Raw genomic sequence first — 63,833 nt, 5'->3', positions numbered from 1 at the left:
AAAACCGATCCTTGTTGTATGCCACTTATTACATAGTTCCATTCCGACTTTTCTCAATTCACAACGATATTCCATATTTTGCTAGTTTATGGATTAGGTGTTGATGAGACACTTTATCAAATGCTTTCATAAAATCACAACATCCAAAATTTCTGTCCACTCATCAACAAACTTTAGAGGTTGTAACACCGTAGATCTGCCTTCAATGAAGCCATACCGTGCTTTGCTGGAAAGTTTGTGATTTCGCATATGTATCATAATTTCTTCCCTATGTATTAGGCCCCCGTATCGGAGATACGGGCGCCCTATAGTAATCATTCTGTCTGTCTATCCGTCCGTCCATAAATTTAGTTCCTGGCTGATAACTTTCGTATTTATTTACCGATTTACACTAATGAGCATTTTATGACATTATGAGGCAAAGTTGGTCTGAATTAAACAAAAAGACACACTGAGGTAAAAAGTCAAGGTCAAGGCCAAATTTTGCATCTTTTCACTGATGAAGCAAAATTGATCACAATTAAACAAGGAGTCAACTTACCAAAGGTCAAGGTCAATGGGTCAAAGGTCAAGGTTTAATTTTTTATCTTTTCACTTAAGAACATTTCGTTATGAAATTTTGAAGCAATGTTGCTCAGAATTAAACAAAAAGTAAATTGACAAAAGGTCAAGGTAGCTGGGTCAAAGGTCAAGGTAAAATTTTGTATATGTTTCCTGATTATGAAGCAAAGTTGGTTGGAATTTAACAAAGAGTCAACTGACTTTAGGTCAATGTCAAAGGTCAAGTTAAAATTTAGTATCTTTTCACTGGTGAACATTTCGTTATGACACTTTGAAGCAATGTATGTAAAAATTAAATAAGTCAATTGACCAAAGGTCACGGTCACTGGGTCAAAGGTTGTATTTTTTTACTGATGCTTAATTTAGGTAGGTTGTATAGGTTTCAACAGCTAATGTCATTAAATATGTGCCTCCATGTGTGTTGTACATGAGTGCCGACGGCAGGGTATGTTGGTGTATTTGCCTCATTGTAGAGATCTTAAAAGTAAGCCTCTGAATTATACGTATAACTTTAAGTTTACGAATAGGTTTATCCGAAGGAAGCTTTACACTATCTTTGAACATACTTTATGATTTGCTTAACATACAAAATAATATATTGGAATAAAAATACCATTAAGAAACAATGTTTTGTGTTGATAATGGGGGTAAGAGACACAAGCTACCCAAACAACACACTTGCGCGCATTTCATTCAGTACAACTGACTACACCTCAACCGTATACAGAAAGGTGCATCGGTGGCGTTGAATACATTGACCACGGTAAAACAGGCTATTGGAGGACTTGGGTAACACACCCACACCACAATTAATAACATGCAAAATAACGATGTAAACAACTGACCATTAAGTATTTAACGTTTGCTGTAGCTAGTGTTACATGAAACTGTTATTCTGTTCGACGTGCAGCCAGACACGCACACAAACAAACAAGTCCGCCCATCCCTCTCCGTCTGTGTCTAAATAGTGTTCCAATTATACGAACAAATTTCAGAAGGTGATTACTGTGCTTCACATGTATCCTGTATTTACGAATTGTCCGATTTAAACGTCCAAGTCTATTTTGCCTTGCCTTGATGGGTTAATACAGTCGCCAAGCAGATACAAATTTGGAGGTAAATCAAGCGTCTGTTCGTTTCCAATTGGAAACCTGTGTCATTGTTGTTTCCTTAAACTCATTATTCTACATGACGAATTTTAATTGGTTGTCAAAGATGACTTGAAGACGGATGTAGTGGTACCGACGATGTCAACTGAAGTAAAGATGTTGATCCTCCTGGGGGATATAGGGTCTCGTGAGACGTGCCGTCAATGACTTTTGGTTTGGTTTTATTTTGTTAAACGTCCTATTAACAGCTAAGGTCAGTAAAGGACGTGCATCCGTGTCTTTTGTGTAAGCGTACATGTTTGTATGTGTTTTGGAGACAGAGTATGTTGGGGTAACCGCCTCCTTGTGATAGCACGAATCTGATGACGACTTTATAGCGCTATGTCACTGAAATACCATCCACAGAGTCACACGTAGTGTTGGGGTCTCCTCTTATCCAAGGATTTTAATCCTACCCAAATAGTGATCCCCGTCCACAGAGTAACACGTAGTTTCGGGGTGTCCCCTTATCCGCATATCTTAATCAGATCCAAATATTGATCCCGTCCACAGAGAAACACGTAGTGCTGGGTTGTCTCACTGAAATCCCATGCCGACGGCACCCAGCACAGCATTCCACGGGTGAATCAATTGTTGTCATTTTCCTTAGTGCTGAACGTTAGGCAGGGAATAACAACTACCCTTTTTAAAGGACTTCGGTATGTCCCGACCTGGTGATAGAACCTATTGCACCAGTCATCGCTGCGACAGAAAGAGTGATAGAAGTGAACGAAGGACGAGTTGTAATTGATTGACTCGTAGCGTTCAAAGTGTTTTTGATCAGTAACGACTTCCAACATGAATTGGTAACCGTTGCGCCAATATTACTATTCATAGAAAGAATTGACGATATGCAACTACTTTCCCGTGAACATTGCGTTCGTGATAATCGAGGTGTGTCTTCATCTTATTGTGCGTAACCCACGGACATCGTGGGTGTGTTTTCAAGTACTTTAAACTTTTCCTCTGTCAATATGAAAGACATCACTGATCTCATTGACGCTCATAAAGGTAAGAATACATCCACAGCAGTAACCTACATTGCTATGGTTACAGAAATCGCCGTGAAAGAACTTGTGCAAGACACTAAGGTTGAAGCCGAAATCAAGAAACCTGGTAAGGCTGGTTGTCGCCATTGAAGTGGGACTAAAAAGCAGCTGATCTTCAAAGTATATAATTTTATCATATAACTCCCCTGTTATGCAGTGAATACTTCCATTTCATATTTCTGCATATTAATTCATCTTTTACGACCTGGAGCGATTTTGATTGATTGACCGTTTTTGATTGGTTAACCGCATCACACTTTCCCACGATAGTAAATAACTTCGCACTACGTCTCGTAGTAAACATGGCGGGCACGAGATTTCCAGTTGGTTCTAAATGACGGATGACAACACACAGAAACAAATTTCCGGAATATCATCTAATCCATCCAACTCCGGGAGTTTACAAAACGTTCTGAACAACGATACACATATGGCAAAAAACTTACAAAACAACAATGTCAACGTGCGAGCTACGTGGAGCTCCGAGAGTAGATCGGAGACTAGGTTTCATCCAATTTCCATGGAGATATCCATTCTATGTTTGGAGGAAACATTTACGGTGGACATTTCAGCATTAACATTTATAAACAATCTCCCACATCACTTCCCAAACCAGTGAAACGACGTAGGATTATCGAATCGGACAGTGATAGACAGTATCATTGAAGCTGTTGACATACCCCGCGTAGAGTGACGCTGTGGAATGTCGTGCGCTGTGACGTACGTGGACCATGTGAACTTGTTGCTCCGTTTTGCTAGAAATTGTCTCCAAATTTCAGCTGAAGCTCTATATTTGTTCTAATCATTGAAAATATATTATTAAAATAAATATTTATCCATGTTGTTTGAGTGATTTAAAAAAGATTGGGACTATTTGTTACAGCGAAGATAGATCTGACCTTCATTTTAATAGTAGTGCTTTGGTCATGTCATCAAAAGTCAGCTGATGAAATGACGGACGATGAAATTGATTGTTTGAACGAATGTAGTGTCAGTATTTCAGTTATGATAAAAAAGAACTTGCACTCGTTATCATAAATGTCTTCTTTTCTCCACAATATAAGTTAACAGAAGGTAAACGATTTAAAAGATTTAATGTAAAAGCATGATTATTTGTCACCAAAGTTGTGTTAACCATGGCTCTAGGTTTGTTTGAAATTCTTTTAAAATAATTTACCAAGTTGTGTTACTGTTCACTCAATTTACTTGTACCTAAATTTCTCCTATCATCCCCGTCCCTCTTCCCAAATGGGCCACACCCTCCGTTTATAGAATATTTGATGCTCTAGGCCAAATTTAGTCAAAATCCACTGATTTCAATGTTACAATGGGAGCAACAGATCAATTGTCGTTTTTTTCAATGCAATCCTTAGCAGATGGCATAGACAAAAACCACCGACACTGCAGGGGGTTCCACGTTAGTCGCCTTTATGACATTAAATGGGATTCAAATAACTTATTCTTTCCTCGAACCTGAGGAAGTCCGTTGGTGAATAAAAAACGACATTCGACAATCAATACTTTCTATAAAAAAGACAGAAGGGTAATTTCCAGCCTTATTTAATAATACTTATATTTAGACATAATAGCAAATTTTGATAGGTGGTATTTAAGTATTTATCTTTCTATTCACTTTTCGTTAGCCCAACATTATCCTAGACACCTCTCTTTAGCTCAATATATTTTTATACACCTCTCCTTTGTCCGAAATATTCCTTAAAACCTCTTGTTAGCCCAACATAATCCTTAACATCTTACGTTAGCCCAACATAATCCTAGACACCTATCTTTAGCTCGACATATTCCTATACACCTCTCCTTAGTCCGACATACTAGTATCCCTGAACATCTCTCGTTAGCTCGACATATTTCTATACACCTCTCCTTATCCTGAAATACTAGAATTCATAAACATCACTCTTGTTAGCCCGACATACTAGTATTCATGAACATCTCTTGTTAACCCGACATTTTCCTTCACACCTCTTGTTAGCCCAACATAATCCTAAACACCTCTCGTTAACCCGACATTTTCCTTCACACCTCTTGTTAGCCCAACATAATCCTAAACACCCCTCGTTAACCCGACATAATCCTAAACACCTCTCGTTAGCCCGACACATACTGGTATTCATAAACATCACTTGTTAGGCCGACATTTTCCTTAACACCTCTTTTTTTGGTGTCATGCTGTCGTGCCTTTAGTATTTCAGTGAAAGGACTCCTTATATTTTCAGACTTGAGCTGCATTGAACACGTTTAACAATTAACTAAACTTTCAGTAAATAAAATGTTGGATCTTGTCTTTTGAGATTTTTGACACTTTCTTATCGTAAACATGTATTTTCAGAGCGAGCTAATATTGAGTTATTCATTACAACATAGGAATCCCTTCTTTAAATATCTTAACTCTCCCATTGTATACAATCTCGGCACGCGACATGATCAGCAATGATGGTAATTCTTTGACACAATAACTTTCTGTCACGGGAGTCTCATTTCCCCTTCATCCCTGCTTAATTTGATATTGTATTTCCCGTTTGAAGTTGCACAGCTATTGAGTAATGTGGAAATACTAGAACACGTTTCATTCTCAATAGTGAGATTCAAAGTTGATCAATGACCGTGTAACGATATTCTCCAGCTGAAAAACCTATTTCACGAAATTCATGAAAGCATAAAATCGGTCATAAACAAAGCTAATTAAGGTCAATTGTTATTTGCGGCGACTGTGTGGAGCTCTGGGGGATTGATTGAATCGACAGGTAGTAACACACCTGATTAGAGGTAACGACAGGGACGCGGACTGCCCAGGAATACACACAACAAATACCACATATAAAGGTCGCTATGATGATCTTTAAAGTTGCATAGAACTGCGTTATAAAGAATAGGAGCATGTTAGCATCGATTTAAGTATAGAGCTGTATAATAAGGTATATCGACTTATTAGGGTCTATTGACATAGCTTTTTATAACGTGAACATCATCTACATCAAAATAGAATGTGAGAAATGTGTCGTCAGAGACTTATGCAAATTTGCAGAAAAGTGGTTCTAGAGTGATGCTCGGATATCGGAATGACGAGTACGGGGACAGTATTGCTGGTGTGTACTAGCTGTATCGTCACTAATGGAGATGTTTTGGATTATAGTAGCACTGAATTGTATCATAACTTACAATTTTTATGGTAGGTATATATTAATATGTTTTTTAATGCATCAAAAATATCGTCTTCGTGGGTTTATAATTATTTATAAATAATCATACTTTATAGAATTGTCATGGTTGGTATGTTTGATGTATACTATAACATATCGCTATAACTAACGATGCAATACCTCATCACTGTGTGTATTATGACAATACTTTACACCTAAATAAGCTAACAAGGGGCCCTGAGGGATATTTAAGCAATCATAGCAAATACTCTCATTTAAGACAATACTTAAAATTTACTGTCTCTCAGCATGGACGAGAGAAGCACGAATCGACTGTTTATACAAAATTGAATCCCCTTGACCCAAGGATACTCTAGCAAAATCTTTGGTTAGATATCTCCAGATTTCAACCTATTCCCCCCTGTCAAGCCACCCGTTTATACAAATTTTTGCCCCCTTTGCCCAAAGATGCTTAAGATCAAATCTTGCTAAAATTTCTCCATTCGCACATAGAATATGAACTTTCAACATTGTTACTATTTCGTTTTAGGTCCTCCCTTCTCTGTCAATGATGCTCTGGAGGTAATTTGTTCAAAATTCCACCGAGCCCTCCTCCTCCAATCGTAAAAAATAAGCGTTTTAATATTTACCTCTATTGGCCCCTTCCCTCTGCCCCTAGAGGGACCCTTTGTTCAGACAAAACACTCAAAAGGGAGTTAAGTGAGAAAGTATAGATAAGATAAGGGTCCCAAGTATTGTACGATGATGTTACACATAATCAAGAATGGCTTCAAAGCGACGGGTATTTACCCTTTTCATTTCATACCAGATGAGGTAGTCCCAACATATAAACGTTTACTGGACCCACTAGTCAGTGGTATGTCAGAAGCCACGGACGTTGAGAAGCAACGCGAACACCAATCCCGTTCTAAAATTCAACAATCTTGCACTTGTGGTACTTCTGAAATTAGAAACCGACTTTCAAAATTATTAGAAGGCACAGAGGAAAACCCGTGCATCTACAAGGACCCGACATGATTCGCCTTTTATAACATGCAGTGAGATTCCTCCCCGAACATGCACGGTTGACCGTTTTCTGGAACCGCAACATATATCAAAACCAGCATTATATGTCATCGAGTGTAACGAGTGTTAACATAACCGCGTTCGTAACGATGATACACTGCTTCAACTCTTTCCTCTCCGCCGACGTCTCCGGACTGACCATCAATTTCTTTATGTCTAAATGCAGGTCACTGCACGCTCTGTAAGGATACTTGTCCTGAGAATGAATTTCTACGAAATAATTATTGCATGCAAATACAATAAAGCTATCGTCTGCCGATTCATGAAGCGAAAAGTCCTTAATCTAATTATTGTACATGAAAACCTTCCTAAACGTAGTTCTGTGGAGTCACGATGATTTGTGCAAACTTAACAAGTTCAACAGACCAGAGTGAGAATGAAGCTTGATATCAATTTAATAGGCCAAACAATTCAAGGTTTGTGAGTGTTGTATGTATGTGATTTAACTCCTCACAACATACGAAGACGGGGAGGCACCCTCGAAAAAAAAGATTAAATTGAAGAGCGAGGAAATTATATATATATCCCAATTCTTTTAAATGAGGGAAACAGAGAAGATACCAATGCAACCCACAATTCCGTATTAGTTGTCTCTTATTATGCAGTGCCTTACAGGGGTATCTTTCAACTCTTCAAATTAACGAGATCCATGTCAGAAGTTAAACAATACAGTAGGATCAGAGTAAGAAATCCATATTTATTTCTTAATGGAAAACATTAATATTTCAGATAGCTTGGAAGATGTATGTTAAATATCACTGTTTTACCTATCTTTCTGCCATCCAGGGACAGATGCAGTATCCACATTAATCGCCTGCGATGGTCAGTATATCCCATTGGAATGTTCGGCCGGACTGTCGATTCATATCCTAGATGCCAATTTTGGACGAACGGAAGTAGCACCATGCGGCGGAAATACATCTGTGACGTCATGTGTGATGCCAGGGACTTTAGATATCGTTAAAGGGATCTGCGAGACATCAAATACCTGCAGTATTTTGTCATCAACTACCGTATTCAATGACCCATGCCCGGGGGTTACGAAGTATCTCGTTGTCACATTCGAGTGTCTTGGGGGTAAGGGATTTTATTTTACTATACGTCACTGAATGTTCATTTTAGATAATTGTAAGTTTTTCATCGAATACATTAAAAGATATACCATGTACCTTTAAAGTAATTCAGATTATTCATGAACCCGATATATATCTGTGTTTGTATTGTTTTACGGGCCATCGAAAACTAAAGTCGTTTTATCACACTGTAAAAACATTTATTGTTGAACTGATGATGAATCATCTAAAGCCAGAATACTTGCATTTGCTTAATCTGAAAATGAAGGCCTGATTGGTTAAACGCTAGGAAAATCGGTTGACAACAACACTTGATGTTTCTACCTTCTCCTTGACCTTAGATTTGTCGCACAAAGAACCAGTGGAGAAAATGTTTGATTTACTTTGAAATAAAAAAAATCGAACCGAGTGACTATAATATTACTAAGATTTGAAACCAAAGATGCTCCTTATAACCCTATTTTATTAATCAGAATAACTATTTGTTTCAACTAAATGAACGTCATAGTCTTTAGCTGATATGACTCTTGTATGTTATCTTAATGTTGCAAGAACGCCTTGATATTTCAAAGCATTAAAAATGAACCATTTTACCGTCCTACGAGGTTTTAGGGTGATAAAGAAGCGGTATTGCAGATTTAGTACAAAATAACTTGTTGCCTCTCTCACTCAACAGGGCCCACACAAGAAACTGTAAGAACATCAGAAGTTATTACAACGCAAGATTTATTGACAACCACCTCTATCCCATATAGGATAACTACATACACATCTCAAGCATTAGCAACTACACAGGATCCATCACTGGCCCAAACAGCCCCTACATGCTCGTGTACCGAGTGCTGGAAGCCGTCTATTAATCAGCTATCATTGGCTGATCTGGCCGCCAACCCAGAACTAGTTCAGGAACTTACCAAGAACATAACAGCGGAGTTGAAGATAGACAGGAAGACATTGTCTTCCGCCAAGAGGCGCATTACGTCGGCCCCAGATAACAGAGTCAGCGCCACCTTCGTTGGATACTTAGGGATTGGAGTTTTGACCGTCGTTTTCGGCCTCATTGTCATCACTGACATCGTAAACATTGTCATACCGTGCATTTTGGGCCAGCGGACTATTCTGTATGATCGTAACAGCTGATTCCCTGAAGTTGTGCTACCATGTTTTATGGAGATAGGATTAATTTGGTGTGGCCATCGCGTCATGTGTTCTCATCAGTGACATAACACGCTGTAGAATAAAATAACACAACCTGTATGACGTTAATGATAAATATATCTATCTTGTTTATTTGATAGTAAATTTTCGCTGGCTTTCGTCAATGTCGGGAAAGGTGGAAACTTCTATGGATTATTGCATTATTAACGGACCCAAAAATATCGATTTCAAAAGAAAACAAGGTTCGAAAACTATTTCCCCGATCATTTATCCATATAAAACATTGCTATGTTTTGAAAAACGGGTAAATGCATGCGACTAGAACCATCCCGGGTACTATTCCTCGCCCCATAACATGGAAATGATTTAGATTCACACTCTTCAAGAGTATACAAAAATAACTAGACATGAAGAGACGAATCAACTCCACTTTCATTATTAGTCCTTTTGGGGACTTTTTTCTATTGTAATTATTTAGGTCCTATGGCCATATACTCGAGAAAAATGATTGCGACTTTGAAATCGTTTATATAAAGGACGAGTATAACTCTCGCGGGGAATGAGGGGCAATGCCCAAAAAGAGGTAAATTGGGTGTAAAGTGTTTAACAGCCTATTCCTCTTCATGAGTACATTGCTATTCATCAAGTCAAATTTGCAACGAAACATTCTTTAGAAGAGGATTCCAAAATATATATTAAATATATATAAAAATATATCTTCTCGTCCCCTTAGTAATTATTATTATATATATTGCCTAAACGTATTAAAACCAATCCAAACCTGTCGATTAGTAATCAAAATCCGTAGACGGTTGATTGGTATGGTTCTATTTTGTTTAACCATCACCAAAACTGACTCCTTAAATGACCTTAGCTGTTGATAAGACATAAAACTAAATAAAACAAAACCAAACGACTTGCGAAAGCGCTGATGTGATGCCGACTTAATAGTGCTACATCACCGAAATATCATGCCGAAGGCACAGCATTCCGCCCGGTCACATTATACTGACAAGGGATACAGCAGTTATTGCATAACCTTAAATACTGAACATTAAGCAGGGGAAGCAACTACCAGTTGTAAGAACTTTAGTACTACCCGGCCTTAGGAGAGAACTTATTGCCTTCCCCATTTGGCTACGCTCAATAAGAAAGCCAAAAGTGAGATATTTCCAAGCAACGCATTAGGAAACTTAAATGTTTTTTTTTTAAGTAGATAGAAAATAAGATTCCAAATGTTGCAATGTGGGCAACAAATTAATTGTGGTTTCTGTAACCCCGCGATTCTGCAGGGGGGTCCCGCATTAGTCGCCTTTTAAGACACGTAGTGGGATAAAACAGAACTATTCTTGTCTTGAACCTGCAGTGGTATGGAGACGTGTAACTTTCCACATATTACTTTAAAAAATAATACGTATGTATAACTTACATCGTAACCAATCTGATTCACTTGTTCAGAGCCAATGCCTTATAATATTACAACTTTTCATTTAAATCCGCGATCATTCTGACGAATGATTTCAGCGATAAGTTCCATTGTAGATATTTAGAGCTTCGAAGGAAGAATCCCTGTATTGAAAGTAGATGAGGAGAGAGTAAGACTTGACCTATTGCCTGGCCAGAGGAATGCCGGCAACGATCTGCACCCCCGGGAGGTCAAACAAGAAAGACTACTATCTAGGATTGATCGGATACTCGGTAGGCCTCGGCAGTGTGTAGAGGTTCCCGTACCGGTGTATGAGGAATGAAGGAGGTACTGTACACAGTTTTGTGCCTACTATAACACAGTTATTATCATTAACAAAGGAGATTCCAGATAAATTAATTCTAGCTCAAAATATCTTCGTTTAATTTGGAGGCAATATTTCCAAACAAACTAAGCATTCCTACTGGAGCAAACTGTTTCACTTTTCTAATTATAAATTACTATCATTTACTTTTCCATTTTCGTAGTTAAATACCCATTCCCTACCCTACGGTGTTACATGTCGCAGTTGAATTGATATGGATGTGCTGGCTCCGAATATCATAATTTTTATAATGCATACTTATTACGATGATGTCTTTGCAGAAACATACATATACATTTTTACATAGTAATATAAATATACACAAACACACACACATATACATAGCATATATAGTATATATGTATAATGCATACATATGTACACACACACACACTAGGGGTGTCACAATACGCCAAGAGTGTATCACGATATATCGCAATACATAATGAATATATTGCGATACGTATCCCGATATATTGGCATAGGAAAGATATGCTCGATTTTATGATAAGTTGTTGTCAGAATGTTATCAAACTTAATCATATATGATATGGATCACATGGATTTAAGATTTTTTTCAAACCAACTATCGATTACAAAATTTGAACTAATTCCCACCGCTATTACAAACCTGTTTTATGCTTATTGGCATATCTTAGAATTTGTAGTAATTTTCAAAGTTAGATTACCAAGCAGATTGAGATACATCAAAATCGGCTTTAAAAAAAAGTATTGCGATACAGCAACATTTCATCTCTGTATCGCGGTACAATACAAAATACCCGTGTATTTCGATAGACCTGTTTTCTGATATATTTCGACATCCCTAACACACACATATGTATACTGAACACACTTACATTTACTCAGGATACATACAAACATACATCACATATGAAAACATTGTAAACATAGACATATTCATGCATGCATGCATACACATAACACAGACATATTCATGCATGCATGCATACACATAATACAAAATCAATACATGTAGTTAATGCAAACCAAAATGGATACTGCAGTATATTTCACTTTTGATCTCTAAACTGTTTCATTACTATACAGCATTATTACAAGGGGAGTCATATACACATATGTATGCATACACATATATCCAAGAATGTGCAAGTATATCCATCCGTACATATATACATGCATAAACATACACAAACAAACCAAAAAACATAAACATGTATACATATAGTTATATATTTCATGTGATTTCTTTTTAATTTTATAAGACTATATGTCAATCATCAGTTTCATCTCACAGCGTTTTGCATATAGAATATCATATACCTATATATATACATATATAATTTAGAATATTCAATACTACATGTAAATATATACTTAATTGTTGTTATATATATTATATAGTTCTTGAGTATTCTCGGGTGTCAGCTAGGTTTATTAATGTCTTTACCCATAGAGGATTTAAAATAAAATATTATAGGCTTGTAACATTTTTAGCTTTAGGGTATGAAAATATTCGACCATGATTGGGCTATTACCTTGTCAATCCCACGTACATTAAATAAATATTTTTTTTAAATTCTAATACTAGAGTTTCTTTTCTTTCTGGAGCTAATGTAGATGAAGAACTTTGCATGAATCATGATGATATTAGTTGGAATGGATTTTTGGAATTCAGAAGTTTTGCCAAATAGTATAATATCTTCCTTTATTTCGAATGTTTGGTCAGTATTTAAGTATATCCATCTACGTATGTCTTGCCAGAAGTTACTTGTTATTTGACACTGATAAAATAGATGTTCTATAATTTCTTTGCTTTCTTGGCATAAATTACATAAATCACATTGTTTGATTCCAATTATTTTTAAATAATGATTAAGTGGAAGTATTTTTGAAAGAAGGCTTAAAGAGAACCATTGAATGCTACTGTCTCTTGTCATTTTGAAAGGGAGAGAGAAACTAGATAAAACAGTGGAGAAAAGTTGGTTAGATAGCCATTTTACTTTTGCTGTATTTGTTTCTTCAATTAATGAGGGTGTTGTACATATCTCTACTTCCTTTTTTACTTCTTAATATCACATTATAGGGTATAAATGGTCTTTCAATAAATGAATTATTTGATCTTGTATCATTATCCCTCATAAATGATTTAATTGCTTTGCAAATGCTTCGTATGCAAATGCAAATGTATTGTAGAAAATTTCCAGTGGTAACATTATACTTTTCTTTAAAATCTGTATAGCTTAAAAAATACCCATCAATTTTTCTTATATCTCCAACATATACTACATTTTGTATCATATTGGCGATTTGAATAGGTCATCAAAATGTTTAATATTTGTCATTTTTGCCACTTTGGTCCATGCTTCAAAAACATCTTTCCAAAATTGATTTTCTGTATGAATACTTTTAATGTATTCAATTCCTATTTCTCCTATTTTTATATTTGATATATTTATTCTGTATTTGAAAAGAAGATATCAAAATATTAACTTCACCGTGATGTCACTTAAAAGATTGAAATTTACCAGATCGTATCAACCCATATTGACAAAGTGAGGACATATGCACAAATCAAGCTTGATTTATAAAACAATGACAAGCAATGATACCATTATCGTCCTTATGTTACGTGTTATAGAATGACATGTTGTAGACTTATGCACAATTATCAATAGATATAACCACTAGCAAGCAACATCATCAACTGCTGTGATTTTGGTTCATGTTTATTGAGGTGTTTTCATTACGGTTATATCTATATGGGTTGATACGATCTGGTATATTTCATTCTTCAAAGCGACATCACGGTGTATCAATATTTTAATATCTTTTTTTCAAATACAGAATAAATATATCAAATGTATCTCCGCGTGGAAAATAATTTTGCTGAAATTATTCATAAATATGTATAATTGATGGGAAGATTCCACAATCATACGACTACACGGTTCACAGGACATGTTAGTGACATTACGCATTACACTCTATTTTGGTTTAGTCTTAATTTGTTTAACGTCCTATTAACAGCTAAGGTCATTTGAGGATATGCCTCCATGTCTGTATGCGTGTATGCGGACAGGAGACAGGATATGTTGGTGAACACTTGCAGGTGGGGGATCGCGAAAAGAATACACATATAAATCGTAGGAGGCGACTAATGTTGTAGCCCCCTGCAGGATGTGGGATTGGCTTTGGTGTCCTCTATTTGGGGACACAAAAGCGACAAAAAAAATCTGCTGCGCCCATTGAAATATTTGGGATCTTTATCTTTCTTTCTACTTCTAGCTACCTTTAATTTCCTAGCGCCTTGCTTGGCAACACTTCACTTTTGGCTTGAATGTTGAGCGTTCGCCCAGGTGAGGAAGGCAATGGGATCTGTTCCCAGGCCGGGACATATTAAAGTCCTTAATACTGGTAGTTGTTGATCCATGCTGAACATTCAGCATTAAGGGGAATGGCAACTACTGGTTCACCCGTTGTCAGTATAATGTGACCAGGCGTAATGCTGTGATTGGTGCCTTAGGCATGATTTTAACCTGGTGTTTTGTCACCCCCTTAGTTTTGATTATAAGTATATATACTGAAACCCTGGTGTATTGTCACCCCCTTAGTTATGTTGCTAAGTCTATATCAGGAAACCCTGGTGTATTGTCACCCCCTTGGTTATGATATTAAATCTATATACGGTATCCTTGTGTATTGACTGGACACAACAAAATAAAATGGGTTTCAACCTCGACGTCATTTCTATTGCAAAGCGGACATCGCCGTTGAGCTCTAGGTATACCATTATACCTGCCTGTTTCTATACTTCGTGTATGAGATTGTAACCTATACTTACTGAGGATATTTTTACACTTATAAGTTAGTGACTTGGTTAGGTAGAACTGCATATCTTAATGATCTACGATATATTTATATAACCTACATTTGGAGGAGTTTTCTAAAATGCTTCCAACTTCTTGGATAAAAGTATCTTGCACACGTTGGGTGTATAAAAATACGAAATGTTTTTCATTAGAAACACACTGAGCCAACCAATTATCATGAAAGCAAATTCTACTTAATTCATGCTTGACTTGATATACAAAATTAGTTTTACAATTTGTTTTTTTACGATTTAATTCCGACAAGCTCATCGTAACAAGATCTCAAAACACAATTGTCAGTTTTCAATAATTTCAAACAGTCCTTGATAATGGATATTTTACGCTTTATCTGTAAAGGATATCGACCCAACTCAAAGTAAACCATAGAAATATTTACAGACTTTTTTTTACTCCAAGAACTTCTTTCAGGAAATGCAAATAATGAAATTTTCAATTTGTGTTGCAGGACAGAATTCCCAGACTTCACAAGTAATATTAAGTAAACAAGTGATATAAGTGTCGAATAATGACAACTTAGTTTCACAGTTTTACATAAAATTCCTAAAATTCCTTTTCTACCCTTGGCAGCAATGTTATCCAATGCTATAGTAAATTTGCCATTATAATTGAATACTAGCCCCAGATAACAAAAATTGTTTAATATTTCAATAGGCCTACCTTTGTACGTCCATTGCTCATTGGGGAAAACACGTTTATTGTTCTTCCTGAATATTTCTACTTTTGTTTTATCCACATTTACATTTAAATTCCAGTGTTCAGCATAGGAATGCAAATGGTATATTTTGCAGATCGACAACGTCCTCGAAACACAAAACCGTGTCGTCCGCATACAGTATAATAAAAATATTGATCAACTGTAACTGATAACTCTTGACAATTTGACTCAATACGTTCTGACTCCATGTCATTAATAAATAATGAAAACAAAATCGGGGATAAACATTCCCCTTGTAATAAACCGATCTGGAGGTCGTACGTGGGAGACAATTTACCATTTAATTTGACGCAAGATTTGACATTATCATAAATAGATCTTATGACATTTAACAGTCAACCCCTTACCCCTGACGTCCATAACTTAAACCATAATTTGTCATATGATATGCTATCAAAAGCCTTTTGATAATCAACAAAAACACATTAGAGTCGTTTATTATTACTCTGTAAAGTTTTGGTAATTAAAGCATTTAGTACAAAAATTGCATCCCGTGTACCACTTCCGGGTCGGAAACCAAATTGAGCGTCACTCCATGACAGTAAACGTTTATTAAGAAGGGACGTGAATAGCTTAGCTAAATGACTAATGATGGTTATACCTCTATAGTTGTTAACGTTATTTTTGTCCTCCTTTTATGTATGGGTACAACAACACCCTGTGCCCATGACTTAGGGAAATATCCTACACGCAAAATAGTATTGAATAATTTTAACAATACAGGTACAAATAATTCACTATATTCAATGAAATACTCGTTTAACAACATATTTATACCAGCAGCTTTTCTCTTAGATAGACACTTTATAGCTGTAACTAACTCCTGTGTACTAAACTCATCGTCCAGTTCAGATAAAGACAATCCTTATTATGTTTATGCTCATCAGTACATAATGGTGTCTCAGCTGTGGTATCAGCCAAGTCTTTAAAATATTTGAAAAAATCATCAAGTTATGAGTCACCCGTATGTACAGGTTTACGCTTAGAGAAATTACGGTAAACAGATTTTGGATCGTTACGTCGTAAAGTGTCCGTCATATTACCTTCCATTTGGAGATACAGGCGCTTCGTTTTAGCTTCATAAAATTTATACCGCTTTTTGGATGATGTAAAATTATCTCTGTTACATACAGACTTACATTTATTAAACTCAAAAAGTGCAGATTTGTAGATGCTATATAATCGCTTAAGTTTTTTTTCCGCAACAAAAACGGTCAAACAATGAATTAACATTATGAACCAAAACTTCAAGCCAATGATCAATACTTTCAATAGATCTTTTATGGAATCATCAAACAGATAAATGTTTTCAGTTACAAACTTAGAAGACTTTTCCTAGGCATCGCTAGTCCAAGAGATAGTATTAATATTTTAGTAGATCTATTAGCATTATTAAAACAGTTGCAATTATCGTCCATGATTTTTAAGTTAAGAAAAAGTGGTGCGTTGTCGAAAAATTCATTAAAGAGACCGACTTCACAATCGTTTACGAAATTCATGGAATCAGTATTACCTAGCACATAATCAATCACACTAGTGCCCAAGGCATTATAAAAAGTAATCTTTCCATCCAAGTCGCCTGCCGTACGACCGTTCAAAATACACAAACCTGTTGTTTTACACAATTGTAACAATCGCCGACCGAATGAATTTACATGAAGATCTTGGGACACACGATCACTATGACCCATTTCATCGTTATATGTAACAACATTATCAATAACACAATATAAACTGTTATGCAAACCATAATGAGCTATGTAATATGGTTCGTTACTAGTCCTACTGTTAAGATCACCAATTATAAAAACACGGCATTATGTACCAAAATTGGAGGAAAAAACACTTTCAAGTAACTCAAAAATATCAACATCATAAATGTCATAAAATGTTGCCGTTTCAGGGGGAAGGTAAGCTAAAACTATATACACAATCTAACTGTCCGAAAAAAGTCTACCATTGATTTTAACCTATACTGTCCGCCACTCTGAGTTGAGCAATGGTTTATCTAGAGTTTTAATACCACGACGAGGCAATTCATGAAAGGAACAATTACTACATTCTCCAGACTAATATATGGCTTTAACAAAGATTTATACAGACACACTATGCCGCCTCCTTTACATTTCGATCTTCGAAATGGCGGGAAAAAATCAAACCCACTTATAGAAAAATTGTCTGTGTCGTCTAACCAGCATTCCATCAGACAAACTAAATCATAGGACCTAAAAGTGTTACAAAACTCTTCATTATTTAGTTTATTACACAGATTGGTCAATTTCTAACGAACGTACCGTTTGGTTTCCCCACGGATCCAACTCTGCTGCAAAGATGACGCAGAATAAAGAGGGGGGGGGGGGGGGGGGGGGGGGGGGATTGGTCCGGGCCGTGGGAGTCGAGGCTTGCCACTGACGCTTGGCAGGTCGTAGGGGGACATTTTACTTTTCAATTTTACATAAACATTATTAACGCACTTTCCTTATCAGATATCAGCTATTTAACAGTTCGTCACGTCCCGTGCTTAGTGGCTTTCCCTTTTTCATTCCATCTTTCTCGAAAATCCGTTTCCACTGCACTGACTATAACTGAATGGCCCATCACATGCCTATATTACATACATCATATACAACAGTAAGTGGAACTATTTACAGAAAGAACGTAACGCACATTTCCACACTCACTCGCATACATTCAAGCACATGCACACTCCATGCATTCACGCTCTCGTGCACTTAAAAAGAAAGTTAAAACATTACAGAGGATTACTAAAATAATAAGGAACACACAAGTGCACGCTTTGCCATGTAATACGGACACAAGCTAAGAAATGAATATGAAAGATAATGAGGACTGGTGGAGAGGAGACACAAGAACGTGACCATATTAAAACCTGCGAGAACTCGATAATACTGTTGGACAGATATAAATGGATGCCTCCCTGTTTGCAATGTATGCATGTGTGTCGGAGGCAGCATCTGTTTGTGATTGCGACTTTGCGATAGTGCATGGTATTTAACTAAAATATCTCGTGGAAAACATATAATGGACGGACAGACTCTTCTATACCATAATTCATCCCGTCGACACAGTTTAACGGGAATGTGACAAAAGTTTTAATTCTATAAATATATATTTGTGAAAGTCATATCGTAAGTTTCATGATTAGTTTGATACGCTCGCCTAGTAACGATTACGTCACCAGATATGGTCTAGTGCTTTCAATCTGTAGTTATATTCAGTCGACTGTCGCCCGCGTGCAGTCTCACGTTATACATTTCAGAGTTGAACTTTAAAATGCATGAATCGATGGCTGTAGATGATGAAGGCATACGGCTTGACCAGAAGAATGCTGACGATGACTTGCCCCGTCGAGAGGTTTGGTCGAACAAGGTAGAATACGTACTCGGATTGATCGGGTACACGATAGGTTTCGGCAGTGTTTGGAGGTTTCCGTACCTGTGTATGAAGAATGGAGGAGGTAATGTACATTGTTATCATATACAAGCTTTAATGTGTCACTGTTTATTACATTTTTACCAGTGAAATATTGAAAACCATTCATTCCATAAAAGTAATATTTTTCACTAGTGAAAAACATCACTTTTGCTGCTTTGTCATAAAAAAAGCCAGCAGACTATGCAGGTCAGCAATCGAACTTTTTGATCGGAGACAACTCATGTCATATGAAACACATTGTCAGCATCTCCAAGTCCAAAGTCAGAGACTAAACAATTGGAAGAAAGTATAAGAGAACAAGGGTCAAACATGTATCTTACTTAGTTGTTTGTTTATATCTTATCATCAGGATGAGTGGTGACAAAACGAAATCTGCATTTTCCCCACTCCCCACCGATGTAGTTTCGGCGCTTATTAACAACGCGTAGTGATCTGAGTTGATAGGACGGGACTTTTTCTAAATAATTTGATTGTGATAGTTATTTGGTACACTTTATTAAAAATAAAAATTTAAGTGCCTACTTAATAAAATTGGGTAATTAAAGGACTTTAAATTTAGTTTTTACATTTAATTTATTTATTTTTTTACAGAGAGGACTATATTTTGTCGCGTAGGGTTGCCTAAACATGCTAGTATTAAAAGGATCCAGCTCATGTATTGTCAGGTTGATGTGTGGTTTAGCGTTCCGGTGTAGGTTTTCGTAATTAAATGTTATAAACAGAATATCTAACAGTATCTTCAGTAATACCAAATATATTTCACATTTCACGAGTTCGAGTGGAAGATATCAATATATTAGCCACACGAGTGAATGATATTAAAATATCAGCCATTCGAGTGAAATATATGTAACGGAACTGGTCTGGGTCGATCGTCGGCGACCAGATAGCTCAATTGGTTGAGCGTCCGTCTAGAGTTCGGAAGAACCCGGGTTCGAACCCTGGTCTGGCCGTGCATTTTCCCTCTCCTGTTACATACATTTGGTATTAATGAAGATACTGTTAAATATCCTCTATAACTTTGCATCTTAGCTAACATGTACATATTATGGATCTGCCCATCTGAGGTTCAAACTCTTGTTTTGATCTAGTGCACTCCTCCATCCCAACATGTCATTGGACACCAAATCCAAGAAGATATGCCTCGGACCAACTTTAAGAAAAAGGAATGGTTAAAGGCCAAATTATAGGACACTGTTAGGTCAAAGTGACTATTTTCTTGCACTCTTCACTCCGCCATCCAAAGATGTCCTTGTACACTAAATCTGGTTACTCCAGTTGAAATAATAAAGAAGATATACCCAGTCCAACTTTTTCAAAAGTTAAGGTCAAATGTCAAATCATATAGGACACAGAATGGCCAAAGTGACCTTCTTGCACTCTTCATTATCCATCCAAAGATGTCGTTGTACACCAAATCTGGTTACTCCTGTTAAAATAGTATAGAAGATATTCCCTGACAAACTTCTCGGACGGACGGACGGACGGACGGACGGGCGGGCGGACGGACGAAGTGCAAACTTATATTCCTTCAAGAACCCTTAGGGGACTAAAAATATAATAAAACAATGTACTCTTTTTTCAGTTCATGAAAATCTACATGTTTGTCTAAATTGCCAAGCCCAATGCCCACTTTGAAACATAAGTTGGGTTTGTATTTGTTTTTCGAAACAACCTTCAAACTATAGTTCACTAATAACTATACTAGCGGAAAAAAGCAACTGTGCATGCCTAAAATGTGTTATAAAAATAAATGTGTATGACGAAGAACAACAAGGTTTTCAGGGACAATTTATTTGTTATTTATTAACAGTTGCATTCCATTTTCCACGTTATGGAATCAATAAGTTCCGCTCAGGAGTGACGTAAACACAATACTGAGTTCACAAAGTTAATACCTCGTATGCCAACCGTTTGCCTGATTGCAAGCCTGGCAACGTCGACGCATGGAGCCTATCAGACGGTTCAAGAATGCTTGTGGGATGGCATTCCAGATCTGTACTAACGCTGCAGCCAAATCAGCCAACGTCACCGATTGATTAGGTAATGCCCGTAATCTGCGCTTCATTTCATCCCAGACAAGTTCAATGAGCAACAGATCGGGGGATACAGCAGACCAGGGCAACACGTCAACGTTCTGCTCGGCCAGAAAGTCCATAGCGACACGAGCTGTGTGTGGCCTGGCGTTGTCCTGCTGTAGCGTAATGTGACGTTGCCGCCCTTGCACGAATGGAACGACGTTGGTCCGGTGGATCTCGTCACGGTAACGTAGCGCGTTCAAATTCCAGTTAACAACCCCCAGAGGCGTTCTCCCGTTGGCTGTGGTACCGCCCCAAATCATAACGCTGCCTCCGCCGAAAGAACGTCGTTGTACCACACACGCGTCACAGAAACGTTCTCCAACGCGACGATACACTCTGGAACGGCCGTCACTAATATCCAGGTGGACTCGCGACTCGTCCGTAAACAAAATGCCTGCCCAATCCCGTCGAGTAAATCGCAGATGCCTTCTGCACCAGGCCAGACGTGCTACACGATGACGTGGCAGAAGAACTGGGCGGATTGCAGGACGGCGCGGATGGATATCTCGTTCACGCAATCGGTTCCGGACAGTTCTCGGGCTTATTGGTAGCAATCCAGGGATTGTCCGTGCAGTCAAACTTGCCGTTTGGAAGCGATATCTCAAATGAACAAGCCGAATATGGTTGTCCTGTTAACTTGACGCCACACGTGGACGTCCCGTACGAGGTCGATCGCCGACGTGGCCAAACTGTTGATGTCGTCTCCACAAATCCCGGATTGTGTTTCAATGGACATGAAAACGTGTAGAGACAACGACTTGGCCCATACCAGCTTAAAGCATACCAATAATCCGGAGGCAGTTAGTTTCATTGAGCCTCGGCATAGCATTAATCACAAATTAAAATGTTATAATGCTGTTTTTACTGTTCACTGGTCTCAACAGAGTGACCCTTTTCATTGTCGAACTGGATGGCTGCACGAGAAAAACGTGCAAACTAGTCAACGCCCATAGAGAGCAAACTGCACGGGAAAAACTGTCAATGACACACGGATAGTGTGTATGTGTCATACTCGGTCATGTGTGTGAATTTTCATGTATATACAGTTGGTAATACATGTTCTATAACAATTATCCGTATGCACAGTTTCTTTTTCCCGCTAGTATATATACTAGTATTAACATTTTATCACAGTGACACTATACATATAGGTTTCACTTTTAATATAAAGTTTGGTTGTTTTCTTTCTTGTTTAGCGTCACTAAACATGGGAAACAACTATTATTAGTCGTATTTAATCCGTGTTTACATGTCATCAAAACGAACGTGCGTATCTATCTAATCATAACGTCACAAACGCCACAGCTTACCTGTGTTATACTTCCTGACCTTAGTAACAAGACCAGCATGTCAATGTGACAGGTGCATTCCTCATCCCTTTCTTCACGTTCACCCTGCTATGTGGATTTCCCCTGTATTATATGGAGCTGTGCCTTGGTCAGTTTTCCGGGAGAAGTGCCTTAATCGCCTGGTCACTATGTCCACTACTGGAAGGTAAGTTTTATACCTGTGGAAGGTAAGTTTTATACTTGTGAAAGGTAAGTTTTATACCTGTGGAAGGTAAGTTTTATACCTGTGGAAGGCAAGTTGTATACTTGTGGAAGTTAAGTTGTATTGTGGAAGGTAAGTTTTATACATGTAGAAGGTAAGTTTTATACATGTGGAAGGTAAGTTTAATACCTGAAGAAGGTAAGTTGTATTGAGGAAGGTAAGTTTTATACCTGTGGAAGGTAAGTTTTATACCTCTGTTACTAAGATGCATTTGCCTGTGTGTGTCTTACGTTCATCTTCCTGTTAACGCCTTTGATTTAATCATTGGATATTTGTTGAATAATACTGCTCAGCATAACTGACCATCGTTATCAGTTTGCAATATCTGCTTCCTTTTATTTAATAGACATTAAAATACGAACAAAATACTTAACACACCTGCATATATACTCTGCAGTATGTATAGGTAGATCGATTAAAGGGGAATCCACGATCGAATTACTTAAGCGGTAACGGACTAAGTCAATAATTGCAGAAGACACAAAGACGACATAAATGGAGAACGCCAGAGAAGTGAGCCATCTAGTCAGTTGTTTTTGACTCGACATGAGGAAAAATTCCTTCAGCTTAATCAATTAAGCACTAGCGAACGATGAAAGGAATTATATCAGTACAAAGTACTTGTTTCCTCATCATGTTTGCTAATGAGATTTGTATTATTCATGCCATGTATTTCGTTACTTGAACAAATACAGTTTAACCAAAGCACTAGTGGATGCACATAGGAAACATGATCTCTGTTACATTATTGATGTCGCCAGCTTAAGATCAGTATTCTTTCTCTCGTTCACATGATTCTTGAAGGTAGCAGCTTATCGAATATACATATTTTTAAAAAACTTATCCTATATGACACAAAAAAAGTCACAATACATTAAATTGCTCTTCCAGGCATTGGCTACTCAATGACCCTGATGACTATGATATGTACGTGGTACTACGGGCTGATCGTCGTCTGGGTGCTAATGTATCTGGGTTACTCCTTCTACCCGACCCAGCCCTGGGCTACTTGTGACAATGACTAGAACACGAACGAGTGTGTTGTACTTCGGTTGGGGCTCCAGGCAGCAAATAACACACCTAGGAACAACGCCTCTTACCTTCTCAATATATCCTCAGCTGAGGAAAGCCTCGACTTCTACCCAACGGCGGCCACCGAGTTTTGGAGGTAAGCAGTCGTCGGAAAGTCTTTTTGTCTCGAAACTAACAAACTCCTGAAAATAAAGCTACTACTTAACAACGTTTTAATAAGATTTGTTTTTTCTAAACCGTGGAAAAGCTTTTTTGAGCGTTTGGTAAAAATATTAATAAAGCCGTTTTTATTGCTTTAGGTGTTATCACTGTTGATGTATATTTCTACCTAGATGTTAACAATGGCGGCATGCTATCTTATAACAATAAAAGCAACAGACTGTTTGTGAAATTGTGAAACTTTTTTATTCGGGTTTGGTTTATGAGATTTTATTGTTCTGGTAATATCTGAGGTCGTAACATAGTGCCTCTGTGTATGTAACCTATTGTGTGTTTTGCATAATTGTAACGTAAAAAGTTTTAATTCTGTACACATTTGGTGGTCGGGTAGAAGAGTAAATAGTTCACTTTCCTTTCACGAAAACTGCCGACATTTGACTTTCTCATCATCAGATCTGACAACGATGGGGTAACCTACTTAACAGCTTGGGTTTTCTCCGAGTTTTCCAGTTTTACTCCTACAGATAAGACTTATTAACCATGCATCTGTTTTATAGATACAAGTTACTGAACGCGTCTACTGGAATAGACGATTGGGGGATTCCCCAGTGGCACATCATACTGGCCTTGTTCTTCTCTTATGCGTCCATGTTCCTTTGCATCGTAAAAGGAGTTAATTCCGTCGGAAAGGTAATATGCAGTTGATTCGGTACTCAAAAGATTGCTCTAAATGTCATGACCTCCGTGATAGATGTCGACTGCTGACGGTCAAACTTATAGCACAGGGTTTCAAACGATACAGGTTGATGAAGAATTTGGACAAGTTATATTTTCGCTTACATGGCGGATACCATCGATGAAGCTGAAGGCGCTTACCCTTCTAGAACACCTGTAAAATTGCCTTCGTTCATATTTTGCCCTAGTTTTATCAATTTTGAGTTTTGCTCCCTGTAAAAATCATTTCGGGAAGCATACAGTCGCCACTTTGTTCGTTCGTCCATCCGAAATATTTGTCCAGCATTAACTGCTGACTTGCTGAAAGTAGCTAAATGACATTCAAGTGATGGAATGGCGGTGTGTTGCTTACAAATATTTACTCTGTAAGCCCAAGGTCAATGTCACATCGACGTCAAAGGTCAAGTTCATTGTCTCGTTCATTGTTTATAACTGTTTGAAGATAATAAAATGAAATTAGATATGCAATTTATAATTTATTTAGGATGATAGGCTGCGCGTTGCATACCATTATTTGATCTGTACGCTGAAGGTCAAGGTCACATTGAGGTTATAATATTTCAGCTTTATTTACCTTTTATTATTGGAGGATGTGTCGTCAGTTTTTTTTATGAATTTCTGGTTAATTTAAAAATTTCACAAGTAGTATCAACACTTAATTCTATAAAATAAAAACCTCTTTTCTTTATGTTGGATTGCAACGCTGTGTGTCACATTGAAGTAATATTATTTAAGTGACTTCTCTATGGAGCAAAGCCATCAGTTTTACTAATTACCTTTTGTGGTGGTAATATTTTACTCAAAAATTGTAAAATGTTGAAAATAAATCTCTATGGAGCAAAGCCATCAGTTTCACTAATTACCTATTGTGGTGGTAAAATTGTGCTCAAAAATTGTAAATTGTTGAAAATAAATATCTACTGTTCTAAACTATCCGAGAACTAATGGTCTGTTCAAAAATATTTGAGTAATGTAGCCATTTTAACTTTCAATTTAATATTTGTTCTTTGCACTTTTTTGGTTGTGTAATGACATTTCTTTCAACATGTTCTTTTTTGTTACCTGATAATGGACCTAATGACCTCTTCTATGTTGATACGCTGTAAAGAATGTAATGATGATTGCAATTGCCATACGTATAGCGATAATATGTTACTTGTAGTGTTATTTTATACCTGGTAATTTTAGTTGGGTGTTTATGTCGCCACAAAAGCAAAATCTAACATCTTCTTCGTTTTTTTGTCTGTATTGCTATACGGCTCATCGAAATTTTCATCATTAAGCACTTAAAACAGACGTTCACAAACAGGAATATAATAAACTTAAACTAAAATATTTGAAAAGATGAAAAAAAGTCATAAAGTCGCAAATTGGTAATAAAACATGTTATCATCTATTTTAATTAGGTTGTATATGTTACTGCGATCGTCCCGTTCGTTCTACTACTTGTGATCCTAGTGCAGAGTCTGTGTCTAGAGGGATCCTTAGACGGGGTGCTGCTCTACCTCAAACCTGACTTCTCTAGGCTGCTGCACTTCCAGGTACGGTTTTTACAAATGTATAACACAAACACATTTATGCTTTATACTGTTTCTCACACATCAAAAATATGGATTCATATTTTGGATGTTCAGCATTCACGGAGTACATTGTATGTATATTTAAATTTCGTTTCGTTAAAGGAGATCGTCAGATAAAAATATTCCAGTCGCAGCAATGTACTCGTAATGCAATGTAGTCAAACAAACGAAGCTAGCAGCGAATAACGACGGAATCGGAAATGTGATTGTCATGCTTATATGTTTAATTATGCTATATAATAACTGCAAAGTTTTTGGGGGGTTTTCTCTACGAAAAAGCTTCCTTTTTTTGTTAAGACAGCAAAGAGTTTGGTTTGGTTTGGTTTAATTTTGTTTAACGTCCTATTAACAGCTAATGTCATTTCAGGACGTGCCTCCGTGTGTGTAGTGTATGCGTGATTGTGTGTGTGTGTGAATGCAGGAGACAGGGTATGTTGTTGTGCTTACCTCTTAGTGATAGCGCGGATCTGATGCCGACTTCATAGTGCTATCTCACTGAAATGTCATGCTGTAGGCACCAATCACAGCATTCCGCCCGGTCACATTTACTGACAACGGATGAACCAGTTGTTACCATTCCCCTAAATGCTGAACGTTAAGCAGGGAAAAGCAACTACCATTTTTTGGTATGTCCCGGCCTGGGGACAAAACCCATTGCCTTCCTCACCTGGGCGAACGCTCAACATTCAAGTCAAAAGTGAGGTGTTGCCAAGCAATGCGCTAGGAAATAAAAGGTATCTAGAAGTAGAAAGAAAGATTAAAATTCCAAATATAGGACACTAAAGCAAATCTCCATATCTGCAAGTGGTTCGCGCATTAGTAGCCTCCTACGATACATGTCGTGGTAAACCGCAGGTGTATTCTTTTCCCTATCCTCTTCTTGTAGGGGTGCAGTAGAGAGTAATGGTTAAGCATCTGACAGATCAATCAAAGTGCCACCAAATTCTCAGAGTACTTAAGTGTATAAAAGTATAGAATTGAGATTGTCTGCTTGTTTATTAGTTACTGTCCTCGCAACAGCAAATTGCATACAGACAGGTGCCTATAGTGACAAGGAAAAGTAGGTATGAGAGTTTAATGCAATGGGTTTAATGTACAACGAACAGCTAAGGTCATTTAAGGGCTTGCCTCATTGGGTTAGGGTTAGGGTTAATTTATATTCATGCGTTTAGGAGGGTGTTATTTTTGTAGGAAAAGATATCAAAACGAAGTGGTGCAATAGGGGCAGCAGATCATGTTTGGATTTTTCAATGTCTCCTTAGCAGAATGCAAGGAAGATTTTGCAGGGGCAACAAGATTAGTTTACTCTAACATCCTACATTGGGGTACAGCAGGACTATTGTTTCCCCGAACTTGCAGAGGTTTATAGAAGTGAGAAAAGGAAGAGGGCGATCATCTCAAGTAGGATAGAGTTGGCATATTTTCCCTTTACTTGATGTGTTAAAAACACTACTAATTCAAAAACTTGTGCAGATCCATACACACGCTATTGAAAGTGTTGCCCTAAATCACCTAAATTGACAATACAAAAAACGAAATCGGAAAGGTTTGAATTCAGAATATTATACGGTTATTGTTCACAAATTAAACTGAAGCTTTCTATAAAGGTGTAACAAAGTCATGTGAATAACATCTTCTGTTTTTATCTTTCTGTAACATAAGTATTAATGATTTTGTCCGGCGATGCTTTTAGGTGTGACCGACATACATTGCAAAAAGTGATATATACATTAAAAACCAAACAGTTTGACACATTCCCTCTGAATATACAACTCATTTTGCAATGAAGGGTTGGCGTATATACATGTATCGTAATGAAAAACTTAATATAAATTACTTTATTGTATGTTATAGAGGGATCATTAAATATTGAATTCCAAAGAAACGTTTGTCCATAAAATTTTCTTTAGGTATGGCTAGAAGCGGCCCTACAAGTTTTCTACTCTCTAGGACCGGCTTGGGGTGGAATAATAACTATGGCCAGTTTCCACAAGTTCCATGGCAACTGTCTCAGGTAAGATATATCAGTAGCCCAAAAATGTTTTCAGGATAACTGCTTAGTTCATATAATAATATAGGAATAACATTTATTTATACGATAAATAAAGCTATATTTCCACATGGAGGGGTATACAATGGGTCTAATCCTTCTTAAAATCGTAAGGTGCCGATAACAGTAAAACATCAGACCTTAGGTTTTCTTCTTTGTTGATAGGGATGCCATTCTCTTTGTAAGTGTGGATGCCGTCGCCAACTTCCTATGTGGTCTGGTCGTGTTCTCAATCCTTGGATTTCTGGCTCGGGAAGCTAACGTAACCATCATGGAGCTAGCAGAATCAGGTAAGGGGAAATGTATCATGATATATAAAACAACAAGACGAATGATCGCGTATTGGTATTGTAAACAAATTGCAACTTGAACAGTTCGGCTTTCAGAATCGCAGATTACATTTTATTAGGAAATAAACTCCAATGTACAAATGTACCACAACCTGCTCAAACTTTCTATCATCAGGAGACATAGTTATATTTTTCTCATTCTATTTACCAATGATTGCCTATATTTTCAATCCATTGCAATAAATAAAGCTTTGGAAAGAATTGAAAACAATAAAAGAAAAAGTTAAATAGTCTTAAACAACTTGTACTTGTACTTGAACATCAACCTTATCGCCATGCTGGTTATATGCCTTTTACAATCAAACAGTTTTCAATCGAATGCATCGATTTTACATTCATGAATAAACGATATAACATTTGAAGTTTTTTGAATGCATATTTTTAGTTTTTGTTTTGCCTTAAATGGCTCCACTTATCGATGAACCTTAAACATTCCCAAGAAATAGAATATAACAAATAGACTGCGATGTGAAATACTTGAAAGTTGAAAATGATACAATTGACGAAAGGAAAACATGCAAAACTTTCTAAGGCTCACTGATAGCGAGGATCGATATTGACATTTGATCAAAGGTGTGTGTGGCAGATGTAAAGAATTACCTACACCAGCTAGCCATTTCATTTAACGTAGTTAATGAAATTGAACACGATCAAGGTAGGGGTCATAAAAACAATTACAGACTACATGTTAGGTTGCCAAATAATCACTTTAGTCCCATTATATCTGGCAGTGTGACCCTCGAACTGGCGGTGACAACGGTTTGCAACACGTACTTTCATACATGTAACGCAGTTAGCTCCCCTGACACATAAAAATGGTAGCACAAAACGATGCATATGTCTGAATATTGTAGTGAAATGATTTGTACTATTGGAGCAATTTGGAGGCCCATTTTAATTAAGACTTGTATAGTTTCATGGTTCGTAATTTTTGCATAATGCATATAAAGGAGGGATAAAATATATCGCTTATTAATTATCTTGTGTTTTGTTGTATATGTTACACTGTATAGCTGGTGCTAGTTAAGTTCTTGTTCTTGTTTAATAATATTAGTTTAAAAGAAGATGAGTTACATTACAAGTCATCATTTTGGTTTGTTTTTATTATTTTATATTTTGTTGACAATTACGACTTTAATAAACAACAAAACAAACCCCACTTTCCGGTAATAAGGATAAACAAGCACAGCCTTATCTAGGAAAGCTAGAAAACCACTGCAATTATATATATTTTATATTATGATAATATTATTATCGGCATTACTTATAAATAACCTCAATCTGTTCCAAATGTTGTGTAGATGAATGATTTATTCCTTAATCAGTTTTATAATTTATTCCATTTGTGGATAAATTAATGAACGAATCAGTAGTGTAAACTATCTAAAGGGTATATGAGACGTTTTAATTGTATTGTATACTGTAACATTAAAATATATATATATTCATGCAAGACTTAATTAAAATATATCAAATCAAGTGTGGTTGTGTTTGGTATAATGTAACACACGTCTTCATATGATGTTATATTGGGAGGGGGGGGGGGGAATGTGGACAAATTCATTCACAAGTGATCGTAGCACAGTGATAAACATTTGTATAAGTGAAAGGGTGTTTAATAAAGTCGGTATATAGGAGGGATTAATAAGGTGTATTGGGGAAGGGAGTTGTACGGGGTATGTAAAGAAATTGTTGTAATATGATCAAACATGGACATTTTGACAGGTCCCGGCCTGGTGTTCTTGGTATATCCCGAGGCTCTAACCCGCCTGCCTATTCCACAACTGTGGGCCGTCATGTTCTTCTTCATGCTGTTTACTGTAGGACTCGACAGTCAGGTATGATTAAAAGGTGTAAAATAATATATCGGGACAAGTACAAATATTCATTTGAACATTTTCATTATTTCTTTTATTGAAACGGACAGCTTCAAGATTATTTATACCTGGCCATCGATGTTCTTGAAATAACACGAAATTAGTTCCAATCATCATTTCTGAGGGTTTTAAAGTTATCTTTTGAAATATTACTCTATACGGTGGTGTGCTTTGCACAAAGTTTTAGCTTTGTTGTGTCAAAATAATATTCGATTTCAAAGAACAGAAGTATTTTAATGTCAATACTATAATAAAACTTATACCATCTGAATGTTTTACCTTACCTTTCTCTATCTTTATCTGTAGTTTGGTATGCTGGAGGCAGTAATAAGTGGACTCACGGACAGATTTCCGAAAACCTTGCGTAAGAGGAAAACTCGCGTCTTACTGGCAGTGTTTGTGCTCTTCTTCCTGACCAGTATCATATTTTCAACACAGGTAATCGTTTCAGTTTACACAAGTGTTCAACAAAAGTAACAATCGGACGTTTGTCATTTTTCTATTTATTGCATTTGTATCAGTTAAACAACCGTTTATTCCCAGCATGTTGGAAGACTTTCCGGTAAGCAATATGACAACAGCCACGATTTCAGTTTCCCTAACATGAACGTTCCCTTTCTTGATAGTAACATTGCTGCTTCTCTCACTTACGGTTTTCCAACTAAGTTAGGGTTAACTGTCCCTACAACAACGAATCAACGGCAAAGGATAAAATAAAAATCATAAACCGATATTTAGTATATAGAAACCTTGCATTGTGGGGGTTTTCGTCAGCCGTAGGAATTTTTACTTGTTACTTGATGTTCAAAGAAGGCATTTTAAACCAAATTCACTGCTACATATTAACATTATCGATTGGGAAAATAAGGATGTTCCTATCACGAAGCACACGATAGGAAAATATAGTATAAATGGTGTCCCTGTTGGTCATCCTGCAAGTAATCATCCCTGTTAGTCAATAGTAATGAAGGATAAAGAGAAACTTATTACACAAAAGAAATAAGTTAAAATATGCAAACACAAGTATACAACAAAATGGTCACAATTATTGTTACACGAATGACAAATAATTTATAAATATCTTAAGGTAAAGGATAAGATTACGTAGATAACAAAAGATTCTGGTCCAACAGAGGATGCAGAACAACGTTTCATACCAAACATGAGCGGGAAAATGGCTGAGACTCTAGGCTACGCTTAGTGTGTCGTTCAATCGGCTTGCGACATTTTCAAGGTTAAAACTTCATTGAACGTGGACCCACTGTTGATTTGACATTTCTGTCAGGACGCGATAGAGCTGATGTCCTTGCTGTGTGAAGCCGAGGATATATAGTGAAAGTACAGAAAAAAAATATGATATGATCTGTTTTTCATTCCAGTCAGGGGTATACATTTTCCAGCTTGTTGACTGGTACGAGTCCACGTTCTGTATCTTCATGACGTCATGTCTAGAGTGTGTTGTGATTGGCTGGTTGTACGGTGAGAACAATTGTTTAAACTATTGTTTGAAATGTCGTTAGTTACTTTTCTTGTGCTTGTTTTATTTGTTTAAACACTTAGTTAAATATTTTACATTTTAGTTTTGACACTAATATAATGACACCTCAATATACTGACTTCAGCTAAATAAGGTTATTGTACCCTGAATGAATAAAGTTTATTATTATTTCTATAGAAAAAGGACAAAGAGCATTGTGCTTTCAAAGGTGGTATCATTTCAAAAACATTATGTTGGTAATGCATGCGTTTTGAGTTTAATAAAGCGAATCATGGCACTTACACTTACAGGAGCTGAACGCTTCAGCAGAGATATACAGATAATGACTGGGTCCCCAATACCGGTATTTATACGGATATCCTGGTGTATTGTCACCCCTCTAGTTATGATGGTAAGTCTATATACAGATATCCTGTTGTATTGTCACCCCTCTAGTTATCATGGTAAGTCTATACACAGATATCCTGATGTATTGTCACCCCCTTAGTTATGATGGTAAGTCTATATACAGATATCCTGGTGTATTGTCATCCCCTTAGTTATCATGGTAAGTCTATATACGGATATCCTGTTGTATTGTAACGCCTCTAGTTCTCCTGGTAAGTCTATATACAGATATCCTGTTGTATTGTCCCCCCTCTAGTTATCATGGTAAGTCTATATACGGATATCCTGGTGTATTGTCACCAACTTGGTTATGATGGTAAGTCTATATACGTATATCCTGGTGTATTGTCTGACCTTAGTTATGATGGTAAGTCTATATACAGATCTCATGGTGTATTGTCACCCCTCAAGTTATCATGGTAAGTCTATATAGAGATATCCTCGTGTATTGTCACCCCTCTAGTTATGATAGTAAGTCTATATACAGATATCCTGGTGTATTGTCATCCCCTTAGTTATGATGGTAAGTCTGTATACGGATATCCTGGTGTATTGTCTGACCTTAGTTATGATGGTAAGTCTATATGCGGATATCCTGGTGTATTGTCACCCACTTGGTTATGATGGTAAGTCTATATTCGGATAACCTGGTGTATTAACACTCATTCAGTTATGTTGGTAAGTCTATATACGGATAACCTGGTGTATTAGCACTCAATTAGTTATGTTGGTAAGTTTATATACGGATATCCTCGTGTATTGTCACCCCTCTACTTATGATAGTAAGTCTATATACAGATATCCTGGTGTATTGGCACCCCCTTAGTTATGATGGTAAGTCTATATACAGATATCCTGGTGTATTGTCACCCCTATAGTTATCATGGTAAGTCTATATACAGATACCCTGGTGTATTGTCACCCCTCTAGTTATGATGGTAAGTCTATATTCGGATAACCTGGTGTATTGTCATCCTCTTAGTTATGATGGTAAGTCTATATACGGATATCCTGGTGTATTGTCATCCTCTTAGTTATGATGGTAAGTCTATATACGGATATCCTGGTGTATTGTCACCCTCTTAGTTATGATGGTAAGTCTATATACGGATATCCTGGTGTATTGTCACCCCTCTAGTTATCATAGTAAGTCTCTGTACAGTATTCTGGTGTATTGTCACCCCTCTAGTTATGATGGTAAGTCTATATACAGATATCCTGGGGTAATGTCACCCCTCTAGTTATGATGGGAAGTCTATATACGGATATCCTGGTGTCTTGTCACCCCTCTAGTTATCATAGTAAGTCTCTGTACGGTATTCTGGTGTATTGTGACCCCTCTAGTTATGATGGTAAGTCTATATACGGATATCCTGGTGAATTGTCACCCCTCTAGTTATGATGGTAAGTCTATATACAGATATCATGGTGTATTGTCACCCCTCAAGTTATCATGGTAAGTCTATATACAGAAACCTTTGTGTATTGTCACCCCTCTGTTAACATGGTAAGTCTATATTCGGATTACCTGGTGTATTAGCACTCACTTAGTTATGTTGGTAAGTCTGTATACAGATATCCTCGTGTATTGTCACCCCTCTAGTTATGATGGGAAGTCTATATACAGATATCCTGATGTATTGTCACCCCTCTAGTTATGATGGTAAGTCTATATACAGATATCATGGTGTATTGTCACCCCTCAAGTTATCATGGTAAGTCTATATACAGAAACCTTTGTGTATTGTCACCCCTCTGTTAACATGGTAAGTCTATATTCGGATTACCTGGTGTATTAGCACTCACTTAGTTATGTTGGTAAGTCTGTATATAGATATCCTGGTGTATTGTCATCCCCTTAGTTATGATGGTAAATCTATATACAGATATCCTGGTGTACTGTCACCCGCTTAGTTATGTTGGAAAGTCTATATACTCTATATACGGATATCCTGCTGTATTGTTACCCCTCTAGTTATGATGGTAAGTCTATATACGGATATCCTGGTGTTAGTTATCATGGTAAGTCTATATACAGATATCCTGGTATATTGTCACCCCTCTAGTTATGATAGTAAGTCTATATACAGATATCCTGGTGTAATATCAAACCCTTAGTTATGATGGTAAGTCTATATACAGATATCATGGTGTATTGTCACCCCTCAAGTTATCATGGTAAGTCTATATACAGATATCCTGGTGTATTGTCCCCCCTCTAGTTATCATGGCAAGTCTATATACAGATACCCTAGTGTATTGTCACCCCTCTAGTTATCATGGTAAGTCTATATACAGATACCCTGGTGTATTGTCACCCACTTGGTTTTGATGTTAAGTCTATATTCGGATAACCTGGTGTATTAGCGCTCATTTAGTTATGGTGGTAAGTCTATATACGGATAACCTGATGTATTAGCACTCAATTAGTTATGTTGGTAAGTCTATATACGGATATCCTGTTGTATTGTCATCCCCTTAGTTATCATGGTAAGTCTATATACGGATATCCTGCTGTATTGTCACCCCTCTAGTTATGATGGTAAGTCTATATACGGATATCCTGGTGTATTGTCACCCCTCTAGTTATGATGGTAAGTCTATATACAGATATCCTGGTGTATTGTCACCCCTCTAGTTATCATGGTAAGTCTATATACGGATATCCTGCTGTATTGTTACCCCTCTAGTTATGATGGTAAGTCTATATACAGATATCCTGGTGTATTGTCTCCCCTCTAGTTATCATGGTAAGTCTATATACGGATATCCTGCTGTAGTGTTACCCCTGTAGTTATGATGGTAAGTCTATATACAGATATCCTGGTGTATTGTCACCCCTCTAGTTATCATGGTAAGTCTATATACGGATATCCTGCTGTATTGTCACCCCTCTAGTTATCATGGTAAGTCTATATGCGGATATCCTGGTGTATTGTCACCCCTCTAGTTATCATGGTAAGTCTATATACGGATATCCTGCTGTATTTTTACCCCTCTAGTTATGATGGTAAGTCTATATACGGATATCTTGGTGTATTGTCACCCCTCTAGGTATGATGGTAAGTCTATATACAGATATCCTGGTGTATTGTCACCCCTCTAGTTATCATGGTAAGTCTATATACGGATATCCTGCTGTATTGTCACCCCTCTAGTTATGATGGTAAGTCTATATACGGATATCTTGGTGTATTGTCACCCCTCTAGTTATGATGGTAAGTCTATATACAGATACTATGGTTTATTGTCACCCCTCTGTTATCATGGTAAGTCTTCATTCGGATTACCTGGTGTATTAGCACTCACTTAGTTATGTTGGTAAGTCTGTATATAGATATCCTGGTGTATTGTCATCCCCTTAGTTATGATGGTAAGTCTATATACAGATACCCTGGTGTATTGTCACCCCCTTAGTTATGATGGTAAGTCTATATACGGATCTCCTGGTGTATTGTCATCCCCTTAGTTATGATGGTAAGTCTATATACTGATATCCTGGTGTATTGTCTGACCCTTAGTTGTGATGGTAAGTCTATTTACGGATATCCTGGTGTATTGTCATCCCCTTAGTTATGATGGTCAGTCTATATACGGATATCCTGGTGTATTGTCTGACCCTTAGTTGTGATGGTAAGTCTATATACGGATATCCTGGTGTATTGTCACCCTCTAAGTTATGATGGTAAGTCTATATACTGATATCCTGGTGTATTGTCATCCCTTAGTTATGATGGTAAGTCTATATACAGATATCCTGGTGTATTGGCACCCCCTTAGTTATGTTGGAAAGTCTATATACGGATATCCTGGTGTATTGTCACCCTCTAAGTTGTGATGGTAAGTCTATATACGGATATCCTGGTGTATTGTCACCCCTTAGTTATGATGGTAAGTCTATATACGGATATCCTCGTGTATTGTCACCCCCTTAGTTATGACGGTAAGTCTATATACGGATATTCTGGTGTATTGTCACCCCCTTAGTTATGATGGTAAGTCTATATACGGATATCCTGCTGTGTTGTCACCCTCTTAGTTATGATGGTAAGTCTATATACATATATCCTGGTGTCTTGTCATCCCCTTAGTTATGATGGGTCAGTCTATATACGGATATCCTGGTGTATTGTCTGACCCTTAGTTGTTTGGAAAGTCTATATACAGATATCCTGGTGTATTGTCACCCCCTTAGTTATGACGGTAAGTATATATACGGATATTCTGGTGTATTGTCACCCCCTTGGTTATGATGGTAAGTCTATATACGGATATCCTGGTGTATTGTCACCCGCTTAGTTATGATGGTAAGTCTATATACGGATATCCTGGTGTACTGTCACCCGCTTAGTTATGTTGGAAAGTCTATATACAGATATCCTGGTGTATTGTCAACCCCTTAGTTATGATGGTAAGTCTATATACGGATATCCTGGTGTACTGTCACCCCCGTAGTTATGATGGTAAGTATATATACAGATACCCTGGTTTATTGTCACCCCCTTAGTTATGATGGTAAGTATATATACGGAGGTGTATTGTCACCCCCTTAGTTATGATCGTTAGTATATATACGGATATCCTGGTGTATTGTCACCCCCTTAGTTATGATGGTAAGTCTATATACAGATATCCTCGTGTATTGTCACCCCCTTAGTTATGATGGTAAGTCTATATACAGATACCCTGGTTTATTGTCACCCCTCTAGTTATGATGGTAAGTATATATACAGATACCCTGGTTTATTGTCACCCCCTTAGTTTTGTTGGAAAGTCTATATACGGATATCCTGGTGTATTGGCACCACTTTAGCCATGGTGGTAAGTGTATACACGGATAGTATTGTGTGTCGTCACTCATTTACCTTGGTTATGATGGTAGGTCGATATTTAGGTTAAGGCATTCGGATATAAAATTATAACGTTACGTTATGATGGTAAGTCTATACACTAATACCTTGGTAATATCTTTAAAGTAAAGAGAAAAGTGTTCATGTTATATAAAATTAATCGACTTTACAACAGTTATGAACAAAATTATTCGAGTTTACATTAATCACTCGTTGACCCAGACGGAAGCACAGACAGGATATTGTTGCTAGGGGAACATTGGGTATCGGGAGGAAACCAAAGTGGTCAGGCAGATGAACCGTCTGTGTGAAAGCGTGTGTGTTATCCAATACGACAACCGACATTCAAATTTGTGTCTATTTTTTATGTTGAGCGACAGGCTCATTTAAGTCCTCAACCGAAATGTTCAGCAACTTTTGAAACAACGTTCAGCCATTCACTGTTGTTTTTCGTATAAACAGTAAATGTTTATAACTTAAGCACGATACGGCCCGGACAATTTCGTTGACCGGCAAGTTCATTTAGGGTTCGAATCCCAGTCTAGCTCCGCAAAACTTTTTACACTTGGAACACTCTTGTTTGTGTTATATGTTGTATACCATCTTAATTTATGTTTTATATAGGTCTGTTAGTTCTCTTGTTAAAGAAAATGATTTATCAAAGGTATAGTCATGCTAGAAAAAATATTCTATCTATTAGTTACATTCTGCAATATTTCACGACTGCGTAACCACTTACCGTATATTTCCAGCAAACTCTGTTTGAATGTATGCGACTGGTAAAAAGCCATTCAAAATTTATCAGATAGAATATTTCCAAAATTATGAATGAAAAATGACGGTTCGTTAACTCTCTCAGTCGTCTCACAATACTGATTTTCACCAGTAGCCCTTTGATTAAGTGCGCTCCATATAGAAAACTTCCTGACATATATTTTATGGGTATATCGTCCTACACGGGATATTCCCGGTACACCTACAGCGGTATATACAATCGCATTAATATCGTTGTTACACAGATGATGAATATTTCTACAATAACAGAGCTAGTTTTAGGGGCATACAGTACAATGATCTGTATTTCACGCACGTTTACAAAATGTTGTAAAAACTTGACTAGACCTTATCTGGTGTTATCAACTTGTTAAACCGATAAATAAGAACAAGAGTGGGTTTCGCTATGATCAGTATTCCTTTCTCGCCATCGTTTTAGCCGCCAATGTTGCTCGGTGAAACCTTTTGGAAGGTTTTGAATATAAAGGCAGGATAACGATGTGTAATGTTGTAACTCTAGAGTCAAGCTTGTTTTAGGTTCGAGCGACGTACTTAAGATTGGTTGGTTATATAAGATTTAACGTCCTATCACCAGCTAAGATCATTTAAAGATGTCTTTGTGTGTGTTGTGTATGTGTGTATGTGTGTATGTGTGTGTATGTGTTCATGTGTGTATGTGAGTGTGTGTATGTGTGTATGTGTGTATATGTGTATATGTATATGTGTGTATGTGTATATGTGTGTATATGTGTATGTGTGTATGTGAGTGTGTGTATGTGTGTATGTGTGCTGTGTATGCGTGCATGCGTGCATGCGTGTATGTGTGCTGGAGGCAAGGTATGTTGGTGTATGTTTCCTCCTGGTGATAGCCCGTATCTGATGACAACTTTAAAGTGCTATCTCACTGAAATACAACGTGGAATGTGAAAGGAACCCAGCATAACATTCCGCCCGGTCACATTATACTGACAACGGGTGAAACAGTTGTTGTTGTTATTCCAAGTGCTGGACGTTAAGCAGGGAATATAAACTGACATTTTTAAGGACTCTGAGCCCATTGCTTTCCTCACTATGGCGAACGTTCAACATCACAACCAAATTGAGGCTTTGCCAAAGAAGTCGCTAGCAAACGAAAGGTAGTTAGAAGTAGAAATACAAATATCCAAAATATTGCAATGGGTGCAGCAGACTTATTTTGGTCGCTTTTGTGTCCACAAAGTAGAGGGCACAAAAGCAAATCCCCATTTCTGCAGGGGGTTCCTGCATTAACTGCCGAAGACGGATTTCAGTCTTGTGACGTTTAATTGGTGGGAATAAATCATTCACCTTACGTTACAATATATTGCTCAATAGGCAAGTTACATTTGCAAATTCTTTTAAACTCATCCCTACATTGTAGCAGGTACTGACCACATAGGTTTAACTTACAGTTACCCGAAAAAGTTCTAATTCTGCAACTTTCCAGTGAAAAGTTCAAACTTTACAACTTTCCAGTTACCAGACTAATAATATGATCCTACCCCTAAATCACCATTCGACATTGTAGCCATAAAATAACACATTGAAAGTTACAAGTAACAAAGTAAACTAAATGTTACTAAGTGTAAATAGGAGTAACTACATTTTTATGCAGACGATTACTATATTTATTTATAGCTTGCGTTCATTGCTGTGCTAGTGAACTTTGACCGTCCTGTGTACAAGGGTTACGAATACCCAGAATACATAGATATCGTCGGAATCCTAATCGGCCTTGTCTCCGTCCTACCGACTCCGGTCATCGTCCTGAAGCGACTGGTCAAACAGCGCGGCTCCCTTACACAGGTAAGCATGATGAGCATGTTTTCGTACATATAAACCATTTATCATTTACCATCGATCTAACTGGTGTTGGGCGGTTGTTACGGTTTACCGTCCTATCGTCAGCTAAGGTCAATGAAACCCGCCATGTATGTTTGATAACACATAGATAAGTATTGCAGGTGTGAAAGTAAGACAACTTTGGTCTTGTCGATAACGCCTTAATAGAAGGCATCGAAGAAAAACCAAGATTATGCACGTGCCCAACACACATTTTGAGACAATGTAAGCGGGAAGGGGAACATAATGTCTTTGCATCAGCCAAGGACATTTGAAGGTGACTGCCTGAAGAGACAACGCCGAAAACAAAAAGTGGGACAAGAAAAATAAAAAGATCCAAAGTGTTGCAATGGGAGAAGCAAATTAATTTAGATTTTGAAGAAAACCCTTGTTTGTTAGGTATTGTCCAATGACTCACATTGTGAATGATTGTCATTAAATAGTCAGTTGGGGGTTCAAACCAAAGTACTTATAAATGGTAATTGTTATTCCCTGCTTCACCTTCACTATTTAGGGCAATGGTAACAACTGGCTTTCTCATTGTCCCTATAAAAAAATTAATGTGACCGGGCGGCATGCTGCGCTGGTTGCCTTCGGCATGGTTTTTCTGTAACATAGGACAATAAAGTCGGCATCAGATCCGAGCTATAAACCAACATACCCTTGCCTCCGGCACACATATACATATGCCCCAATACACAATTCATATGGAGACACGTCCTTAAATGACTTTAGCTGATGAAAGGATATTAAACTTTGTACAATCAACCAGCACGGCTACCAAACCTTACCGCCACTCATTCAAATCTGAACGACAAGGCGAGAGTTGTAAGTACCAAGGAGAGAATATAAAACTTGGTTTAACTTTTAACCCTTTTGATTTGTGATTTACATTTAACTACAATCACATGTTTTGTGGGGTTTTACAACTACGTAAATGAAATCGTTGACTTCGGGTGATGGTGATTTTTTTCAGTTTGTCAGTTTTCCTAAGTGGTGTACCTACACATGATAGCATCGCCACCATCCTGCCTCATGCACACACGCATGCATTACTCTGAAGTCATGTCCTTAAATTACCCTTGCTGTTAACAGTACGTTGAACTGTCCTGAAATGACCATATCTGTTAAGAGTACATTAAAATCTCTTTAAATAACCATTAATGTTAATAGTACGTTAAACTCCATAAGTGATTATTAATACACATTGCATAGAGTCATGAAATATGAATATGCGCCTTGGGCTATCTTGGATGGGAGTAGCTGTATGTACTATATCATTATTGCATTCTGAATGGCCCATCAACACAGGAGACGGCATAAGGACCAAGAAATGGTCGATAAAATCATGTTAGAAGTAATGATTCAAAACAAACGAGAAAGTAAAAAAACAAATGTCATTTTGGATACTTAAAATGACTGTCAGATACATTTTTCGGAACAAACCAACATGTTTTTGGTAAAGGTACATTTTGTTTTTACACTTTCGAACAGAGATTTAAGACATGCAACAGTATTAAAGAAAGTGTCACGCTTTGGCTGAAGGTCAATTAATAAATGTTTTACTGTGAATTGTTCCTGACATGCTATGCATCCCAGCAGGTCTTTGCCCTGAAATGAACAAAAATGAGTAATGAGTGATATATGAAATACCAGCAGACGGGCAACCTTGTCTCACATTTTAAACTTTTCCTAAATAATAGAAAAGAATTGTGACAATTTTACTTTGTTCTTGCTTTGTTGTAATCAACATTTGGTTTTGTTTTATTTTGTCAGAGGCTGATGAACTCGATAGTGCCACCAGGAGACTGGGGTCCCAATGACGACCGTGTGCATCATACCTATACAATGTACAAGTACAACATGTCATTCTGGCAAATGGCAAAGGTCAACATAACAGGGAGACCTACAAAACCAGAGACTTGATTCGACATTTTAAGTATAAAGTTAACTATGTAGAATAGAACAATACCGCCTGTATAATGACTTCTTGAGAATGTTATCATGAACTACAATTAAAAAAAATAGATCTATTAACAATACTGTACTTTTTTAAGATTACCTAGACAGAAGTTTCATTTGTTTTGTATATTCATGTCCAAGCAACAACTATATTTGTCTTAAAGTGCTATCTTTCTGAAATGCCAACATCACCGTGGCATGCAAGTCCGGAAAATGAATATACTTCATTAATTCAAAGGCGAGTAATGAAGATACAAATACGACCACAAGAAATCTGCTGCACCCATTGCAATATTTGGGCCTCACTTTTTGCTTTAATGTTAGACATTCGCCCAAATGAGCAAGACAATGAGTTCTGTTCTCAGGCTAGGACGTACCAAAAACATAGTCATTAAAAATAGAAGTTCCTTGCTTAACATTCAGCATTTAGGGAAATGCCAATAACTGGTTCGCCTGTTGTCAGTATAATGAAACCGGGCGGAATGCTACTGTATGCTGCGTGCCTTCATCATGGTGTTTCAGCGAGATAACAATACAAAGTTGGCATCAGAGCTGCGCTATTACAAGGAGACAATTATACCGACATACCCTGCCTCCAGCACACATACAGACATCCATGCATACAGAACACACATGGAGGCACGCTTTTAAATGAAAAAGAATTTAGCTGTTGATAGGACGTTATTCCCTATAAAAACTTAAAACCAAACTTTATCATTAACGAGGTACTAATAGAGTAATACTGTACACACACAGTTCCAGCTCAACACGTGCATATTCGGTTAAGAGAAAGCTTGCTGTATCCCTCTACATGATTGTGAGCGGCGACTACTATGGGGGCCCCTGCATAATCAGGGGTGGGTTTTCTCTTGGTGTTCTGTTTCGGGGACATTGAAGAGACTATGAATGTATCCCACGTGCAGTGTATACATAAAGAGGACTTATTCGGGGGCCCCTTCAGAGAATCTGAATTTTGAAATATATATAATAAGTATTTGGTTTATTTTTAAATTGAGGTATTCCTTTTTGTGAACGCCTATTTTTCGTCGTGTTTACATGTTGTCGCTGTAAGTAAGTAACACGAAATTACATTTATTTTCGAACGAAATAGGAAATTCATTTAATCTATTGGCATACGACTTCACAAACTACTGGAAAATTAGGCTTTCGACAAATCATCAATCTCAATCTGTGTTATGTCTGAAAATTCACCATGGATATTGAGTATTAGACAATACGCAACAATATCTATTCCCCCTGTTTCTAAACATTTTCTTCAGGTTGGTAAGTATGGATTATGAAAAGTGGTTGNTGTATTGTCACCCCCTTAGTTATGATGGTAAGTCTATATACAGATACCCTGGTTTATTGTCACCCCTCTAGTTATGATGGTAAGTATATATACAGATACCCTGGTTTATTGTCACCCCCTTAGTTTTGTTGGAAAGTCTATATACGGATATCCTGGTGTATTGGCACCACTTTAGCCATGGTGGTAAGTGTATACACGGATAGTATTGTGTGTCGTCACTCATTTACCTTGGTTATGATGGTAGGTCGATATTTAGGTTAAGGCATTCGGATATAAAATTATAACGTTACGTTATGATGGTAAGTCTATACACTAATACCTTGGTAATATCTTTAAAGTAAAGAGAAAAGTGTTCATGTTATATAAAATTAATCGACTTTACAACAGTTATGAACAAAATTATTCGAGTTTACATTAATCACTCGTTGACCCAGACGGAAGCACAGACAGGATATTGTTGCTAGGGGAACATTGGGTATCGGGAGGAAACCAAAGTGGTCAGGCAGATGAACCGTCTGTGTGAAAGCGTGTGTGTTATCCAATACGACAACCGACATTCAAATTTGTGTCTATTTTTTATGTTGAGCGACAGGCTCATTTAAGTCCTCAACCGAAATGTTCAGCAACTTTTGAAACAACGTTCAGCCATTCACTGTTGTTTTTCGTATAAACAGTAAATGTTTATAACTTAAGCACGATACGGCCCGGACAATTTCGTTGACCGGCAAGTTCATTTAGGGTTCGAATCCCAGTCTAGCTCCGCAAAACTTTTTACACTTGGAACACTCTTGTTTGTGTTATATGTTGTATACCATCTTAATTTATGTTTTATATAGGTCTGTTAGTTCTCTTGTTAAAGAAAATGATTTATCAAAGGTATAGTCATGCTAGAAAAAATATTCTATCTATTAGTTACATTCTGCAATATTTCACGACTGCGTAACCACTTACCGTATATTTCCAGCAAACTCTGTTTGAATGTATGCGACTGGTAAAAAGCCATTCAAAATTTATCAGATAGAATATTTCCAAAATTATGAATGAAAAATGACGGTTCGTTAACTCTCTCAGTCGTCTCACAATACTGATTTTCACCAGTAGCCCTTTGATTAAGTGCGCTCCATATAGAAAACTTCCTGACATATATTTTATGGGTATATCGTCCTACACGGGATATTCCCGGTACACCTACAGCGGTATATACAATCGCATTAATATCGTTGTTACACAGATGATGAATATTTCTACAATAACAGAGCTAGTTTTAGGGGCATACAGTACAATGATCTGTATTTCACGCACGTTTACAAAATGTTGTAAAAACTTGACTAGACCTTATCTGGTGTTATCAACTTGTTAAACCGATAAATAAGAACAAGAGTGGGTTTCGCTATGATCAGTATTCCTTTCTCGCCATCGTTTTAGCCGCCAATGTTGCTCGGTGAAACCTTTTGGAAGGTTTTGAATATAAAGGCAGGATAACGATGTGTAATGTTGTAACTCTAGAGTCAAGCTTGTTTTAGGTTCGAGCGACGTACTTAAGATTGGTTGGTTATATAAGATTTAACGTCCTATCACCAGCTAAGATCATTTAAAGATGTCTTTGTGTGTGTTGTGTATGTGTGTATGTGTGTATGTGTGTGTATGTGTTCATGTGTGTATGTGAGTGTGTGTATGTGTGTATGTGTGTATATGTGTATATGTATATGTGTGTATGTGTATATGTGTGTATATGTGTATGTGTGTATGTGAGTGTGTGTATGTGTGTATGTGTGCTGTGTATGCGTGCATGCGTGCATGCGTGTATGTGTGCTGGAGGCAAGGTATGTTGGTGTATGTTTCCTCCTGGTGATAGCCCGTATCTGATGACAACTTTAAAGTGCTATCTCACTGAAATACAACGTGGAATGTGAAAGGAACCCAGCATAACATTCCGCCCGGTCACATTATACTGACAACGGGTGAAACAGTTGTTGTTGTTATTCCAAGTGCTGGACGTTAAGCAGGGAATATAAACTGACATTTTTAAGGACTCTGAGCCCATTGCTTTCCTCACTATGGCGAACGTTCAACATCACAACCAAATTGAGGCTTTGCCAAAGAAGTCGCTAGCAAACGAAAGGTAGTTAGAAGTAGAAATACAAATATCCAAAATATTGCAATGGGTGCAGCAGACTTATTTTGGTCGCTTTTGTGTCCACAAAGTAGAGGGCACAAAAGCAAATCCCCATTTCTGCAGGGGGTTCCTGCATTAACTGCCGAAGACGGATTTCAGTCTTGTGACGTTTAATTGGTGGGAATAAATCATTCACCTTACGTTACAATATATTGCTCAATAGGCAAGTTACATTTGCAAATTCTTTTAAACTCATCCCTACATTGTAGCAGGTACTGACCACATAGGTTTAACTTACAGTTACCCGAAAAAGTTCTAATTCTGCAACTTTCCAGTGAAAAGTTCAAACTTTACAACTTTCCAGTTACCAGACTAATAATATGATCCTACCCCTAAATCACCATTCGACATTGTAGCCATAAAATAACACATTGAAAGTTACAAGTAACAAAGTAAACTAAATGTTACTAAGTGTAAATAGGAGTAACTACATTTTTATGCAGACGATTACTATATTTATTTATAGCTTGCGTTCATTGCTGTGCTAGTGAACTTTGACCGTCCTGTGTACAAGGGTTACGAATACCCAGAATACATAGATATCGTCGGAATCCTAATCGGCCTTGTCTCCGTCCTACCGACTCCGGTCATCGTCCTGAAGCGACTGGTCAAACAGCGCGGCTCCCTTACACAGGTAAGCATGATGAGCATGTTTTCGTACATATAAACCATTTATCATTTACCATCGATCTAACTGGTGTTGGGCGGTTGTTACGGTTTACCGTCCTATCGTCAGCTAAGGTCAATGAAACCCGCCATGTATGTTTGATAACACATAGATAAGTATTGCAGGTGTGAAAGTAAGACAACTTTGGTCTTGTCGATAACGCCTTAATAGAAGGCATCGAAGAAAAACCAAGATTATGCACGTGCCCAACACACATTTTGAGACAATGTAAGCGGGAAGGGGAACATAATGTCTTTGCATCAGCCAAGGACATTTGAAGGTGACTGCCTGAAGAGACAACGCCGAAAACAAAAAGTGGGACAAGAAAAATAAAAAGATCCAAAGTGTTGCAATGGGAGAAGCAAATTAATTTAGATTTTGAAGAAAACCCTTGTTTGTTAGGTATTGTCCAATGACTCACATTGTGAATGATTGTCATTAAATAGTCAGTTGGGGGTTCAAACCAAAGTACTTATAAATGGTAATTGTTATTCCCTGCTTCACCTTCACTATTTAGGGCAATGGTAACAACTGGCTTTCTCATTGTCCCTATAAAAAAATTAATGTGACCGGGCGGCATGCTGCGCTGGTTGCCTTCGGCATGGTTTTTCTGTAACATAGGACAATAAAGTCGGCATCAGATCCGAGCTATAAACCAACATACCCTTGCCTCCGGCACACATATACATATGCCCCAATACACAATTCATATGGAGACACGTCCTTAAATGACTTTAGCTGATGAAAGGATATTAAACTTTGTACAATCAACCAGCACGGCTACCAAACCTTACCGCCACTCATTCAAATCTGAACGACAAGGCGAGAGTTGTAAGTACCAAGGAGAGAATATAAAACTTGGTTTAACTTTTAACCCTTTTGATTTGTGATTTACATTTAACTACAATCACATGTTTTGTGGGGTTTTACAACTACGTAAATGAAATCGTTGACTTCGGGTGATGGTGATTTTTTTCAGTTTGTCAGTTTTCCTAAGTGGTGTACCTACACATGATAGCATCGCCACCATCCTGCCTCATGCACACACGCATGCATTACTCTGAAGTCATGTCCTTAAATTACCCTTGCTGTTAACAGTACGTTGAACTGTCCTGAAATGACCATATCTGTTAAGAGTACATTAAAATCTCTTTAAATAACCATTAATGTTAATAGTACGTTAAACTCCATAAGTGATTATTAATACACATTGCATAGAGTCATGAAATATGAATATGCGCCTTGGGCTATCTTGGATGGGAGTAGCTGTATGTACTATATCATTATTGCATTCTGAATGGCCCATCAACACAGGAGACGGCATAAGGACCAAGAAATGGTCGATAAAATCATGTTAGAAGTAATGATTCAAAACAAACGAGAAAGTAAAAAAACAAATGTCATTTTGGATACTTAAAATGACTGTCAGATACATTTTTCGGAACAAACCAACATGTTTTTGGTAAAGGTACATTTTGTTTTTACACTTTCGAACAGAGATTTAAGACATGCAACAGTATTAAAGAAAGTGTCACGCTTTGGCTGAAGGTCAATTAATAAATGTTTTACTGTGAATTGTTCCTGACATGCTATGCATCCCAGCAGGTCTTTGCCCTGAAATGAACAAAAATGAGTAATGAGTGATATATGAAATACCAGCAGACGGGCAACCTTGTCTCACATTTTAAACTTTTCCTAAATAATAGAAAAGAATTGTGACAATTTTACTTTGTTCTTGCTTTGTTGTAATCAACATTTGGTTTTGTTTTATTTTGTCAGAGGCTGATGAACTCGATAGTGCCACCAGGAGACTGGGGTCCCAATGACGACCGTGTGCATCATACCTATACAATGTACAAGTACAACATGTCATTCTGGCAAATGGCAAAGGTCAACATAACAGGGAGACCTACAAAACCAGAGACTTGATTCGACATTTTAAGTATAAAGTTAACTATGTAGAATAGAACAATACCGCCTGTATAATGACTTCTTGAGAATGTTATCATGAACTACAATTAAAAAAAATAGATCTATTAACAATACTGTACTTTTTTAAGATTACCTAGACAGAAGTTTCATTTGTTTTGTATATTCATGTCCAAGCAACAACTATATTTGTCTTAAAGTGCTATCTTTCTGAAATGCCAACATCACCGTGGCATGCAAGTCCGGAAAATGAATATACTTCATTAATTCAAAGGCGAGTAATGAAGATACAAATACGACCACAAGAAATCTGCTGCACCCATTGCAATATTTGGGCCTCACTTTTTGCTTTAATGTTAGACATTCGCCCAAATGAGCAAGACAATGAGTTCTGTTCTCAGGCTAGGACGTACCAAAAACATAGTCATTAAAAATAGAAGTTCCTTGCTTAACATTCAGCATTTAGGGAAATGCCAATAACTGGTTCGCCTGTTGTCAGTATAATGAAACCGGGCGGAATGCTACTGTATGCTGCGTGCCTTCATCATGGTGTTTCAGCGAGATAACAATACAAAGTTGGCATCAGAGCTGCGCTATTACAAGGAGACAATTATACCGACATACCCTGCCTCCAGCACACATACAGACATCCATGCATACAGAACACACATGGAGGCACGCTTTTAAATGAAAAAGAATTTAGCTGTTGATAGGACGTTATTCCCTATAAAAACTTAAAACCAAACTTTATCATTAACGAGGTACTAATAGAGTAATACTGTACACACACAGTTCCAGCTCAACACGTGCATATTCGGTTAAGAGAAAGCTTGCTGTATCCCTCTACATGATTGTGAGCGGCGACTACTATGGGGGCCCCTGCATAATCAGGGGTGGGTTTTCTCTTGGTGTTCTGTTTCGGGGACATTGAAGAGACTATGAATGTATCCCACGTGCAGTGTATACATAAAGAGGACTTATTCGGGGGCCCCTTCAGAGAATCTGAATTTTGAAATATATATAATAAGTATTTGGTTTATTTTTAAATTGAGGTATTCCTTTTTGTGAACGCCTATTTTTCGTCGTGTTTACATGTTGTCGCTGTAAGTAAGTAACACGAAATTACATTTATTTTCGAACGAAATAGGAAATTCATTTAATCTATTGGCATACGACTTCACAAACTACTGGAAAATTAGGCTTTCGACAAATCATCAATCTCAATCTGTGTTATGTCTGAAAATTCACCATGGATATTGAGTATTAGACAATACGCAACAATATCTATTCCCCCTGTTTCTAAACATTTTCTTCAGGTTGGTAAGTATGGATTATGAAAAGTGGTTGTTACACAACCAATAAAATTTTCTATGTGACGTTTCGATGACTAGTACGACATGTACACTGTCACCTTCAACAGACAAATGACCAGTGAAGCGTATGCACACAAAGGTGTAAAATGTGTACGAGTTGTCCAAAAAAACTCGATGTCGATGTTAATGTTATCTTTTTGAAGCCAGACGTTAATTGGTGTTCGGGAAGAACATGGTCGCTACGTTGATCTTAGTTTTGCATGATAAAGGGGGAGCTTTCCGAATGAAATATTCGGTGCTTGCAGGGAATTCCATTGGTTGACATTTGTCGTATGATGTAGGCTACTACTCACTGGTATTGAATAACGAATCACGGTACATGAAGACATTTCTAAGAAAACTTGTATGACGAGTATAATGAGAGAGAAACGCGGTATAGCGAGGCATTTTCATTAACACCAGCATATTGTTAACTTACCATTATAACAACAAAACGACTTCACAGTGAGCTTTTGGAAAATGAATGTAAACATACGCAGGTAATAGCACCTGTTACCTTCAGTAATCGATACAGTATTCCAAACATTAATTACAATGTACAGCTGTATTAGGTGGAAGTTTTCGTATCATTCAACCTGTAATTACATATTTTAATGTTGTATATAAAAACCTCCTTCTATACTATATTTTTAATCACCAGATAAGTTCATATGTGAAAGCAATTGATCTGCTTGAGTACAGTAGTATATACATTTTTCGTTACAATGCAAACGATTTAAAGTACTAGCAATTGACTAATTTGACACGAGACCTAAGCTTACTTTCATATTGACATTAAGTATACCTTTACATTGTTATAAAGGTAAAACAACAAGTGTTATACAAATCTTGTCAGTTGGTTTTCACGCAGTTATTCAAAATCGTCCTTTTCAATTTAAAAAAAGGTTTGACTGTATATAGTTGAATATAAAAATGACATTAAGGCTGATCGTCATGTCGTAAAATGAAAACGTGTACTACGTAAGTATCTCCTGTGTATCCCAAGGGATTATATTGAATTCCTGTTTTGGTAAACATACACAACTTTAGTCCCAATCATTACTAGTCCGTCCACTCATTCCGTCTTTGCGTATTGCAGAGTTATCTTCTCTTGGGAACAGGTATTGATTGTTACGTCATTGGTTTGTGCGAGAAAATTACGTCGTTTTCTCAAAAATTGATGACGTTACTCTCACAAACAAGTGACGTAACAATCAATGCCTGCTCCCAAGAGAAGATAACTCTGCAATACGCAAAGACGGAATGAGACGAGTAGGATCATTGCCTACCCGAACTCCACTACCTCCGAAACTTCTCAGCAGGCAAAATTGCCTTAATCCCTTCACAATCTTTAACTTGGCCATACAAGATGACTGTCAAGTCCAGTTATAACACCGATGTCTATAGTTCGCTCCTCTTACAGGGATATCTTACTATCTGTCCCGAAATGTATCAATTTCGTCCCATCTGTCTTGCACCTTAACGCGATAGTTTTGTTCTTAATACAGGCGATGTATTTATATACGCGTGAATAAACACCTATCATTTTAAATATTTTACTTTGTCAGTAAATGTATTGATTTGGTGTTAATGAATTCTCGATAGTCCATAAATCAGATCATGTGCTCAGTGGAGAAATAGTTTAATCTCTTTTTTAACACAATTAACGTGGCTTATGCGGAGGCATTCAAATACAGATTTTGTGGGGAAGAGGTCATATTAAATGGAACACTTGTTAAATATGATTAAAATAAATGCCCCCAACTGCGATACAGCCTATAAAAAAGTAGATATTAAGCAACTCATCCGTATCGACAAAAAGGCAAATGTTCATAAAAAGCAGAATACTGACATTGAGAGTTTATAGTTTGACAAAACAGCCCTGCGCAAGTTAGTTACAGAGGTTCTTTAAACACGTACACTGTGAAACTGGTTGGGCCGACCTGCTCCACTGATCTACAGCGGTACTCGTGCGTGATCGACCATTGCTGGTTTAACAGGCAGACGGACATGATGTATCACCCATCTCTCGCGCACAATGATATCAAGGAAAAAGGTAAGATATGTCGCCGTTTGTAACGTTCCTACACACTTAGCTTACTTGGTCAGCAGTTGGTGAGAGGTAGTTTTGGTAGGAATGTTCCCTACTGGTGTGCCTGCTACTGCTACACTATTGACGTTCCACACGTCCGTCAGTATGCTGGCGGCTTTTAAACACGCGTCCCTTGGTGTGTTGTTTCCTAAACTTATGGGTAAAGATATTAGAAGTGTCTTGGTTGTTTTGTTACACCCTTATATATATAAAAAAAACACGTTATTTTTGTCAAAGCATCGTCATGAAGTTTAGATATCTCGGAATGTCTAAAATGATTTTATGGCAAATTTTAGCTTGAAGTGACAACTCTTTACAACTCTGAGAGGTTACTAGAAAAAGAGGTTTTACAGGGGCGGGTCCAGGTGAGGGCGTAAGTAACGCCTTATACCCTAGAATTTGGAATTTCTCGTTATTGGTCTACTGCTGTTAAGATCCATCCAATCATTTTAATATACCATAGACAGTTAATGGAAAGAATTCGGCATAAAAAATGTCAAACCCTGACACTTTAACTATAAAATATGCATGCTCCAAGTCAGGAACCGCTACATTAGTGCATTTCACAATTATTTTATGTTTTTTAGCAAAAAAAAGGTCCAAAAAGATTTGATTCCTCTTTCAAATATCCTAGAAACGCCCCTGGTTTATATACATGTAGCCAGGTTAAAAAACGAGTAGTGAAGTTATATTTAGAGCCTGACCGAAAAGTCAGTGTGTATATACTTGTGCTGAGTTGTAACACACAAATGCATTACAGGCGGGTTGTTACTGGTATATCTATTTCGTAAAACTTTAATGTAATGTGTTTGCTTTTGCCTCATCAAGTTTCCCTTCTGATATTTCTTGCTAGTTTAATTTCTATGAAGTTAATATAAACGTTTCTGTGCCATTATTAAAGACCAAGCAAATCAGTACCGATACCGATCAAGCTGAATAAAACTAAACACACGAAATGCGAAAAGACCTGATAGTAAATAGTGGGTTTAAAATTGTGTTTTCAGCTGTGTGTAATGTATGCGTTTGTCCTGAAACGGTTTGTTTGTCTGTTAATTTCCTTGCACTAGCGAAAACCCGATGACCACTTTAAATTGCTATTATGTGACAATTCTTATACCAGTCAATTAGCTTAAATTAATGATGAATGATAAGCAGTAAATAACAATCATTGCAATACGCAAAGACGGAATACTATGGATTACAACGAACGCAGCCGTTCCAAGTAATAATAAATAATCACATCTTGTAGGCGGACCTCGTTAGCTGCATATGCATCGTTTTTTATAAGATATCATTTCATTCATCAGTCTTGAATTAGTTAGCTTATGGCACATTGTGGCACTACATGTTCACATATTCTCACAACGTGACACAACACGTCAACATATAATTTGAATTTTGGATTAAAATTACTGCTTCACTCCACTAAGTCATGAAAACTAAATTAATCAATAACTCATTTAAGATCAAGATATCATACTATAACACTTTATTATTCATGTACGTTTGCGTATGACCTCAGCTGAAGATAGTATTAAGTTAGACCATGTACAACCAACTGACCAATCATTCATAAAGAACCCGTAGTATCGCTTTGAATGTTGCAATTCATTTTACACCCAAAGCCCGAAATTCCAGTCTAAGCTATTTTGTATCTACTTCCTATCCCCAAGGTTGCTATGGAAACTGACCAGATCGTCTGATCCCTTATCAAAAGTTAGATCTGTACCGCGTCTGACCCAGATACATGCATACTGACATGGGTGGTGTAGCACACTAATTGAATAAACCGCACTCGGTGCGGGTGTATTGTCATAGTGGATTAGATTAAGACTGGAAATATTGTTACAGACAACTTATAAACAACCGATTATCGTAACTCCACACTCTAACATTTCCCAGTTATGAATTTAAATAAAATCCTTCAATCATTTTTGTTTCACAGATTGTCTTATTTAAGTTTAATTGCAAAATGACCGCGATCTTATGTCTGCACACGTGTAAATAAACAGTATTGGACAAAGGGATTTGATTTAAACGCCGAGTTCCTGTAGCAATGAGGAGAGAAGATAAATCATTTACAACAATGGGTCATGTCAATTACTGTGGTGAACTATAAAATAAAGACACATTTAAAGTATTTTTGATAATCAACCGCATCTTATGGTAACCGGGATTAAGTTTCAACATATCAAAACGTGTTATTCAATATCATTCTGAATTTTATACGAACACGAGCAAACAAACACGCGTTGTCTCATGCATGGCCGGACTGATGTTCCGGCTATTCCAGAAAATGTAAAATTGTTTGAATGTAAATGTTTGAACATTCCAAGGACATACTGGAGTTATGTACATTAATTGACGTTTGTTCCAAGAGGAAAGAATTTCCCAAAAGATGACCATGTACGTCTCCGAAATCAAGTGTGAAGTAATCATTTATCAGTTTCTCGTCAGTTTTCCAACACGCTTTGAGAAAATAGCAGAAAACGGAGAAATACCGCTCAAATAAGGGAAGGTGAAAATTTGAATTGAGTTTAATAGGCGAATCAACACTTCGCCGTGATTTTTTGCAGAGCATAAGCCGCTCCGAATAAAAACCGGTTAAAAACCGGAAATATTCGGTTAAACAAAATTCCAACACGCGAAATCTTACTGTAGAAATTCAACACAAAAAGGGAGGCTATATCGGCGGTTCCTTATGACAGCCGATATGCTACTCTCTTAGAAACGTGTTTGAAAACATGGATAATCTTTAACATGATTCTAGAAACGGTAGGTACGTGAATAATACACACATATGTATGTCGTACTGATATGGGCTACAGCACGTGTGTATAGCAGATGTGTATTTAAGGGGTTTATTTTACGTGCGTGAATCAAAATATGACAGCACACATTGATCCATAACAGTAAAGCATGTATATGTTTGTAACGAATCCCAGTGAATGAATATAAACTCAAAAAAATGACTGAAGTTGACAAATAATAAATTCAAAAACTTATCATGTATCATACTGCATCATACTGTTGGGGCCATTTTTCTGTATGGAAGTGTTTTAAATTAAATGTTGAGTCCTATTTTAACACATTTGTTTCATTAACTTGTAATAAGTTAACTTGGAAAAAATAGTGTTTACTATGATTTTTTTTTTTGGGGGGGGGGGGGGGGGGCGGTGTGATTGGATTAACGTTGCTTTGGAAATACAAATATCTACAACTGCCTGATCATAAAATCAAAAGTCAAATATTACCTGTATATATGTGTATAACTATGTCAATGCACCAAGTATCCATTTAACTCAAAATGGCAAGGTATTAACAACCACTGAAAACTAAATTCAACATCAAAAATACTCTCATATTTATAGACAGACTTGCCTATGATGTACAAATTCTAGATGTGTATGAACATTCAAATCACTTAATGTAAATATTATTCTTTTGTATTTGGTAAAAAAAAATATAAGTTCATGACTAATTATCAATAAATATTATGTTATCCCAAGTTGAGGAAGATATCATCGGTGTAGTCAATGGATATCGTATTGATTGATGTATTAGCAAGTGAAGCAACGCACAATCAATTCAACATGCGTACTAGCGCTGTATAATACCACATCTTAACTTTTGGCAGTGATGCCTGTGTTTGTTAAGCACATTTAGAATGATACTATTTTTGGCCACCCTCACCCTCACTCTCACCCTCACTTATTCCGTCTTTGCGTATTGCAGAGTTATCTTCTATTGGGAGCAGGTATTGATTGTTACGTCACTTGTTTGTGAGAGCAACGTCATCAATTTTTGCGAGAACGACGTAATTTTCTCGCACAAACCAATGACGTAACAATCAATACCTGCTCCCATGATAAGATAACTCTGCAATACGTAAAGACGGAATAACACTCCTGTCGTCCAGATTTTGGACATTTTAGCCTTCTTTGAGGATACCTTAAGATGATGGACAGAAAAATGAAGACACTGTTTTCTCGCTTCTTTCTGGTGACTGGGTAATTGGGGTAATACAATTTGAAAACATCCAACAAGGTTTTTCAATATAACACTGTAGAAGAAAACATCAAATTGTATTCTCTGTACAAATTTTCCATTCACCGTATATACAAAAAAAAAGTCACACTAAATTTTACTAGTTATTGCTAATTTTATACTGTCCTGCACTTTGGCTTTATACAAAGAACAAGTTTTTAATGACAGATGCTAATTTCATCCAGATTTCAGTTAGCTTGGTGGTACTGAGCACTTGCCAAAATCTGAACATTTGTCACATTTGACAAAAAGTGGGCATTTGATTTCAGTTAAACTATCACTACAACATGAGCATGAGAGCAACGAGTCAGGTGAAGCTGCTAAGAAATTATTTGTTTTACCAACAAACAAGCCGATGTTTTAACATCTTGGTGTCGGTATTTTTATACGTTTGCAGACACTTGTTTTTAGTTCCGGATCAAGACCATATTTCAAAGAATACATTTTTCAACCATCTGTAGTATAGCCAACGAGTTTCGAAATTAATGATTAAACATCTGTATGTGGTTTTTTCACTGTGAAATTTGTCTTTGTGTAAACAGAAAAGAAAGTAGATGCTGTGATGCATCTTGATTGATCTTGGGTTTGCTTCTTGATAAACTGGACTCCCTCTGGCAACGGATTTGACCTAGTCTGAAAAACAGAAAAGAAAGTAGGGGTATTTGCATTGTGCACCTACATGTCACTTACTGTATAACATAAACATTCTGTGGTTTTTTTTCTCTTCACCACACATGTATATGATAAAAATGTTACAATATGACATTTTTCATACGATATCTGAAATTGCTCGCGACCTAAACACAGGAGTTTGTTATTGTATCGTATGACAACATACTACATAGGTTATTGTCTTATGATATAAGATCATTCACATTTTTTCTCATTATCTGTTGATCAAAACAAGCTCCTATATCAGGTCTTTGAAATGAATTTACATATTAAGGATGTAATTGTTTGAGGCATGTCATGTATGTTCATCTTGTGTATAAAGAATAGATCTTTCGATCCATGTGCGACATGTGTGTGAAAGTGACGATTTGTTTCTAAAATATCAGTTTGACGAGCGACCCTGACGCGGGTCGCTTATTTCCCGCATATTATAGAGGGCCGGAGTTCTGACGTTAATCGACGACAAACCGATATAAAAAAAAGTCGATAAAACGTCAGAATAATTCGGACTAATTGCAGGGTTGCATGAGAATTTTCGTTTTAAAGAATAAATGCCACAAATCTTGATTCTGTGATAAAAAGGATCTTACAATCGTTTTTATTTTATATGAAATTTATGAAACTCGTCACGAATTTTTTATTTAAGCTCGCCAGACGCTCGCTAAATTGAAAAAATATTAGACTCGTGTCATAAATCTCATATGAAATGGACACTCATGTCTAACTAACATTAAACGATTGATCGTAAAACAAACATGTCTGCCTTTCTTTTCTATATGCATGGGGACTATTGATATAATTCGCACCAACGAGAATACTTTGTGGTAGCTTTACTTTCCGCTTATTTATACTGTATATCAGGTCTCCTCTGTGATAAATAATCAATATCGGGCCACCCTGTGATCTATAGAACACATTGTGATATAAAGTGAATAGCACCGTGATTGAAAAACACATCAGGTTAACCTTGTGATATAAAGTAAATATCTGGTCTCCCCAGTGATGTATTACTCACATCTGGCAACCACTATTATATAGTGTACACATGGTGTCTAAAATGTTATGAATATAACATGTCAGGTCAACACTATAATAAGTATAACAAATCAGGTCTACATTGTGATATATATATCAATAAACAGGTCAACCCTATGATATAAAGTAATAATTTGGTCAACCCAGTGATATATAGTAATAATTAGGTCAACTCCCTTATATTTAATAAAAATTAGGTCAACCCTGTGATAAATAGTAATAATTATGTCAACCCTATGTTAAATAGTAATAATCAGGTCAACCCTATGATATATAGTATAAGTTAGGTCAACCCTGTGCTATGTTTTAATTCCCCGGTCATCCTGTGATATATAATATTAATTAGGTCAACCCTGTGTTAAATAGTAAGAATTAGGTCAACCCTGTGATAAATAGTAATAATCAGGTCAACCCTGTGATATATAGTAATAATTAGGTCAACCCTGTGCTATGTATATATGAAACATCAGATAGCACCTGTCATATTTAGTAAACAGCAGGTCACTACTGGTCTAGATCTATGAACTATATATTTGTCGTCCTTGTGGTGTGGAGTACACATTGGTCAGTCCTGCGATAAATAACCCACCAGGTCATCCCTGTGATAGCAGTATGGTCTATAATCTACAAACGTTTAATACTAGGTTTCATGTTAAGGTAGCAGTGTACAGTAGCGTACGGTGGTCATGGGTGATATTTTTGTACAATGAATAACCCCTGTAATATTACATGTATCAAAACTAAAAAAAAATCAGCTCTAAAATTGGCATATACATGATGAATTGGACTATGTGGGCTTCACATTTTTGGGCATTTACGAATCTGTGTCTACACAACAAAAGCATGCTTTTCAAGTAGTCTTTTTTTTTGTACACAGCACATGTGTAAATATTGTGAAAAATCTAGTTTGACGACCGATGCTAAAACGTCAGTATTTGTGACCGAGTAGGTGATATTTAATTTAAGACAGGTTTTAAGAAAAAAAAATACTACTTGCGTGGGTCAAATTTTTAAAAATAATGTTTTTTGCATTTTTTGATGTGGTAACCATGGTTTTCACAAGTCCCAAATCTGGGGAAATCACTTTTTGAAAAAATATTCATTCTTCTAAAAAAAAAAACGTATTCAAAATGTAGTTTATAAATATCTATATATATATGTAGGTGTGTTATGCAGGATTAATCTGCTATCCATGTTTTTCCGAGACATGCTATTTATTTTTAGGGTCAAGCCATTTCTACTGTACTCTGCCACCTATATATTGTACATGGTCCATGCATCTTTTCAGATGACGATGTTGAGATGACTGTGGCGGAAGGACTACTAGATGTGGAGAAGGACGAGGTACACCGGGACACATGGTCGAACAAATCAGACTTTATTCTCTCTTGTGTAGGATGCGCAGTAGGACTTGGAAATATATGGCGATTTCCCTACCTCTGCTACAAAAACGGGGGAGGTGAGTAAACGTATTTTAGTTGTTATAATTAGAACGAACTGTTGTTTATTTCTTATATATACGAATTGAAATACTGATTTGAGTCGCAAAAAGAAAAACATACGTTAACAAATAAGAACACAACGGTCAATAGTTAGTTCCATTATTTGCAAGTATGAAATTGTGTTCGTAATACAGAGATAAAATAGTGTCTTTCTCAAAATGTCACACTGCATTATGCTTGGTTCCCAGACTTGTGAGATTACCAGGCAAAGAAAGGGCAGCTCGAACAACAAACACGGCTTTATTGCTATCACCTGTTGATTTTAAACTTCATTTTACAGAATTTCAACATTTTATAACACATTCTGTTAAGGTCAAAGTGGCATAGTAATTGGAATGAATTCGTACACAATAAATCACTCTCCATAAAACCTCAAATCGGTTAATGGTATCCATGCTATAGAGAAAACCGCAGAACGAGATGGTTCATGCATTATCCATTCATATTTATTGAGACATGATGACTAGTCAAAATGTTTCGCATGTCACGAACCATTTGCAATAAAGCATTTCTTGTTAGGCCGCCCTGACCTTAAGCCGATACGAGAGCATTATACAGAGTAATCTCAACAATCTCAAATTTCCTTAGCTTTATTGGCCCAAATGACCTTTTCTGTGTTGAGTTGATAGTCAGTGGGAAAATAGACTTGAACGTGACATTAACGTAACATCTGACTAGATTGTTTAGATCTTCAGATTTCCCCTATAGCTTAACAAACTGTCTATCAAAGTCGCGCGGTGAAACAACGAGTGACTGACAACCGAAATAAATTTCAGCATTTAACACGTTCATTAAGATCACAGTTATATTTATAGTTTTATACGTGCATTCTTAGATTTAGAAACGGTATTGGAAAAAACCTGATACCCTAGCGATATAAAGAATGTTAAATTGGTATTTCATTATTAATATAGCATAACAATGTTGGAAATAGATTTCATAATTTCTTCATATTGTCTAAAACGAACCATTAATTGTAGTAATTATATTGTATATGTATTAATGTGAAGTTTATATCAAAAGGGAACAGATATTGGGGGGAGAAAGTTTTCGAATTTGAGTCAATTACCCCCAAAATATGTTGCAAATATCTTTTGTACATCATGAAAATGTAATTGAATGACCTATTGCGTTTATTTTAATGCCTATGAGTCACGTAACCAAGATCAGTTAATCAGGTGCGGCTCGACTTCCAATCACCCATCCATCAATAATAATAATAATAATAATAATAATAATAATTGGAGGTTCTTATATACCGCTTTATCACAACCTAGTTCGTAGGTAGTCTCGAAGCGGCTCACAAATTATTAATCGTGGTTAGAGGGCCTTTGCAACCAGCCAATATCTTTCTCAGCTCCCTGGGGAGCATACAGCCGGAGCTGTCATTTCGGCGCTAACAGCTAGCATTCAACCATTCTAGCACTGCCCGACCACGTACTCATTTACAGCTGAGTAGACTGGAACAAGCGGAGTAAAGTATCTTGCTCAAAGATACAACATAGAGCCGTGCCGTGACTCGAACCCGCACCCCTTCGGTCACGAGCCCGGCGTCCTACCACTGTATTGTATTGTTTATTCAACTTGAAGCCTTACGGCTCATAAGCATATATAGCAACGTATAATAGATACAACAGTGATATGAAATACCAAATAATTATAACATCATGAATGAAGCATAATCTTGTACATCGCATGTGTAAATGGACAGTATAATTCTTTAAATTATTATGAAGTACAAGATAAATAAATTATCGGAAGATGAACAGTTCTTATAAAATTACCTCACCTAAGTGTACTGTGGCTATCGGAAAACAGATAAAGTGACAACATTTTCTTAATAACCGGGGCTCAACAAAGAGTATGTTAATTACAAAAAACAAAAAACAGGCACACAATTTGTATACAGTGATGTAGTGATCAGGGGATGGACAAAACAATATGTGTTAACCTGGAAATAAACAAGTACTCAAATGTTAGTGTGATAAAAAACACAATAAACCACTAGACTACCGTGCTTCAAAAGGACCGCCGTTAACTAGCTTCTCGTTAGTTTACAAATTTATGTTTTGTTTGATTTGCTGTTTGCGAAGAAGTAAAACCTCAAACAAATACGGCACTGCAAACTCTACTGCAACTTCCGTTTCTCAGTTGGAAATATATGCCACCGTTTGTTTGTGTATGGTTTACGGTACTCACAAAAGCTAAGGTTCTATAAAGATGAGTACATAGGGAGATTACGCCGAAAACAAAACGGTAGTTAGATTTGTTTTCTTAATATATTTGCAATTACACAGACTATTTGGCGAGCGTTGCACAGGTAGATTAATTTTAAACATGGCACATGATTATCAACACCAATGATAATGTCATTACGTCGCTGCGTGAGGGAACCAAGGAAAGTGTTATTTTCAGGGGAAATGCATGTAACCCTATTGCCATACGCTTCGTACATTACTGAGTATGTTTCGTTATTTTTTAAGGTGGAAACCAAAGGCTCGTCAATATCGTCATATGATAATGTACAAATTATGTCATGTTAAAGGTGCCTTCCTCATACCGTATATGACGTTCTTGGTGCTGGGAGGTGTGCCCCTGTTCATGCTGGAGATAGGGCTGGGCCAGTATATGAGTCAATCCGGTGTGAAAGCATGGAATATTTGTCCGCTATTCCAAGGTAATATTAAAACAACTGCTGCCACGGGAAGGTAATGCAATACGCCATGTCTTAAATATTATGAAAATAAACACGGACAATAGACTGTGTATGTGTAACGTGACGTAGAGATAATAAGTGTCGTATAGGTAAAGATGTAACGTGTCGTAGAGATAATAAGTGTCGTATAGGTAAAGACGTAACGTGTCGTAGAAATACTTTGTGTCGTATAGGTAAAGATGTAACGTGTCGTAGATATACTATGTGTCATATAGGTAAAGATGTAACGTGTCGTGGAGATAATATGTGTCGTATAGGTAAAGACGTAACGTGTCGTAGAAATACTTTGTGTCGTATAGGTAAAGATGTAACGTGTCGTAGATATACTATGTGTCGTATAGGTAAAGATGTAACGTGTCGTAGAGATAATATGTGTCGTATAGGTAAAGATGTAACCTGTCGTAGATATAATATGTGTCGTATAGGTAAAGATGTAACGTGTCGTAGAAATACTATGTGTCGTATAGGTAAAGATGTAACATGTCGTAGAGATAATATGTGTCGTATAGGTAAAGACGTAACGTATCGTAGAGATAATATGTGTCGTATAGGTAAAGACGTAACGTGTCGTAGAAATACTATGTGTCGTATAGATAAAGATGTAACGTGTCGTAGAGATACTATGTGTCGTATAGGTAAAGATGTAACGTGTCGTAGAGATACTATGTGTCGTATAGGTAAAGATGTAACGTGTCGTAGAGATATTATGTGTCGTATAGGTAAAGACGTAACGTGTCGTAGATATACTATGTGTCGTATAGGTAAAGACGTAACGTGTCGTAGAAATACTATGTGTCGTATAGGTAAAGATGTAACGTGTCGTAGATATACTATGTGTCGTATAGGTAAAGATGTAACGTGTCGTAGAGATTCTATGTGTCGTAGAATTGTAACGTGTCGTAGAGATAATTTGTGTCGTAAAGGTAAAGATAAACCATGTCGTAAAGATACTATGTGTCGTATAGGTAAAGATGTAACGTGTCATAGAGATGTAATATGTCGTAGAATTGTAATATATCGTGGGGTTTTAACATAACGTTTGTGTTGTATAGTTGTAACGCGTCGTGAAGTTGTCACCAAAATATCATGTGTCGTGTTGTTGTTACGTGTCGTAAAGGAGTTGTTAGGTGGTTTTAACTTGCCTTACAGTTTTATCATATCATAGAAATGTAACGTGTCCTTGTACGGCGATGTGTATTGTTATTGTTTTGTCATATAGGAATATTTTGTGTCGTACAGTTGTAAATTGTCGTAGAGGAGATGTGTGTTTATGACGGTGTCGGTGTCTACAAAACAACTAATACAATTGTCACATCATATACTTCGTAAACCCAAAAGCAGATGATGTTTCTTTAAAAGCTGTACACTGATTTTGAAATATTCTTTCATGGCTTAGCAATAATCAAAAGCAAACCACCATACAGCATGGAGTTAGCAAACTGATGCGATGCAGATATTGAACATTTCATGAATTAACGAGCAAAAAAGATCGTAATGATGTTAACGATAAACTTATATATTTAAACGTCCTATACTTCATTACGTGCTAAAATAGACGTTCCTGTTCTGATCGTCCATCAATTTACTAATCACGACTTAAGTATCTACTCATTTTCTGACTTTTGTCAGAAAAAAACCTCGAACATGTTGTGACATTAAAACAATTATTTTATTAGAAATAAGAAGTAACGAATGCTAATTTTAACATGTGTCTTAACTATGTAGCATGTGTCTTAACTATGTTACATGTGTCTTAACTATGTAACATGTGTCTTAACTATGTTACATGTGCATCCCTGTACTGTTCTACCGGTACAATTACAGCTTTACCTCAGTTGACTTTACGGGTTTACCTGTGTACCTATAGAGTTTTACCTGTGTTACCTATACAGATTTACCTACGTTAAACAGCTTTGAATATTTACCCGTGGTACCTTAACAGATTTTCCTGTCGTACGTGTACAGATATTTCTTCGGTATCTGTAAAAATATAAGCGGTATCTGTACAGATATTCATGTGGTACCTGTAAAAATACTAGTGGTATCTGTATAGATATTCCTGTGGTACCTGTAAAAATACTAGTGGTATCTGTACAGATATTCCTGTGGTACCTGTAAAAATGCTAGTGGTATCTGTACAGATATTCCTGTGGTTCCTGTAAAAATACTAGTGGTATCTGTATAGATATTCCTGCGGTACCTGTAAAAATACTAGTGGTATCTGTACATATATTCCTGTGGTATCTGTAAAAAATAGTAGTGGTATCTGTACAGATATTCTTGTGGTACCTGTAAAAATACTAGTGGTATCTGTACAGATATTCCTGTCGTACCTGTACAAATACTAGTGGTATTTGTACAGATATTCCTGTGGTATCTGTAAAATTACCAGTGGTATCTGTACAGATATTCCTGTGGTACCTGTAAAAATACTAGTGGTATCTGTACAGATATTCCTGTGGTATCTGTAAAAAATACTAGTGGTATCTGTACAGATATTCCTGTGGTACCTGTA

At 36.9% G+C, this 63,833-nt stretch overlaps 3 protein-coding genes across 3 annotated transcripts; all 3 read left to right on the top strand.

The window, feature by feature from the left end:
* The first annotated feature begins 23,419 nt into the window (after nt 1–23,419).
* On the top strand, nt 23,420–41,860 carry LOC110442473 (sodium- and chloride-dependent glycine transporter 1-like). The gene is made up of 11 exons (XM_021486105.1): nt 23,420–23,872; nt 24,453–24,585; nt 26,037–26,171; nt 28,121–28,224; nt 28,426–28,550; nt 30,336–30,448; nt 30,794–30,925; nt 31,867–31,966; nt 32,276–32,376; nt 39,653–39,820; nt 41,633–41,860. The coding sequence occupies exons 2-11, from the start codon at nt 24,544–24,546 to the stop codon at nt 41,780–41,782; spliced, it is 1,170 nt and encodes a 389-aa protein (XP_021341780.1). The 5' UTR covers nt 23,420–23,872; nt 24,453–24,543; the 3' UTR covers nt 41,783–41,860.
* Nucleotides 41,861–43,295: 1,435 nt separating this feature from the next.
* Nucleotides 43,296–47,980, top strand: LOC110442491 (sodium-dependent proline transporter-like). Its single transcript, XM_021486132.1, has 3 exons — nt 43,296–43,313; nt 45,773–45,940; nt 47,753–47,980. The coding sequence occupies exons 1-3, from the start codon at nt 43,308–43,310 to the stop codon at nt 47,900–47,902; spliced, it is 324 nt and encodes a 107-aa protein (XP_021341807.1). The 5' UTR covers nt 43,296–43,307; the 3' UTR covers nt 47,903–47,980.
* Nucleotides 47,981–51,091: 3,111 nt separating this feature from the next.
* Nucleotides 51,092–61,568, top strand: LOC110442490 (creatine transporter-like). The gene is made up of 3 exons (XM_021486131.1): nt 51,092–51,310; nt 58,389–58,559; nt 61,148–61,568. The coding sequence occupies exons 1-3, from the start codon at nt 51,265–51,267 to the stop codon at nt 61,312–61,314; spliced, it is 384 nt and encodes a 127-aa protein (XP_021341806.1). The 5' UTR covers nt 51,092–51,264; the 3' UTR covers nt 61,315–61,568.
* Nucleotides 61,569–63,833: the final 2,265 nt, after the last annotated feature.

This window comes from Mizuhopecten yessoensis, unplaced genomic scaffold, assembly GCF_002113885.1.
Source record: "Mizuhopecten yessoensis strain PY_sf001 unplaced genomic scaffold, ASM211388v2 scaffold716271, whole genome shotgun sequence".
NCBI classification, from domain to species: Eukaryota; Metazoa; Mollusca; class Bivalvia; order Pectinida; family Pectinidae; genus Mizuhopecten; species Mizuhopecten yessoensis.
This window is presented reverse-complemented; position numbering and strand designations above follow the sequence as displayed.

Bases quoted from the DNA above. Each gene is read 5' to 3' on its own strand.
- LOC110442473 (XM_021486105.1), top strand. From the start codon at position 24,544: ATGTTCCTTTGCATCGTAAAAGGAGTTAATTCCGTCGGAAAG. The intron at 28,551-30,335 runs GTAAGGGGAAAT...ACATTTTGACAG, and splicing joins CATGGAGCTAGCAGAATCAG to GTCCCGGCCTGGTGTTCTTG. The intron at 30,926-31,866 runs GTAATCGTTTCA...TTTTCATTCCAG, and splicing joins GTATCATATTTTCAACACAG to TCAGGGGTATACATTTTCCA.
- LOC110442491 (XM_021486132.1), top strand. The intron at 45,941-47,752 runs GTAAGCATGATG...TTATTTTGTCAG, and splicing joins AGCGCGGCTCCCTTACACAG to AGGCTGATGAACTCGATAGT.
- LOC110442490 (XM_021486131.1), top strand. From the start codon at position 51,265: ATGATGTATCACCCATCTCTCGCGCACAATGATATCAAGGAAAAAG. The intron at 51,311-58,388 runs GTAAGATATGTC...GCATCTTTTCAG, and splicing joins CAATGATATCAAGGAAAAAG to ATGACGATGTTGAGATGACT. The intron at 58,560-61,147 runs GTGAGTAAACGT...GTCATGTTAAAG, and splicing joins CTGCTACAAAAACGGGGGAG to GTGCCTTCCTCATACCGTAT.